The sequence below is a fragment of the Xenopus laevis genome, chromosome 7L (assembly GCF_017654675.1).
Source record: "Xenopus laevis strain J_2021 chromosome 7L, Xenopus_laevis_v10.1, whole genome shotgun sequence".
NCBI classification, from domain to species: domain Eukaryota; kingdom Metazoa; phylum Chordata; class Amphibia; order Anura; family Pipidae; genus Xenopus; species Xenopus laevis.
Window position 1 is genome coordinate 97,706,406 of NC_054383.1, and position 67,512 is coordinate 97,773,917.

At 36.4% G+C, this 67,512-nt stretch overlaps 1 protein-coding gene across 5 annotated transcripts; it reads right to left on the reverse strand.

Annotated features, from left to right (window-relative positions):
- Window positions 1-2,563: 2,563 nt before the first annotated feature.
- kiaa1958l.L (kiaa1958 like L homeolog) lies at window positions 2,564-42,545 on the reverse strand. 5 transcript variants are annotated; one of them, XM_018226052.2, is made up of 12 exons: window positions 42,384-42,545; window positions 33,068-33,181; window positions 32,559-32,685; window positions 31,008-31,115; window positions 28,176-28,280; window positions 26,291-26,356; window positions 25,157-25,270; window positions 24,625-24,690; window positions 21,726-21,809; window positions 21,445-21,494; window positions 6,713-6,790; window positions 2,564-5,841 (listed from the first exon to the last, which is right to left on the reverse strand). In XM_018226052.2, the coding sequence occupies exons 2-12, from the start codon at window positions 33,077-33,079 to the stop codon at window positions 4,525-4,527; spliced, it is 2,127 nt and encodes a 708-aa protein (XP_018081541.1). In that variant the 5' UTR covers window positions 33,080-33,181; window positions 42,384-42,545; the 3' UTR covers window positions 2,564-4,524. The 5 variants fall into 5 exon arrangements, with proteins under 5 accessions (XP_018081541.1, XP_018081540.1, XP_018081539.1 ...); XM_018226051.2 differs by lacking the exon at window positions 42,384-42,545 and adding an exon at window positions 42,264-42,363; XM_018226050.2 differs by lacking the exon at window positions 42,384-42,545 and adding an exon at window positions 42,112-42,257.
- Between the last annotated feature and the right edge of the window lie 24,967 nt (window positions 42,546-67,512).

Sequence of the window (67,512 nt, forward strand, 5' to 3'; positions counted from 1 at the left end):
CTCTTTGATAACACTACCTTATACTTCATCCAAACTAAGATATAATTAATCCATATTGGAAGCAAAACCAGCCTGTTGGGTGTTTTTTAATGTTGACATGATTTTCTAGTAGACTTAAGCTGGCCATAGATGTAAAGATCTTTAAAAGATCTTTTCGTTATCGTGAGACCACAATTATCTTGAAACGATTGATTAAATGTACGATTTGTGCATCAACTAAATAGACCATTGCAGGTGATATTACCAGGAAAACCGAGGGTAGCTGCCTGCTTGGCCCTGGAAACATAGATAAATTGCACTGGAACCAATAAAAAAAATTTAACCTGGCCGATCAATTTTCTGTCATGTCGGATGAAAAATCGTAAGGTGTACGATCGTTCGATTCCCACTAACTACGATAATTTGACGGATTGGCCGGATTTCGCTAAAATCGTTCATTCACCAACAAAAGATGTTTGCGTCTATGGGGACCTTTAAGGTAAGAAGATCCAAATGAAGGAAAGATCCATTATCCAAAAAGACACCGTTCCCGAACATTCCATATCTGTACATGTTATAGGATGGTCAATTGGGAGCCTTTGTTCATTTCTGCAGAGCATCAATAAAAATAGAATATTAAACATGTAGCCTACTCCTTCTTAGAATTCAGATTTTTTTCAAAACAAACATGTATTTATTATATATATATATATATATATATATATATATATATATACTACTACTCAACTATCATCAGGAAACTGGGACTCCCGTAAATGTAGAGGATAATGGGGCACAGCACATATAAAGATAAAGTGTGCCTGGGTGCAAAATGCAAACAATAAGATAACTGTCCCAAATAAGGCAAAGAGAAAAGACTAGAGGGCTAGCCGAAACGTTAGCAGTTTTTTTGCTGAATAAACACCATTTTTTCACCTTGGATAAGACCTGTGAGTGCATGCCTTATTTGGGACAGATATATATATATATATATATATATATATATATATATATACATATACATATATATATATATATATATATATATATATATATATACATACATATATATATATATATATATATATATATATATATATATATATATATATATATATATATATACACACACACACACACACACACACACACACACACACACACACAGTCGGTGCAGCAGTTAGGTCCATTAATCTTTGGACAGAGGCAACTTTTTTCTAATTTTGGTTCTGTACATTACCACAATGAATTTTAAATGAAATAACTGCAGACTTTCAATTTTTTCTTTTTGTTCAACCCACTTTATTTCAGTGGGTTGAACAAAAAGATTGCATAAAAATAAGAGGAACTAAAGCCTTTTTTTTTAACACAATCACTTAATTTAAAAAAAAACAAACAAACATGAAGTAGCTTTAGTTTCCCTGTTTAGGTCAAGAAAGAATAAAAGATGTAGAATTTTACTCATTAAGATAATATGGAAAGGTATGCTCAGCACAAGCCCTATTCATCGAGCTCACCTTGAACAAGGGGTATACTGACCCTTTAGGTAAAAATATATATTGTGGAAAAAAACAAATTGCCATTTTTTTTAAGCAAAATATTGCAAGCCAGCTAATAAGTCCTGCAGGAGACCTGACTCCTGTAACATTGTTTTAAGAATCAGACTGGGACAACAGGAAAGGGATAAACAAAAATGTTGGAAATTTTAAAAGAAAGCATATTGGAAAGTTGCTTGGAATTACATTTCCTTTCACAATGCAAAAATGTGTATTTGCACAACCATCCCCTTTAATTGCACAAAAATGGCATCAAGTCAGCAGAAGGTACGATGCCCCTTGAAAATGGAAAATTAAGACCCACTACAATTCTCAGCGAATAAGACTAACATTGTTACAAAATCTTATTTACGGACAGTCAAACACTAGTTGAAGAGAAAAGCACCGTTTACAGTTAATGATTCCGATATAAACATAGAGCAAAAGAAGGAAAAAAGATGCATTTCAAATGTAAAGAAAAAACTGAAATACGCAATCTGTACTGAATATTAACTCCTGAAAACTTTACATATTAGTATGAATAAATAAACTTTACATATTAGTATGAATAAATGGTACATCATTTTATGAACATTTTATGTATATTTTTAAACACATTATACAAAAACACATTTTATAAGTAGTGTGAAACACGGCATGAATTAGGAGTCATTGCATAGGTTGAGAAGGGATTCTCAGCCCAAGACCTATGCATTGTAATTAGGGATGCACCGAATCCAGGATTCGGTTCGGGATTCGGCCTTTTTCAGCAGGATTTGGCCGAACCGAATACGAATTTGCATAGGCAAATTAGGGGTGGGAGGGAAATTGCATTACTTTTTGTCATAAAACAAGGAAGTAATAATGTTTTTCCCTTCCCACCCCTAATTTGCACAAGGAAATTCGGTATTCAGCCTAATCTTTTGCGAAGGATTCGGCCAAATCATATATAGTGGATTCAGTGTATCCCTAATTGTAATGTTGTGATCCTCATCATTTGTCTTTTAAATTCAAATTCCATCATATTGCCAGTTTTCAGGGTCGGACTGGGGGGGCCGGGGGCCCACCAGGACAGCTGTCCCAGGGCCCCCCTCCAGCCCCCCCTCCCCTACTGTGTGAGCAACTTGCCAAGCATGCGCATTTCAGCGCCATGCGCATCCAGCACCACTTGGCGTGCATGGCCCGGCGTGTCCCGGTGTCCAGCCCGGCCAGTCCGACACTGCCAGTTATTCATTTGAAGAATTATGCACTTTTGACGGCAAAACAACTTTCCCTAAAAAATTTGGGATCAAAAGACTCCAGGCCAGCATATTACAAAACCACTGTTTTGACATCACACATCTCACCAGTATACAACTTTCAAAAAAATAAAGAAATTCCATTAATGATCAATTTTAATGACACGGGGAGCCAAATGATTAGAGGTGATTTAATCTGCACACATGTATTTCAGATCTATACGGATGATAACGGTGGATGAGAGACAGACTTCCATTGGCTCAATGGAACCTGCCTGCTAACTAATTTGAAGAAAGGTGACAAGTAATGTTCATTATTACTTTTCTACACTGATGCTGAAGAAGCTCAACACCCATATGTATCTTAAGGAAACAATAACTTGCCCATGGTTGTTTTAAACAACAATCCCTTTAGGTGGCTATACACGTAGAGATCCGCTCATTTGGCGATTTAGCCAAACAAGCAGATCTATCCCCGATGTGTCCACCTTGAGGTGGGCAATCAGGCTGATCTGATCGTGGGTCATACGTGTGGTCAGATTGCAGGACCGAATCAACGAACAGATTCGGTCTGCAATCCAAGGGGATTTTTAGCCCTGACCGATCAACATCTGGCCAACTCTCTGCCAGATATTGCTCAGGGAAGCCCGTCGGTGGGCCCCACACATGGGCCGATAAGCTGTCGACTCGGTCTCTCTGCAGCTTTTATCAGCCTGTGTATGGCCACCTTTAGTGGGGCTAAGTTCTGCGCAATCATACCTCGAAATGATTCTGCTTTTGGCAAAGAACACAATTAGCTAAGAGATTATGTTAAAGGCCACCAGTCAAAGCAGAAGCATACCATCCTTCATAATGATCTGTGATCCAAGACCTTAGTTCAAAGGTTACACAATGAGAAAAACAACATAGTCTTTCATCCGACAGATGGAAATTGCACACTTTCAAAATCTTTTCAAAAACACATAGAACAGAATTAAGTTCCTCGGGCTACCTAAACTCCTGCTAGTGTCATATGGATGACGTTTAATTCAATTTGGATGTTTAGCACTAGGGGAAACATATTAGTACCTATCACAGGATCCAGGTAGCCATAGTTCCAAATATCACTCTTCTGGGTGCAAATATGAATTTTAAACTGGGATGAAGCAGGTCCTTATTTAAAAGGTAGCCAATCCATCATAATTTAGTATACTGAATTTTACTTAATTCTCAGTGACTAGCATTATCTCCCATGTATATTCATATCCCAAACTTAGCCTCACAAACATAATTTCTCATTAAATTGAGATTGTGAATTGACATATGGCTCACTAAATTTACAAGCAAGTAATGGGAAACTCTTCATGTACTATAAAGCAACGCAAGCAAGAAAATGTATAAAAAGCATAGCAAAAAACATCAAGAAGGCAGGTCATGTTTCGCTATAAAAAGTTTACAACAATATTTAAAACATACAAGACTAGAAAATATAATGTATCTTTATAATGTATCTTTAATCCATACTATTTACTGGCAGCCAGAACAAATGATTATATAAGGAATACTGTATTGACTTGATAGCAAACATTAAGTATATTTCACATCACTAAAGCATTTCATGCTTTATCTACAAACATCTCTACGGTGTCTTGTAATACTAATAATTTACCTAAAAAATTCGGAGAAATAATAAATACAAATGTGCATTATAATTAGCGTTTTTTTTATTAACCAATAAGAGAATAATTAGGCAAAGAAGTCTATACTCTATATTATTAAAATATATTATAATGTTAATCAGAGTCAGAGTCGCACATCATTTTAGCGCGTTTGTTTGGCGGTTCACTTGTAACTGACTCACTATAAATTTTTAATGCCATGTTGTCTGAATCAGAAGTAAAGTTGTGTCCAATTATTGAGTCCAGCATAATTCTACTGTTGATATTTTCTTGCACGTTACAAAACTGTGCTGCGGCACTGCCAGAGGATGTTGCAGTTTCAGGCTGGTTTTCACTGTCTTTTTGGATGTTGTATAATAAAGTCTGTTGTATTTGTTCACTCACTAAAGAGTAGTTGTTTATGTAGTCAATGTCCATGTGTCCACTCTGTTGCTCAGCTTCTGTAAGTGATAAATGATGGAAAGTCAGATTCTGCATGATTGTTTTTCTGATTAAATTGTTCTTAATTCTTCTAGATTCTGGCAGTGAGGCCTTTATTTTCATACTGGTCATCATTAATCTCATTTTGTGGATTCCAATTTTCATGGCACGGTACCAAAGAGAATATCCTGGGTTGTATTTTGTGTTGGGAGCCAGGTAGAAGGGGGAATCTGGTGCCAACATTGAGGGTGGTCTGTTGTTTTTAAATTTAATATATGCGGTGATTGGATCTCTTTCAGGTGTTTCTGGTGTCCCATACATTCTTGGCTTAACCACCTTTACATTTTGGGGGTTTTCTGCAGTCCTGGCTCGCCTTTCATTGTACTCTAAATATTGATTGCCTTTATTGTCAATTTTCAGTGTAATGTCTCCCCACTGCAGATCATATTGTTCTTTGGTACGGAGTGCAAAATGGATGCCATTGTTAAAAAACAGCAAGTTCAACAAGCTTGAAGGGTTGTGTAATGACAGAATTTCTGTTTTATAGAGATTTTCTATATCTTCGTCTGTTAACGCTTCCCCCTTATTAGGGTGATTGCCTTTACCCTGTTTCTTAAGGTATTTGATCTTTGCCGAAAGAGTTTTATTTGTTAGCGGAAATTCACGGTTGTTTCCATGTAATATCGGCTGAGGGTAGTTTTGCTCTTTTAGGTATCGGTCGATACTACCTATTAAGCAGCGCACTGTATGGGGTTCATATTCTTTTCCATCTTTCCTTTTCAATGCAAGAATAAATTTTGACAAAAGCAAATCAAGCTCTTCATGAGGGATATCTTCAATTTTTCTGTTCTCTTTAACCTGTTGTGTAAAGCTCAACAGAGTGGAAATATCAGATTTTGTTTTCCTCATAGTATTCTTGTTTTTTTGCTCTTGTATAAAATGATCTCGCTCTTCACATGTGGGAATTCTAAAGCGCGGTAAAAAGGTTTCCTTTTTATTTAGTGTGGAGACCTATGTAAAAAGATATTACATATTAGTAGTAGTCCGACAGACTGAATGGAATATTTGTGTGTGTGTATTTTCATGGTATAAAAATGGCAACCTAAGGTGTTAGAAAAAAAAAAATTTAAGCTTTTATACAATTGCATTTGGCTTTGTAATATCATTTAGAAGGTCTACACAGTATATTGTGAGTTTGGTTTGGTTTTTGTCAAGCTTTCATTTTGGGGTCAGTTCAGTTCAGAAATTCCAGCATGTGGACACTTTGCAGGAGGCATCATTGTCACAGCATATTTGGTGTCATGAGTTGACAAAGGTTCGTAGGGAAAAGGGGACTTTAGTTTCTGATGAGATTTTTCATGATAAGTGCGACACATTAGACAAGGAACTACTGTGTATTATTATTACATTATATGGGAAGGGATGAATGTTGCAATCTACAGTACTTATTTGTAAATGCAATTTCATATTAAAAGCTTTAACTACACCAGGAAAAGAAGTGACTATACTGTATGCACAAAGCAGTAAGTGCACACTTACTGGGTGCTGCCGAAACGTTGTCACCCAAAAATAAATATTGCATTTAATTAATCTCCGACCTAACAAGTTTACAGTGAAAAAAAAAAATACAAGCTTACCTTGGGCTCATCCTCATTAAAAATGTAAGATGTACAACATTCAAGTGTAAAACAGAAGTTTAAAAAAAGCTGCAATACACTAAAACTTAGATCTGGCTGCATGTTGTGAGTGCATCCATTTGGTTCTCATGGGAATTAAATTCAATCTCATGTAAAATTACTAATTCAGAACACAAATCCAACAAATTGATTTGTTTACATGAAACCTTGGGGAGACACAGCCAGTGTCATAAATGCATACAAACCTTAGTAGCAATTAATTCCACGCTAAGCTGATCTTCATGCAATTCAGAAGTAAGTTTGCTCCGTTTGGGTACAATAGCCTATTGAAAGTAAGGAAAATACTTATTATTTTACATATACAGAAAAGAAAGCTGCAGAATGATCACTTTTAGCCTATACACTGTAAAATATAATCTCATAACTTTCTTTTTCATACATTACTTTTTAAATTAAAGAATGAGCTATGGCAAAGAATTGCATAATGATTTGTTTTTTAAAACACATTCCCTGTCAAGCACTTTGTTGTTCGCAAAGAGGTTAACGTTCTGTGCTAACAAAATTACATTCTGTTCTATCCTATAGAAACAAAAGCATCTAGGCAAAACCATGCTCCCCGAGTGGTGCAAAAGTGCTGACAGGGAAGGGGTTAAATGCAACGTGCCTATACAAAGATTAGAATTATGCCAAAAAGAAAGGAACCACCAAAGAGAGTTAATAACGCCTCACAATCTATAACAAACTAAATGTGAATTGATTGTATATCTCTGTATATCTGTATATAAACTTGACAAATAACTTATTGGTGTAATCAATTCATTGTGATCTCCGTTAGTGAATAAATTCATTTTGTGAAAAGCCAAAAATCATTGTCATTAGTCAATTATTGAGAAAAGAAAATCAGAAAAACTCAATTGATATGATTCATGTTTAAAGTGCCAATAGTGCTTGAATATAGATTGTCTAGTAGATGTTCACAGTCCACTAGTCAATAAATTACCCAATTAAAATGTAACATTTAATAGCTCCTTGAAAAAAAATATATAGAGAGAAATTCATGAGTAAAAAGCAATTAAAAATCATTAGATGTAAATTGATCTGGTGTAGAAGTTTTAAGGGATTGCAGCCTATGTAGTAGCTTAATATACTGGTCCCACCTAGATCCTACATCGACCTAAATGCCTTCAAGTTAATTTTATTTATTTATATATATATATATATATATATATATATATATATATATATATATATATATATATATATATATATATAAACAAACAAAAAGAGTCCACACTCCTAGGTCTTGTGAAGAAAAAAAATTAATTTAATCAACGTTTCGGCTCTTAAACGTGAGCCGTCTTCAGGTTTAAGAACCGAAACGTTGATTAAATTCATTTTTTTTCTTCACAAGACCTAGGAGTGCGGACTCTTTTTTTGTTTATTTGTATTCATGACTTCATGTTCCAGCACTTAGGCTGTAATCAGGTATTCTGAGTGCACCGATTATTTTTGTTTTATATATATATATATATATATATATATATATATATGAGAAGGCTTGAGCACACACTTAGAAAAAACTTCACCTGGGTGCAAAGACAGGGTAGCTTATATAGTGATAGAATGCTGATGCACACCAGGATTTTCTTTTCAAAGTTACTTTATTTAATCGACGTTTCGGTCCACGTCTGGGACCTTCTATCACTATATATATATATATATATATATATATATATATATATATATATATATATATATAAAAAGAGTGTGTCGTGGGGATCACGAAAAACTATGGTGGTTGTTGCTATAAATAGAGATGGCAGAGAGTTCATCGATAATATAACAGATCCTTAAATTTAATTCACTCCAGACATTGTATCCAATAAGGTGTGCAAACAAAAGTTAACGATCACTTTGTCCTCTCAGAGTCCCCTAATGATAAATGGCCTATTCCCTAGCACTTGTATATTGCACCACCTTACATTGGAAAAGAACAATTCACCAAGTGAGAAGTCTGTATGAGTGCATTGAAGATAAGGATTAATCCGTTGTATACCTATTACCATAAAGTGAGAGTTTTTTTCCACCATTCCATCCCCCTATAGTGCTATCCCCCCATAGTTTCAATCGATATTATTTTTTTTGACCAAGCGATGGAGCTAAACGCCTGACGCGCGTTTTGCCAGTGAAGGCTTTCTCAAAGGCCTCCATATACAAAGATATCTTTTTGGGGCTCATTTATCTCAGTTTATATTATAGGTATGGAACCAGCTATCCAGAATGCTCGGAACATGAGGGGTTTTCAGATAACAGGTCTGAAAAATAATTGGATCTCCATACCCTTAAGTCTACTAAAAAATCATTTAAACATTGATTAAACCAATAGGTTGGGTTTGCCTCCAATAAGGATTCATTATATCTTATTTGGGATCAAGTACAATGTACTGTTTTATACAGAGAGAAAGGAAATAGTTTCTAAAAATTTTAATTATTTTCTTAAAAGGAAGTCATGGGAGATGGCCTTCCCGTAATTTAGAGATTTCTGGACAACAACAGGTTTCTGGATAACGATTCCCATACCTGTATTTAAAAATCTGAATTTGTTCAAAACTTAAATTTTTTACTCAATGAATTAATTGAGTAAACAGCACCTGGAGGCTGCTTTTATACACCAAAGTGTATATAGCACATTGCCTATAGTGTTATCTCAAAATATTAGGCACATTCCCTTTAAGACACTGTTATAATTACCAGCCCTTAGAAGACAAATCTCTTTAAGTCCTAAAATCCTCCATGGCGCATGCAAAGATGCAACTCTGTGCTTTTGCCTCTATGCTACAAAAAAACCCAGTTTCCTTTTAAGAATTGCTGTTGTTGAAGGTTTAAAAGAGAAACAGGCAGAATCAAATATAGTTATGAAGACAGAACTGCCTACTCCTTTGTCTAGAAAGAGAGAGAGTGAGAAATAAAGACACCAATGAAGATACATAAGCTGTAATGTAAAGCATAATACTCAAAATACAGATGACAGACTTTAATATTTATAGATTTATAATTTTTACTACAAATATACATTTTTATAAAATACAAAACAGAAACCACTGATAAAAACTATTAATCAGCCATGTCAGTAGCACAGTACTAGTTATCAATTTTAATAAAACCGTCACACGCTGTCTTTGGTCAGACTACACATGATGGAACAGGTCTTCTGCTTCTCTTCCCAAGGAACTCATGCCCCCAAATTGTGAACATGCGATAGGCAGTCGTCCTCAAATGTCTACATGAAAAATGTATACATATATAAATAAATTACATTAGTTTATTTCTCTATATAGTCATTTGTTGTTGGTATAAAACAGCCTTCTCTTAAACTGACTATACACACAACAATCTGCTTGTTTGGCGAGGTTGCCAAATGAGCGTATCTTCCACTGATATGCACACCTTTGTTGACTAGGAAAATGTTGATATAGAACCCCTTGAACTGTTGTTGCAGTGGAACCCTTATGATGACGTTGCTCTGTAATAACTCCTGGACACACGACAGAAGTAATCTGTGTTTGGTTGGATTGCGGGGGATAGAGGAGGGAACGACTGCTCTTCTGGAGGAGAACGAGGCGAAAGGAATCTTGTAAACTTCTTTGACGATTTGGAGCACCCATTTGTCCTGAATCTTGCCACACCCACGTGAAAAACAGAAGCCTTCCCTGACAGCATCTGTTGGTCCCGGTGTGAGCTGATCTTCATGCGTCGTTGGGTTTTGGGGAGCCTGGCTTCCTTCTTGTGATTAGAGTAGGAGGAAGATGCAGGTTGGCTATAGTTTTGGTATCTGTAGGTGCGAAAGGAGCGAAAGGAGGAATCCCATTGCCTGCTAGAAGCATCAGAATCAGCTTTCTGACTGATTTTGCACATCCTTAATTAGGTCCAGGAGTTCCTATGGGGCCAACATTGTTCCCCTAATGAAGTGGTTATTTGCTTAAGTCACTCTGTGTGGAATATCCAGTGCGCCATGCAATGTAAGTGATGCAAGGGAGAGGCTGTGTCCTGATGACCCGGGAAAATCCCGGCGCATAGCAGGGCAGGTACGCGGAGCGCCAGGCGCTGGTTGCTAAGGTAACTGGCGCAAGGAAAGAGTGCAATTTTTAAAAAGTGCTAGATAGCACTTACTCAGCCTGTCCACCTAGAAGCCCCGAATCTTGCGTGCATGGCGGGGGGGGTCCAATGGCTGACTGGGCAATGCAACCTCTGTCCATGCAGGGTGAACTTGCCGTAGTCCTCTTCTTGCCTTTACGGCCTAACTACCTGGGCACCTCTGCAGTTAAGATGAAAGACTCTGTGCAGTACAACGATACTCCCCACTTGGCAGTTCACTGGCAAAGAGGGGAACCCAACCCAGGTCCCTGGGAAATAGTCACCATGCATTTCCCTTAATTAAAATAAAATCTAACTACACTATCTAGAAATGACAGTGGGGAGAAACCCCAGAGCCCTACCTCCTGTAGCACAACAAAAGAAAAACTGTCTGTAGGAGAAGGCGGCCCTGTGGATATTAGGTGAAGGAGGAGCCACGGATTTTATTCTTTTGTCCTACTGCCAAAGGTGACCAGCTTGAACCACAGACATCTGCACGGACAGAACGGGCCATCCTGGGAAAGAAGCTATTCCCCAAAAAGCATAAAAGTGATTGAGCTGCGATGATTTTAAGGATCAGTACCAGCTCTTAAATGCTTTACGGTATTTATTAAAATGTAAAAAAATATTCTTATAGCATAATGAAAAAAACAAGTTTGTTATAACCACCCTTTCTTCCTTGGAAAGAAAAACCCAAACATCTTCCTTCTTAGATTTGGACTGTGATCCATGATTACCAGAGGGCATTATCTAATATTAAAAAAATCACAATTTGTGAAATAATAAAATGTCAAAAAATTACCACTGTTGGAATTTTCATTATTTATATATTTCAGACACATTTACGCAAGGCTTTACATTACACAGAATTACACGACACATCGTAATTTAGTTAGAATGCTGAACCAGACTCTAATTTGATTGTGGAGTGCATCCTTATTAAACGTAGCTTTTAAAGGGTCAGTGGTATTCAATCTTTGTTTCATCCGATGTAAAAAAAAAAAAAAGTCGGTTGGCAGCGTTTTAAATCCCAGTCCATTTCTGCAGTTTGAACAAAATATATTGATGTATTCACAACATTAAAAGAAAAGCAGTGTAAGAGTGATAGGCTTTCCCCACTAATACTTTGCCAAAATCTAAACTGCTCCTCCCCAGTTGTTGACCAGCACACTGCTGTTGTCCTTTTGAAATTATTAATCTAGCTAGATAGTTATAAAGACATGTAGATATTTGGCCCCAACCTTTACCCATAAAAAGATATCCACGTAGGTACTGACTGCACTTTCTCCGCTTCTGCTTTTTGAATTTTTACATATAATTTTGTTTATGCATATAGGATGTTAAAAAAACATTGTCCTTGACCATGAAGTAGAGTCCTGCAGCGGTAACCACGGGTACCCGCGGGTTACCAGCAAAAAAAGTGGGCACCCTGTGGAACGAGGGGAGGATTTTCAGGTGCGAGTATACCCACGGGTCTACGGGTCGGGTTGCAGGTCTCATCTAAATTTCTTATCTTATGTAATATTGTCTATATTTTACTCCTTTTAAAGTTTTACAAAAGTTGTTTCTGTCCCGCCCACTTTTGATGAGGTCACTTCCGGTTCGCAGCACCATCACTTCCTGTTTGATGGAGGTCAGCAGGTTGCGGGTGTGAACTGGTATAGTTTCTCTTGCAACAACAATTGATATTTTATGAACTTGCACTTCAATTGAAAATATTTTTTTTTCTTCGTTTTAACTGTTTAAAAAAGAAGCAGCAGCCATAGATGAAATGAAATGAGATGAAAATACCCCACCATTTCCAAGATTTCCAATATATACAACTGCTCCATAATGAAAATTCTTCCATAATGTACATACACGCTTGCATATAGTAGTAGTACTACATTAAAAATCAAAATTTATGCAGTAATAGTTTTAGAAAGAAAGATAGGCCACAGAACCGATCAAAAATCCAAAACAGGGGAGGGAGATACAGTAAATTAACTCAAAATTTCTTTGCCCTGGCCTGCACCAATATGTATCCTGGCAAAGTCAAGTCAATCCCTATAAATAATGCTAATTTGTCACTTGCCTCACAGAGACTATACACCCTACTAACAACAAAGGACAACTTCAGCTGTGATTGTTGTGTTCTTACAGTGATCATTGCCCTCACCATTTGCAAGAATTCTGCACAACTGCACACTCCATAATAAAAATTCTACCAATATTTCCATATAATACACAAAAGCCATGAATATCCTGTAAATTATATCCTTATAAACGGTTAGTAGTGATGTCATCAGTTATAAACGGTGAGTTCTGATGTCATTTCTGTCACATGACTGACTGAAATTTGTGTATTATAATAAATAAAGTACCCCCAGTTGCAAAATATGAGGATATTAGAAGTTACCTCGGAGTTCCATGACCTGTATAAAAACACTCGGCCTTCGGCCTCGTGTTTTTATATGGTCATGAAACTCCTCTGTAACTTATAATATCCTTATATTTTACAAGAGGGGGTACTTTATTCACTATATAATACACAAAAGCCATGAATATCCTGTAAATTATATCCTTATAAAGGCTTAGTAGTGATGTCATCAGTTATAAACGGTGAGTTCTGATGTCATTTCTGTCACATGACTCACTGAAATTTGTGTATTATAATAAATAAAGTACCCCCAGTTGCAAAATATGAGGATATTAGAAGTTACCTCGGAGTTCCATGACCTGTATAAAAACACTCGGCCTTCGGCTTCGTGTTTTTATATGGTCATGAAACTCCTCTGTAACTTATAATATCCTTATATTTTACAAGAGGGGGTACTTTATTCACTATATAATACACAAAAGCCATGAATATCTTGTAAATTATATCCTTATAAACGGTGAGTACTGATGTCATCAGTTATAAACGGTGAGTAGTGATGTCATTTCTGTCACATGACTCACTGAAACCTGTGTATTATAATAAATAATGTACCCCCTATTACAAAATATGAGGATATTAGAAGTTACCTTGGAGTTTCATGACCTGTATAAAAACAACCCACCCAGCCCCTTGGCAGAGCGGGTGATTTGTGGGCCATGGCTGCCAGCAAGTGAGAGGTGTTTTCAATTACTAGGCAATAAATGTCCCAATTTGGTGAGCTTAGTCAAACCCCACTTTCTTCCCATTTCTATTGCCTTTTTTGAAGTGTGTTGTATGCATGTTTTTGTATTCTCATGTTTTGTTACTTCTCTCATTGTCAAAGCTCTTATTTAGGAAGACTACAACACTAACCAGGTATGTTAGAATATTTTGACGATAAGTTTAAGATTAAGTTTCTTTCAACTGGACTACGTCAATATGTATTCTTGCGACATCGAGTCAAACCTTATGAACAACGCTTAATGATGCCACTTTTGTCACCAACTTCACAGACAATATACACTCTACTTTCAAATAAAGGTATTAAAAGACTTTTGGACTTTTAGGATTTGGAAGCGTTAACTGCCGCCAGATGTTTACTTAAATGGGTTGTTCACCTTTGAGACAACTTTTAGGATGATGTAGAGAGTGATATTCTGAGACAGTTTGCAGTTGGTTTTCATTTTTTATTATTTAAGGTTTTTGAGTTATTTCGCTTTTTATTCAGCGGTTTTTCAATTTGCATTTTAGCAATCTGGTAGCTAGGGTCAAAATTAACCTAGCAACCATGCCTTGATTTGAATAAGATATGACTAGGAGAGGGCCTGAATAGAAAGATGAGCGATAAAAAGTAGCAATAACAATAAATTTGTAGCTTTACAGAGCATTTTTTTTTAAGAAGGGGTCAGCGACGCCCAGTTGAAAGCTGCAAAAATTCCAAAGAAAAATGCAAATAACTAAAAAAACTGTAACATATAAATAATGAAAACCAATTGAAAAGTTGCTTAGAATTGGCCATTTTATAACATACTAAAAGTTACCTCAAAGACAAACCAGTACTTTAAGCACAGGTCTCTCTTTTTGCAGATAAATAGGCTAAACTGAAGCTGATCCCCAGAACATGGAAGTGTTCAATATCATATTATTAAAATGTATCTCTTGCAATAACATTTCATTTCATGCTATATTTAATTTCATTGAATTCTTCTGCAGATTCCTTAAACACCCTAATAACTTGCAATAAGGAGTTTCCCTCAAAAACCAATATAGCAAACCTTCCAACTACGAATTATATAGAAACTCACCCTAAATACTGTATACTGTGAGCTGTATACTAAAGCGCTCTTTGGAGGGGTGGTCATTATGGTGGATGTTACCCAAGACACACAAAAGAGTCAAATTCTGTGTTTCGTATTTTCCTCATGTGATCATGCCCCCCCCCACAGAACCACAGCTTCTCATTACTGTAAGCAGTTATCACTTTTCCTACACTTAACCAACTTTACCTCCTACAGCTCTACCACTAAGGGTAGGACAACACGGACGTTTTCAGCGCAATCCGACATGCTGCGACAAAACACAGGTGACAAACCGGATGCAACGGAAATAAGGTAAGAGATGTCGGATGAAGTTGCAGCATTGATCCGACACGACTGTCGGATGCAGACGCATCGTGCAGCGTCTGCATCCGACAGTCGTGTCACGTCGGATCAATGCTGCAACTGCATCCAACAATGCATTCACTTACCTTATTTCCATCGCATGCGATCTGTCGCCTGCGTTTTGTCGTATCGCGTCAAAAATGTCCGTGTAGTCCTACCCTAAGTCAGTGGCCAGTACAAATAATTTCTAACCATCTGAAAACTCACCAGCAACATTTCCCCACACCCCACAGTCCCAGATGCCCAAAGACATTTCACATCTTCAGTCTTCTGAGTACACTTATGAATGTTTCGGTCACTTTACTAGTATCCTTGCCCTTACATATCACACAACGTGGGTACATTTTAATTTTTAGAAAATGGATAATAGTTTTAAAAATTACATTTTTAAGAGGTTTATTTTTTTCAGCTGGGAACTTAATAATTATAGTTTGGAGTCATTTAATTACATTTTATTGGCAACTAGTCTATAGTCTTTTTGTTCTGGAAGGTGAATTTATTAACCTGGATCAATGACGATTCTTTTTTAAGTGTGGTTCATCTTGGATGTTGCTTTTCTGGACTTCAGTATCTTTGATCAGGTCGGTAGAAGTGGATGTGGATGCCGATGGTTGAATATCTGAAGATTTACTTTTTATTGGTTCCTGGTGATGACTCGAATTTTCTGTTGCTGTTTCTTTTGTGTTACTGCAGATGTTTGATATTTGTTGTGTGTGTTCTGCATCAGAATGTACATCCTCATTGGGATGAAGGTTGCGCATGGAGGAGCGTGTCTGAATTGTAGTTTTTATGGGTGACTGAATTATTTGTTTAGATTCTTTCAGCAATTCATGCATTTTTAAATTTGTCATCATCAATCGAATCTTGCCGATTCCCATTTTTGTACAACGATACCAGCCTGGGTAGTCTGGTTTGTAAGAGGCATTTGGGGTCAAATAGAATGGGCACTCTGGTGTCATCATTTTGTCTGGCCTGTTCTCTTTATATTTTATATATGCGGTTATTGGGTCTCTGTTTGGTACATGTGGTGTTTCATAAATACATGGTTTTGTTTCTCCGATGCTTTCAGGATTTTCATCAGAGCCTGAGTCGGTTAGTGTTTTAGTGTATTCTAAGTATCTCTTTCCAGCAGGGTCTGTATGCAGTGTTATTTCACCCCACTGAAGGTCATGCTGTTCTTTTGTACGTAAAGCAAACTCAATGCCATTATTAAAGAAGACAAGATTAAGCAAACTGGTAGGATTATTAAGTGACAGAATTCCAGATTCATATAAATTCTCTATATCTTCCTCTGTCAGTTCCTCTTTCCTGTTTGCTCCAGCACTTTTTCCTTGTTTTTTCAAAAATTTTAGTTTTTTAGACACTGATTGCCTAGTTTTTGGGAAGTGGTTTATGAATCCATCAGTAATTCTATGAGGATAATTATTTTTCTTTAAATATCGGTCTACGCTTCCAAGGATACACCGAAGCGTGTGAGGCTCATATTCTTTACCATCTTTTCTTTTAGCCACAAGAACAAATTTAGACAACAGCAAATCAAGCTCTTTGTGTGGTATTTCCTTTATCTTTCTTCTTTCATTCATTTCAATGAGGAAGGAATGAAGTACTGCTATGTCAGAGGTGGTTTTTTTAACTGTGTTGGGATTCTTCTGTTCACAGATGACTTGGCTGCCTTGTTTGTTTGTTGGTTTTTGCAAACCAAGGGACGTGTTGCACGCTGTTGTTGCTGCAGCTGGTTTAAGTGCCAAAATGTTGCTCTCTTTTTGTGCTTTGATTTCAGCCTGTATTAATGAATAAAATTGTATTTTACAATAACATAAAAGGTTTGTTAAATATGTATCTAATTTGTTATATATTTTTGTAAAATGTTAATGACTGAATACCAATCTGACAGGTTTTTAATAATATTTTTTAACGAAAAAGAGAAAGTCTGAATATACATATTGTTTGCCACAATGTCTTAATCTTTAATACATAAACTTATATTATATTGAGTGTTGAGTGTTATGAAAGTTTATACATATAAAAAAAAATATGGCTCATTTATTAAAATGGCTACAATGATACACGATAACAAGTGTATTTAGGTTTATGTTTTCATTTTTTCCCCATTACAGCTGCAGTTTAAATTGAGTGGTTATAGAAGCTGTTTGTGGTAATGCTATGGAGCCCCAAGAAAACTTTCAGCCCTGTAGCATTTAAAACTATTTGTGGATGATACTCTTAAGCTTTACATTAATATATTCCAGTGGTTGGTAATAAAGTGCCCCTCTTAATTGAATAAAAAACAAAACAGCATTATCAATTGTGTACAAATGTTGGTGGTAAAATTGCAGATTTCTTGAAGTCTGTATAGTAGTTTAATTTGTATAGATTAACACACTAGTAGCAAGAGAGTTACATAATTTAGTGTGTGGCAATCATATTTTTTTTCTTGCAATTTGCTTACAGGGATTGTCATGATTTTTATGTTGTCGTTTTTATTTTTAAATGACACTGTTTACACTGCAAATAATTCAATCTACCATGTAAAATTTAATTTCTGAACCAGCAAGTGTATTTTTTTAGTTGCAATATTGGTGTGTAGGCAGCCATCTCAGGTAATTTTGCCTGGTCATGCGCTTTCAGAAAAAGTCAGTACTTTAGGATGGAACTGGTTTCTGGCAGGCTGTTGTTTCTCCTACTCAATGTTTCTCCTACTCAATGCAACTGAATGTGTTTCAGTGGGACCTGGATTTTAGTATTGAGTGCTGTTCTTAGATCTACCAGGTAGCTGTTATCTTGTGTTAGTGAGCTGCTATCTGGTTACATTCCCATTGTTCTATTGTTAGGCTGCTGGGGGGGAAAGGGAGGAGGATATCATCACTCCAATTTGCAGGACAGCAGTAAAGAGTGACTGAAGTTTATCAGAGCACAAGTCACATGACTGGGGGCAGCTGGGATACTGACAATATGTCTAGCCCCATGTCAGATTAAAGGGCACATTTACTCAGTTCGAGTGAAGAAATAGAATAAAAAAACTTTGAATTTCGAATGTTTTTTTGGCTACTTCGACCATCGAATTGGCTACTTCGACTCGAACGATTCTAACTAAAAATCGTTCGACTATTCGATAGTCAAAGTACTGTCTCAATGTTAGCCTATGGGGAAGGTCCCCATAGGCTTTTCTTCTTTGGTCGAAGAAAAATCATTCGATCGATGGATTAAAATCCTTCGAATCGAACGATTCGAACGATTTTTCATTCGATAGAATGAATTGCAGTAAATCCTTCGACTTCGATATTCGAAGTCGAAGGATTTACCTTCGGCAGTCGAATATCGAGGGTTAATTAACCCTCGATATTCGACCATATGTAAATCTGCCCCTAAATATAAAAAATATGTTTGCTCTTTTGAGAAACAGATTTCATTGCAGAATTCTGCTGGAGCAGCACTATTAACTGATGCGTTTTGAAGAAAAAAGAAAAATTCCCATGACAGTATCCCTTTATATGTGGAATTTAACGTTTCCCAATTCAAAGGTCTGGCACCAAAAACATCATATAAACTCAAGCAGTCACATAGTCAAACAAACTTTTTTTTAAAAAAAAATTTTGAATAGGGATGGCATCATATCCAGGATACAGCTCAGGATTCATTTATACCACAGCATTTTATGCTCAGCTGAAATAATTAAAAATCTTAAAAAGAAATGTGACTCTGAATAAGTACAGACAAAATCTAAATAAGAATTTGGTAATGCATTTAGCTTAATCTTTTGTAGAGGGTTCCAAAATTATGTATGTGATACATTCCCAATGGTTTTTATGATTGCAGTAGAAGAAGCTGGGAAGGTTTTTTCTGGAGGTTTAAGGTTTAAGATGGAGAGAAGGGTTTGTGATGCATTCCTAAACTGTTTAGTATCCAAAACTGATACTGAATTGTTGTGTTACAATGATGTACCCCCAAATGAATGGTTGTTACATTTTGTACATTCTCAAGTTAGAAGCACCAAATGCATTTAAAGGGGACCCGTCACCCAAAAAAATTATTCATAATCCTATTTATCACATCAGTCAAGCAAAATGAACTTTAATTACACTATATAAATTATTTGAATCATGTTTCCTCTAGTCTGGGAATTCATAATTATAGCAAGCAGATAGGAGCAATTTTGTGGACACTTATTAAGACAAGCCTTGCATCATCTCTGAATCTTGTTCGTGCACCAGAATGAGAGACCTGATGTCCATCCCCATGCCCTGGCTATACAATTATGAATGTGTGGAGAGCAGCGATTTCTAGGAAGTGCTGAATGGAAAGTGAAAGCAATTGTCTGCCAGACAATATTTGATTGGCAGCTGAGATGTTGAAATTAGCTTACAACAGCTTTGAATGTTTTAATAAAAAATAGAAAATGGATTGCATGTTTCATTTGAAACGGACTTTTATTATATAGCTTTTTGTGTCTGGGTGACAGGTCCACTTTAAATGATCTTGATACATGTCTATTTACAGATATTAGAAATACACTAATATGCATAACAATTCCTTAACAATTTTTTTTTAAAAAGTAGTACAGATAACAGACCACTCAAAGATAAAAAAGATAGGATAGTGTAAATAATTTGACCAGAGTGTTCCTTTCGCACTGTTTATAAATGCTAGTCGCAGACGCAACATCTTCAATTGCACTCCTGGCTCTTCTTTTTTTTTTAAAGTTTTTATTTTTTAAAATTTAGCAGAGGAAAGAAGAAAAGAAAGAAGAAGAGAGAAAAGGTCATACAAAACAGCACTGTATGCCAGTGGAGCCAAATAAAGTACATATTTTTCCCTATAATTCTGAACCATGTCTTTGTCTATTCATCAGATTATGTGCCAACTTCCATCTTACATTTAACACAGTGACCTGGAGTCGTTGGGTATATCTTCGCAAGCCTATGTGGGGTAAGATATACTCTATTAAAGAATTTTGCTTGGATGTATCTGTCCCTGATTGACATTGTGATGTCCGGAATTTGTTTAAGTGCATCCTCCCACATTTCATCCTCCAGTTCTGGAATGTCTCTAACCCATTTCGCTTTCGCCTTGGCTAGGGGGTCTGGGGAGGCTTGGCATAGTATGGTATAAAACCAAGATGTTGGTTTCACAAGGTCTTCCCTGCGCATGTATTTCTCCAGAGTGGAGTCCACCATATCAATGGGTCAAATGGGGAATTGCGTTCTAAATGCATGCCTTAATTGAAGGTATCTAAAGAACATAGAATTAGGCAAGTTATAACTCTCTTTTAGGTTTTGAAACCCCTTGATGTCCCCATTCTCCACAATATCCCCTAGAATTTTCACTCCCCTAGTGGCCCAAATGTTAATGTCAGGTAGCGCACCAAGGTGCGGGAAGGAGTCGTTACCCACAAAGGTGCACTCCTGGCTTTTTAATGTAACAAAGGAGGAGAAAGATTTGGTTTGAGTACGCTGAATTTCCATTGAAGATCAATTAAAATGTCATCATCATTTATTTATATAGCTCAAGCAAGTTATGAAAAACATTACATGAATGTTTGTGCAACCTGTAAACAACATAGGAGTGGCGAACACTTTCTAATGTATGTTACAAAGGAACATGAGAAGATACTGTATGTCCAAGCACAAAGGCCAGTACCCTTTTTTGCACAATTCATTAAAGGTATAGCAGTCCTGTGCATAATGTCAAACAGGCAAAACGAGTTTTGGATCTTATTAGTAATGAATGTCAAAATGTTTTGGCACAAAGTGCAGCATTTGGAACCACTGCACTTCAATGGTTCAGCATCTAAATCCACCAAATTTACAATGAGTGAAACAAAACCTCATAATCACTTAAATTACCCACATTTCAAAACCCTGTGCACAATTTTCCCTGTGAGAAATTGTGTTCAGGAAGAACCCCAGGAACCCCACTGAAAGCCTTGTAGCACCCCCATATGCAAGGCAGGTGATAAAGCGCTTACCCAAACAGTTTTTCTACTCATTCAGTCATAGGCTGCAGTGCATCAGTCTGTAAAACTTTAATTTCCAATGTCATTGTCAGGATTAAGAATAGATAGATATTCCAGAAGTTCTAAATATGAGTGGGATTGAGATGCTGTAGAGTCAAAACACTGACTAAATTAAACCAATCCCAATGTATGTTTAACAGAAAAAACAAATACTATATTGTTTAGTAAACAAATTATGTTTATGGGTCATAAATGTACAGTAGTTTCTACAGTATACCTTGTAGATGTATGAAATAGATTCACGATTTAAGCCTCAGATATAAAACTCACCATATTTGATGTTGGCTCTTGCTGAGTTCCTTCACAATTTGCCTGCTCACCTGAAAGAAGCAGTCAAGTCTATGTTAGAAAGAACAAATACAAGTTATAAAAACAGCTTTAACGTGGAAAGCTACTTGCTTGGATTCACTGACCAATAACTTTTCAAAGAATCATATTTTATACATCAAACAACCTTTGTTTTACTCATCATGAATTTCAAAATTCAGTGTAATGCCTCTATTAAACATCGCATGCAATTAAAAGTAATATAAAATAGGGGAAATTCTTACATAAGCTCGAATATCCAATAGGTTCTGTATCGTCAAACTTATGACTGCTGGAATCTTCATCTTCTTGCTTTACAACAACTGGAACTGTGAAAAAATAAAGCATTTTTTTTTACATAGTGCAGCATATATTTAAGAAAAATGGTATCAAAGAGCTTAATGTGCTATAAAAAGCCTACAGAGTTGTTTTATAAGCTATTAAGAACAAATATGGCCTTTTTGTGGGAAAGAGGAAAAACAGAATATGTATAACCCACATTTGAAAGAATATTGAATTGGAAATATCTAATTTGCTTTAGTTGAAAGACACAAGATCAGACTTAAGAAAAAGAACAAACACTGTGCAAAAACATCCATTCTCCTTTTTTTTATGAGACATGTCCTTGAATGGATCCTTCTATCTTCATATTGGCAAACTTCGTAAAGTATAGCAAGCTTAATTAGAAGGGGGTTTAAAATGAATAACCACATACTGAAGCTGGTCTGTTTCTTGTCACATTTTAACTACTGTAGAATGACAGCCTTGAGGATTAGCAGAGTGCTGGGGTATATAGTTTAGTAGCAGGCACACTCACAAAAAATCCTCAGTTAACTGTATGATCAGTTGATTTGCTTAGTAAAAAATGGCCTGTCTGGCTAAGGTGTGTTAATAAGTAACCTTATAATGTGGGGAACCAATAAATAACAATTAATGCCCAAATAGTAGGATATCTCTTGGGTTGACGCCATCTTATCTCTACAACTAAAAGTATGCTCACTGGTGTCTAAAAAAAAAATCTAGCTTTTATTGTTAATTGTTGAAACGGGTAAAGGAATAAAAGTAAGATTTTAACCTAGAAAGTGCCCATTCCTATAAATGTGTTTTAGCTGTTTTCGTATTATCACCCAAATGATACATTGTTCTCTATTACTGGGATGTATTCAAGTATTAGAGATTTTTTGCAAAAAAATTAATTTGAGAGTGGATAACAGAATAAAAACAGTACACTATGGTGGCAGACCCAAAGCAGTGTGTGTTTCTTATAAGTTCACACTTGGAAAGTACTGAAGATACTGACCAAAAAGAGTTAGTAAAAAGGAACTTAACACAACCAGAAAATAAAAAACAAACTGTTCTATTGCTGATTGATGTTAATAATTAACTATCATTAAAGGACACGTCAGCACAATAAAAGAAACATATAAAGCAACTTTGTAATATACATTCATTCCACATTTTCTATGGTTTGAAGTTATTTGTATATGTATTGCTATTGAAAGCAGTATCATTAGGTGTTTCTGTGTTATGTAGGCTTCTTTATCAAATTTTGGCTTGGTTAAATTTACAAACAACTTTTAAAGCACTAACAATTGTAGTAGATTCATATTGGAAAGTTGCTTATAATTTTGTTTTCTTTTATTATTCATATTGGAAAGTTGCTATTATTGACATGTCCTTTAAAGGGATTATGTCATGATTTTTATGGTGTAGTTTTTATTTCTAAACCTCACTGCTTACAGTGAGGTTTAGAAATAAAAATTCCTGAACCAATAAGTTTATTTCTTTTAGTTGTAATATTGGTGTGTAGGCAGCAATCTCAGGTCTTTGCCAGATCATGTGCTTTCAGAATGAGCCAGTGCTGCACTATAGAACTGCTTTCAGACATGCTGTTGTTTCTCCTACTCACTGTAACTGAAGGTGTCGCAGTGGGACCTGGATTTTATTTTGACTGCTGTTCTTAGATCTACCAGGCAGCTGTTTGCTTCTATTAGGGAGCTGTTATCTGGTAACCTTCCTATTGTTCTTTTATTAGACTATTGGGGGGAAAGGGAGGGGTGATATCACTTCAACTTGCAGTACAGCAGTAAAGAGTGACTGAAGTTTATCAGAGCACAAGTCACATGACTGGGGACTCCTGGGAAACTGACAAAATGTATAGCCCCATGTCAGATTTCTAAATTAATTATAAAAAAAGGTTAGTTTTGAAAAACAGATTTTAGTGCAGAGTGGATCTTTCCAGATTCCAACACCCAAATGCAATAATTAAGACCTAAGTCCTCAAGACACAGGGGGCAGAAACACTGCCCCTTGGGACCACAAAATTGAAAAAAGAATTCTGAGGTCTGACCGAACCTGTGGGTTTGGTTTGAAAGATTGTTTCCAGAGCCAAACAAAACTTCCCAGAAAAAATAAGTTACCTGGGATTTGCCTTAGCCTCCTTGGCGTTAAACAATCAAATTGTTCTAAAAACCAAACTGGCAAAACCGCTGTTATTTTCTATGAAGAATATACATAAAGGTATGGGACCTGTTATCCAGAATGCTCGGGACCTAGGGTTTTCCAGATAAGGGATCTTTCCATAATTTGCATCTCCACACCTTAAGTCTCCTAAAAATAATTTAAACATTATTTAAGAACAATACGATTGTTCTGCCTCCAGTAAGGATTCATTATATATTAGTTGGGATCAAGTACAAAGTTTTGTTTTATTATTAAAGAGAAAAAGGAAATAATTTTTGATAAATGTGAATTATTTAATATGGGAGATTACCATCCCAGAATTTGGAGCTTTCTCAATAACTGATACACTCACACACACACTTTGTATAAAAATAACATATTTTACTTTGCTGCTTGTTCTTTATTGTATCTTAATCATAACTTAGATTAGTGCAGTGGCTTCCTGTCTATTTGGTCAGGGGGCCCTTATATCTGTAGCCCTTTTATGAGCTGAGAAAACACTGTTTTAAAAATATCTTGGAAAGCAAATTAGCATTTACCCCAACAGACCGGAGTTCCTGGTGTATCTATACTGTAAGCGTCACAGGCATTGTCTTCAAATCTCAAACTAACTGCTCCCAAAAACTGCTCTGGGACCTACTGCATTAACATTAACATTAAATAGGAAAAAGAGACACTTACTTATATTGTGAAAATTGTTAGCATCATCACTTGTGGGTTCAGGCTCCTGCTTAATTTCCACTGGCCCTGTCACAAAAACAAAATAAACCATATGAATGATCTAACCCAAGGAATTACAAGAGCACAAAATTATTAAGGAAAAAAAAGTGGGCTACCAGCTGACTACATCTTCATCTATAGACAAAACCTAAAACCAACATACAGGGACCAGTTTTAAAAATAAATCACAGTGTCATTAAGTCTTGATAAACATCACTAGTAAAGTCAACCAATATTGTGGATGTTAGAAATAGTAACAGCTTAATTAAATATATTAAATACACTGCTAAGCAATGTAAAAAACTATATTATATATCTATTGGCCACCATCAGATGGAGGTTTATTTTACTTAATGAACTCTGCTTTATCTAGCTAATTTACATCTATCAATAGAAATATATATATATATTTTTTTTTTAAAAAACAGCCTAAATGCAACCATTGTTTAGTGTCTGAAGGCTTTACATTTGTGTTGTGTTTATTATATCTTACCAGCTGTGGCGCTATCAGTTTTAACAAATTCAGAATTATAATTTTCTATTAAATAACTTTCTTCTTCAGTTTTAACGACAATTGGAGTTTGGCCATCAATGTTGTCTTGAGAAGCTGCAATAAAAAATATATATTCTCTTTACTTAAGGACCATTTCTCCCCTTAAAGCAAGGCTTTTAATTTTAGGTACCCATTCATAATTTTTAACCTTCTTTATGGATGCTAAATAAAGTCCACTGAGGAAGGACAACGGGAAAATAATACATTCTCCAGGAAACACAGGTTTATTAATCTAAAACAGCTCAGCAAGGATGGGCACCAGGAATATGAGTGTGTATATTACAGCTCCTCTATTAGAAAAATAGTGAATCCAAATTAATTCCCTCAAAATTATTCTGAATCAATGTAGTTTTTTCATACTAGAAAATGCAAAAATACATGAAGAGAAAAATCCCCTTATGTGACTCTTTAAAACAACCCACTGTTTATATCTCCATTCTTTTGTCTTGAATCAACAGCTTTCTTATGACATTCCCTACCAACTACCTACTGCTTCTTATTCATTCACTTTTACTGCATTGCTTCATTATGATTTTCTCCCAAGGGCCTTGCACAAGTTTTATGATAATACAGATTATCACGAACAATAACACTTTAAAATGTCCAGAACCGCTCAATTCTGTATAAAACGGGGGAATCAAATTAGAGCAATCACAATCTAGAAAAAACAATACAGTCCTCCACCTACACTATATACCTCTGTACTGGTTTACTGACTTTAAAAAATATCAAAAGGACTTTTGCATTCCCTTCACACCTACTAAAATAAGCAAGAACAAATACCAGCCATCGCAGCATTCTGCTTGACCCCCATCACCCAACAATATTCTTAATAAATTCTACTTCCAGACCAACATCTCAAACTTATTTTATCTTGATTAAAATTAAAAAATAAAACTTTTTATAAATTCACTTTCTAATGTGACCGCCACAACAGGCGCAGAATATAATCATATCTTTAATCAAGCAAAGAGACAGTTCTGCACGCCTCATATAAACACAAAAGAAAAACTGCTACAAATGTGATTGGATAAAATAAAAAATTAAGAAGAAAACAACTTTATTGGTATATACCTGTCAGACTTTTACAAGCTGGACCTTCAGTTTGAGGCTGCTCCTCCTTGATGTCCAATGAAGTAGCTGATGTGATGACAGAAAAAGCTGTATTACAGAAAAGCTGAATCCGAAACGGAGACAATTGGTTTTGGCTCCACAAAGAGACCCTTAATTAAACACTTCTGTAGGGGAGCTATGCAAAGGTGCCAACTATATTTGCCTACTGAAACAATTCAGAGTCACACAATTTGGGTAAGGAAGCTGAGCCAGCCAGTTCTTTTGATCAGTTGATCAAAACAAAGAAGCTGTGAGCTGCAGCGGGGGGAAGTTATTGGAAAATATATGGATATCAGGGAAGGATCCATATCTCATCTGTCATAGAATTCACATCCTCATAACTTACATATTGGTTATGAGGAGACCACATGCTTCCTAATGATACCAAACAGGGCCAAGCTATACCCACCAGTTAGGAGGGATGGTTCCTGTGGGACTGGAACATGAGGCACCCCTCGTGTTTGGTATAATTTTGATCGCCCACTTATGGATCAACCCATGCCCCTATTTTCATTCTACTATTGGGTACTGGCAAGTCCCAACATTATGTTGCAGAAAACTGGCCTAACACCCACAACCACCAACAGGGGCTCATTAATCCTGGGCACTCCTACCTCGTATAAGATAATGAGGGTGATGGAGGGTGTCCCAGCAGGCCATATAAAGGTGGGGATATGTAACCATGGCAACTCATACTTCGGGGACTCACCTTTGTGGGAGTATGTGCATGGGTTTCCAACTCTTCCCTCAGAAGGGCACAAATAAATTTGAACTTGGTATGTATAGGGTTTCTCAGTGTTTTATTCCCTTTTATTTTAACTACTGTTTGTATTTCTGCATAGTATGCATGTCTTTTTAGTAACAACTTTTTTTTTATAAATAAATGCATGGTTTACTTCTATAATATTAAATATACATTTGTGCTCTGAAGAACTCATCATCAATTTGAAAGCTTGTGCCTAAGTGTATAAACTCTTTGTATGTGAGAAAGTTACCTATTTATATGCTAAAGAACTAGTGTGGCTAGCAGGAGAGTGTGTTTGAATGCAGTGGCGTAACTACCCTGGGAGCAGGGCGGGTGACTGGGCCAGGGCCCGCACCCCCTCAGGGCCCCCCGGCAGCTTGCGCGCCCAATGACTTCTTCAGTAATTCCAGGCGTACGGAGGGGGGCCTGGCTGCACGTCCCGCACCAGTTCCTGCCCCCCTCTAGTTAGGTTTCTGTTTGAATGTAAATTAACCTTTTGGGTGCTGGAGTGCTTGTTAAACTTGTAGAAGCTAACCTGGACTATCTACCATAGGAGAGAGTGTTTGATGCATAAGTGTATTGTGAGTTATTACTTGCTAGAGAGAGCAGGGGAATAGTCACATTAGGTTTCTATCACCTGTTAATGATAGATGGTGGCAGCGAATTCATTTTCTGGGTGTTGGTATGTTTTGGGGTGTCTGATGTTAGTCTAACCTGCGTGTAAGTTGACTGAGTGTAAACCCTTGTAGACAAACCCAAGAGTCACTTGTGCTGAGAGTGTCATTTTGTGACATAAAAATTTCAACTTAGTAAGAGGCCTCCATAATAAATCTATGATTGCTTGTGTGAAACTGGATTTTGTGTTTGCCATAATGTGCTTTGTATTTGAAGACTATGAAGATTTTCATTCATCCAGGTCATGGTATATCTAGTATAGGTCAATCTAAAAACAACTGGATTTCATTGATTACTCAGCAAGTCCAGTTGTTTTTAGATTGACCTATACTAGATATTTGTATTTGAAGCTTTTGTATTTGATAGGTTTGAAATTTTGACATTAACATTTTTTTTTAACATTATTAATTAAAAAATAATTCTCACATTGGGCTGATGAATCTGCATTCTGGTTCTCTATGAAACTTTGTTTCTCTTCGGTGCAGGGAAGCGAAGTTTCATCTTTTATTCTTACTACTATATCAGGAAGGTCTGCAAAGAATACAAACATATTTTACTTACCAAATTAATGACTATTAATGAGTATCAAGAGCACAGACACTAAAAACAACTGGGTCAGCAATAAGACCATTATAAACATACCTAGTTCACTAGACCCGCTTTTAAAGAGCATGTCAACAATCATTACTAGAAGTATCACCCTTTCAAATCTAACAAAATGCTTTCTTGTGTGTTCACTTGTTGTTTTTTCTTTAGAGGAAATACTAAAGCGGGACTGGATATTTCTTGCACTAGGATGGCCATTTCAGCTTCACTTGAGAGCCCAGCTTGTTAGTATGAGATTTGGGGAGTTACTGGACTGTACAGATTAAAGACTTTCTTGAAACTACAAGTAAATGACTAACCAATATTTTCCTGAAAATACATTTCTTGACTAGAAGAATGCAACTAAACACTGTGAGCCAAATGAAATAATGTTTATTGAATTGGTTCTCTCCCAAAAAAATTATTGTTTTGTATAGTTAAAGAAAATGTCATTCGAAGCTATGCTATGCTATGTACACATTTTCAATGGTTTTAATTATTTGTAAATTAAATTGCTCGTAAAACCCAATATATTTATGGTTGCTTTCTTACTGGCTCTGAGAGAATGTTGCTAGCCAGCTAATTAAAGAAGAAAAGAGAAGAACTGACTTCTCAAAGTCTTTTAAGAGTCAGACTCGGATAACATAAAGGAATAGACAAACACTGATTGCAACTACAAGTACATTTACAATTAACTTTAAAAAAAAAAAACATTGATACTTTTTAATCACTGTCTACTGGAAAGTTAAAGTTACATTTTCTTTCATTGAAAACTTTTTTATAGAGGACCCTTTTAAACAACATTTCAAACATTTATCAACATTATGACTGAATACAAATTAGGGAGCACAAACCATCAATTAAGGGAAACAGTGGATGGTGTGCAGGGTTAGAGATATAAATAATAAATAGAGAAAAAGAAAGAACTAACCCTTAAGATTGCACCTCCCCCGGCAACTCGACCCAATTAACCACATAGGTGGTCAACTTCAGATGCCACCCAACTTACTTATCTCGGGAGGGTTTGACTGAGGGTGAAGGGGTGGTTCAACAACTGTGGTTGGAAAATATACCTACGGTGTGCTGGTTAGGCGGGTCTGAGACCCCTTTTTTCAGTTTGTGGTTAACCGTTTGAGTAATTGCCACGTAACCTAAACGTCTCTCGCCGTGAAACTGGGAGGGTTAAACCGAGGGTGAAGGGGTGGCTGATTAATTGTGGTTTGGAATTGTACTAGCCTGAAGTAGTGCAGGAGGGTCTGGGACCCATCTTTCCAGATTTTGGAAAATTGTCGACTCCGTGATTACGTCAGTGTTTAATGCAGACTTAATAGACTGGTCTAAGACTTACTCTGCAGCCTGCATATATCGCTTAACCCATTTTCAGTCTACTTATCTCCTAACTTTATTTTAATAATTTCCTGGAGTCATGGTTTTTATATAATCTATTAGTAAAAGTTAAGTTTTAATTGTTCCTTGAGTTCGGATCCCATGATGGGGAGGTACAATCTTAAGGGTTAGTTCTTTCTTTTTCTCTATTCTGATTTTAGAAACCACAGAAAAACTAATTTAACCTAAAACCACAAATGCCAAGTAATTTATTAACACAGCCTAATATGAAAGGAACGAATGAATAAAACTGTGTAAGTAATTTGAATAGTAATACAAAAACCTTAAAATCCTCAAAAAAAAAAAACAAGAAACCTCTAAAGAAATATTTTACAACTAGAAAAGGACCACTCCTGTTGACTTCTACCTCAACAGTTTTTAGATGACGTTTTGTATTAGTGTTTAATGAATTACACATTTTTTGAAGTTTAGAGTAATTAGTATAATCCCAGATTCTTAGCGCTAAAAAAATAAAATGTGAAAAAACCCGAAATCCGAATGTTAATAAATTGGCCTCTTATACCTTATTCTCAACATTTAGACATACAGCTGCTGCACCACCACCATAACACAACCTTATAGTGAGGACTGCTGCCTGTGTAGTTGGCATTCTTAAATCTCTTAGGGTGTTATTTATTTAAATGCAAAAAACTCAAAAAAAAAAAAAAATTAGGATTTATTATATCCCGAGGATGAAAAATGTCCGAATCCAAAAATCCGGTATTTCAGACCTGCTGAGGTTGTATATAAGTCAATGGGAGAAGTCCTGATATCCTGATCTGCACTAGGTTTCATGCAATAATCCAAAGATTTTGTGGTTTTCGGGCAAAAATCTGAGTTTTCGTATGGAGAATCTAAAAAAGTCGAATTTTTCACGATTTTTTCCTGCACAGTAAATTTTCAGGAAAATTTATTGGTAAATAAGAGGAAATAACCCGTGCAGATTTGGTCGGAGTATATTTCAGAAAATAACCCCCTTAATGTCTTCGGACTGGTTATTGGGACAGAATTAGTTCTTATTGATCATGACCAAGGGTTGATTGTCCACATGTTCAATGACACGATCAGATGTTTAAGGGAGTGTAATAAAAAAGCAAAAGACTCACAGAGTTCACATTTACACGTGGTTAGGGCTTTTTTCTCGTTAATTTTTGTCTATTCTTATGGAATTAATATATTTTGAAATATTTTGCATAAAATACTTTGCAGTCTACAGTACTTTGTAATGTACAGATGGTTAATTTAATCAACTGCATAAAGCACATTGTTTTAAAACAGAATTCTTACCTTTACTATCAATATTTTCTCTTTCTTTGGAATTAAAATCAATGCACACACAAGTCTCATCTGAGTATTTGATTTTGAACAAAATTTCTGGATTTTCAATTTTGTGACCTGATAAAAAAAAACAAAAAAAACTATTATTCGCACTGAAACAAAATTAAAATTTTAAACCCCACCCATTTGCATCAAGGTTACTTTTTTTGTGAGAGATGCTTTAGTAATGGTACAGGTATGTGACCGGTTATCCAGAATGCTTGGGACCTGGGATTTTCCAGATAATGGATCTTTCTGTAATTTGGATCTTCATACATGTAGGGGCAGATTAACATCGGGTTGAATATCGAGGGTTAATTAACCCTCGATATTCGACTGCCGAATGTAAATCCTTCGACTTCGAATATCGAAGTCGAAGGATTTACCGCATTTCCTACGATCAAACGATGGAAGGAATAATCGTTTGATCGAACGATTAAATCTTTCAAATCGAATGCCTATGGGGGCTAACATTGACCTCGGTAGGTTTTAGGTGGCGAAGTAGGGGGTTTTCTTGAAACAAATACCATTGTTTCTCCCCACTGGAGTGTGGACATGATTAGCCACACCTCCACTGGGGTGCCCTTCAGCATAGATAAATCTATATCTGCTTGTATAATCTTATTTGTGCCTATTTATAAATGTGCATATGACTGAAATACAGAGGAATTTATCACACGTGTTTATTAGGAAATTTTCCTAACTATGCCAGTTTTTACATGTCCCTACCCCATTGATGCACAGCTTTACAACTTCATAAAAAACCGCTGTTAGAGATAGTAAAGTACAAATAGCAACAGTAATAATATGCTGCTTTTTCAACTGCTGTGTAACCATGCCCCTAGAAGCTGCTGATAACTTATACGGTACAGCCTCAAGCACAGAGGACACATAAAACTGTCCAACTCATAAAGCGATTACTTGTACCCGCTGATCAGCACTGGTCAATGTGAGCGCTAACCATAAGATTCATATCTGAACTGAAGTTGCAGAACAATATAATGCAGTGTTGCCCTGCACTGGTAAAACTGCTGTGCTTGCCTCTGAAACACTACTATTGTTTATATAAATGAGCTGTTGTGTAGCAATGGGGGAAGCCAATCGAAGGAGAAAAGGCTCAGGTTACACAGCAGACAGCAGATAAGCTCTGTAGAACATAATGGTGTTCTCTGTTATCCACTATTTAACCTGTGCCATTTAGCATTTTTTCAATTTCTGCCATTGCTACACAGCAGCTTGTTTATATGAACTATAGTAGTGTTTCTGAAGCAAACACATCCTTTTTACCAGCGCAGGGCAACAGTATATGATATTTTCATTACTTTCATTTTTTGGTGTTACTGTTCCTTTAAGTAATCCGGAGCAGGTGAATTTTGTATGAAAGACACACATCAGCCTGGGCCAGGAGCTTAGAGATTCACTTCACTGGTTGTCCACAGCAGATTGGCTTCCCTGCATTTTAACCTTTCCTTATGTAATGCAATATAACACCATGCAAGAACATTCATTTAAAGGCTTTACCTAGTGTGGTTATAGCTCCATGAAGTTCTTTCATCACATTCTGATAAAGCTCTTTTTGCCAAGTCGCCAAACGGGACCACTGCTCCTCTGTAAACGAGGCAGCAACGTCGAAAAATGTTACAGGCATCTGAAGAAAAATTACAATCAGTATTATTTAGAATATTTTACATAAAAATCAAAAAAATTGTCAACACTTAATTATTCTGCAAGAACCATCACTCCTAAAAAAGCTCTGCCTTATGAGGAAACTAAAGACCATGTAGTGCCAATTCCTCCTAAAATAATTGAACAGGTTCTACAACAGGGATGCCCAAAATATTATTAGATCATCTTTCTGTGTACTACCCATTATTCTGTTTTTATCTACTTCAGAGTAATGCGGTGAAGAAAAATTTTTAGCTCAACCCAGCACGTGAGGCGGTAGACCCAGATAACAGATAACACAATGGCAAGATCTGGGTAGCCCTGCTCCAAAAAGTATAACTGTAATGCCCGAAATTTTAGCTTACCTGATAAAACATTTCTCAGACTTAGAAGTTGATTTTAGCAGAGCTCATTTATGTGAAACAAAAGAGCCGATAAATATCCGGAGCGCCGAATAAATAATCCAGGTTCAGTTCATGCTAAAAATAACAAAAACAAAGAGTTCAATAATTCATCTGTAACAAGTGTTTTCCCTTTGGGTCAGGGCACACAGGCAGGTTCGAGGCGAACTGCTTCCCCGCCGGCTAGAATGTAAATCAACGGTGGGATGGCACACGGAGCGATTCGTTTTCTGAAGTCGCTCGAAATTGCCTCACGAGGAAACTTCGGGCGACTTCAGAAAATGAATCTCGCCGACTGTCATCCAGCCAGTGATTTACATTTTAGCCGACGGGAAGGCAGTTTGTGGAGATTGGTCGTCCCAAATAGGAGGAAATTAGTCGCCGGGCGACTAATCTCCCCAAATCTGCTTGTGTGCCGACTCTTAGAGATGTGTGCAGAATTAAGAGAGAAGGCACACATCCTCAGAATCAAAGTGCGGGTGCTAATCCATAGTAGGCTCCCCATCAGGGTCTCCAGTGAAACTGCTAAAAAAGTAACGGTAAGCACACCCAGTTGAAAAAAATTAATTTATTACAAAAAAGGAAAAAAAAAAAAAATACTTAAAAATATTTGGTGAGCCCAACGCGCTTTAACCTTAAGGGTCTTCCTCAGGGGCACAAATAATCAAAAAAAAGGCCTTTTTGAATTTTTTGATTATTTGTGCCCCTTAGAGATGTGTGGGCCAGCCTGATGCACACGGTATTCGCAGGTCGGTGGGTTCAGGCCGACCTCAGCACTCAATTTGCGACCTTACACTGCTGGTTTCCTGCATCTGTTTTTATAGACGAGTGCTCGCTCCGCCCCTTTTGTGACAGCATGGCAGGGCGGGCCTATAAATAGTGGGGTGCAGGCAGGCGTGGGCTGGGTGCAGGTCAAAAAAACCAACCTGCACATCACTATTTTCCCTCTAAAGTAGCAATATACATCCAAAATTAAACCATGTTGTAATATGTACATGTTTCGCATTTTTTATAAAAATTAAAAATACATGCAGTCCTTCCAGTGTTCTCCTCAGAAAAAAAAATTGCTCCAGGCAGGGAAAAAGTAGAGCTAGTTGAGGAAAAAAACAAATACTCATGTGCCTTGCCCTAATAGAACAGTTTTTACAGAAGCTGATAGGTCTGTGTGGTACAGCTAATACAGCACGTAGTCCTAACAAGTACAGGTATGGGATCCGTTATCCGGAAACCCGTTATCCAGAAAGTTCTGAATTAAAGAAAGGCTGTCTTCCATAGACTTCATTATAATCTTTAAGAATTCCTTTTTTTCCACTCTGTAATAATAAAACATTGGCTTCTACCTGATTCCAACTGCGATATAATTAATCCTTATTGGAAGCAAAAATCAGCCTATTGGGTTTATTTAATGTTTACATGATTTTTTAGTAGACTTAACCATAGATGCAAAGATCCGATCGTACGAATCCTCGATTTGTATGATTTTCGAACGTGTGTGGAGAGTCCCGATATTTTTTAGTGCCATGGCGATTGGTCGTACAGTTGATCAGACAGGTTAGAATATTTGTGTCGGCTGCCTAAACTTTTTCTACATGTATTGCCGATCTGACGATTTTCAGTGGGAGACTGTCACTAGCTTTGTCGGACATTAACTTTTGTACGAATGCTGTCAGGGCAGAACATCGGCTAGTGGCAGGTCGGGAGTTGGGGAAGTCCGATTGTTCGAGGATTTGAACGATGGGATCTTTGCGTCTATGGCCAGCTTAATTCACAAACCACTATGAGCGTGCTTTATTACCGATGAGATTAGTAAAACTATTATAACAAGACAAAACAATCAGGAGTGCATCAATCGGCAATCTAACAGCGATTGCCTCAATCAGCAATTAATCAGGGAACGATCAACAATATAACAGCGATTGTATGAATCAGCATCTAATCCAGTATGCATCAATCAGCAATGTAACAGCAAATGCATCAATCAGCAATACATCACCGTTTGAATCGGCATTGACATCTGCACCAAGCAACTGGGAGATCCTGGATAAGTCAGCAGAGAGGTCTCAAGTGGGAATCAAGGGCCCTGGGTAGCATGCGAACTACTCCACACGAGAGATCTCAACAAACAAAATGGAGACCCCCAGTTTTATATGCTGAAAAACAATGAGCTCATACATTAAACTACTTGGTTAATAACAGATCTCGCTTCCGATGCGCTCATCGGGATCTGGCCAGGCTCCCAACAAGCACATGCAAAGCAGAGATCTTATCTAGTTAGCCCCTGGCTATAACAAAGGAGGGCCCATGAGAACTTCCAACCACAAACATATTAGGTCATCAACTAATTGTGTTCAATGGTTTCTCTCATACAAAGCTTCATTATTCAGGATTATAGGTTATAAAGCTGTCTTGTATACCATATTGGGTTCAGCAGTTGAACAGTTATTGGTCTTATATTTCTATCAAAGTAGTAGTGTTCTGACTATTATGTTAGACATCCAGTCACTTCAGCCTTTATAAATTACATTTTTGCCTAACTATATTAGAAACATTTTTTATTTTGAACAGCCTATCTATTTACACAGTTTTTATTTTCACTCTGAACTGTTCCTTTAAGAACAGTAACAAACTTTGCACCTTATATCGCATAATGACAGAAAGATCCCTTATCCAGAAAACCTCAGGACAGGGGTAAGGGTTGGCTGCTGGTCTTACAAAGGCAACATTTTGTGGGTTAGGCTTGGATGAGGGTTAAGGTTTTGCAGGGTTAGGGTTGGGTGAAGTCTGAGCTTTTCCTGATCCATGTATCACCAATGAGATCCCTCTTTTTATCCACTTTATTTTGTATTTTCTAATTTAGTTGTAGCAGTGTTTTTCTGTTTGATTCTAAGTTTTCAGCACTAGCCTGAGCCAAGATTTAATTCTACAACATAGCAATTTGCAAGTACTTTGTCTATTTTACATCACTAACAAGAACACTGTACCGGTATAGTGATAATAAATAATAATAATAATAATAATGGTTCTGCAGCAGTCAAAATACTGTAAGAGGTTCCAGGACTCTTTTATCATCCAAAGCCCAGTACAGTAAACTAACAGAGGCAGAAGAGAGGTCTGCTTTTGTAAAGCATAATAACCCCTGGATCATCAATACTGCAGTGACAAACCCAAGCTGGAGCCATTAAAGGGATGGGTCACATTAAAGTTAAATTTTAGTAGTTATAGAATGGCTAATTCTACGCAAATTTTCAATTCTTCTACTGTTTCTTTTTGTATAGTTTTCTTAATTATTTGCCTTCTTCTCACTTTCCAGCCGTCAAATAGGGGTCAGTGACCCCCATCTAAAAAACAAATGATCTGCAAAGCTGCAAATTTATTGTTACGGATACTTTTTATTACTCATGTTTCTTTTCAGGTCCTCTCCCATTCATATTCCTATCTCTTATCCAAATCAATGCATGGTTGCTAGGGTAATTTGGACCCTAGCAACCGGCTTGCTGACATTGCACACTGAAGAGCTGCTGAATAAAAAATTAAAAAACTCAAAAGCACATTTAATAAAAAGTGAAAACAACCTCAAATTGTCGCAGAATATCACTCTACATCAGTGATCCCCAACCAGTAGCTTGTGAGCAACATGTTTCTCTCCAACCCCTTGAATGTTGAATGTTGCTCTCAGTGTCTTCAAAGCAGGTTCTTATTTTTGAATACCGGGCCAAGTATAGTGCCAAGTAGAGCCTCCTGTAGGCTGCCAGTCCACACAGGAGCTACAAAATAAATTAAAGCCCTTATTTGGCACCAAGGGATTTTTCATGCTTGTGTTGCTCCCAATTCTTTTTACATTTGAATGTGGCTCACGGGCAAAAAAGGTGGGGGACCCCTGCTCTACATCATAATAAAAGTTAACGTAAAGGTTACTACGCCCTCACAAAACGTTTTTTTCCTCAGCAAATGACAATCATAAGGATTTCAAAATTTCTCAAAGCAGCACTCCTACATATTTATTTTTTGATGAAAGTGCTGCAAATATGCTGGCGCTATATAAATAAACGTTAATAATAATTAATGAATGCAGATGCCACTATACCAATTCAAGCCCTCCAATTTTGTCCAGTAAATTTCTTCCTAACACTCCCATCCTTTATATACAGGTATGGCATCTGTTATCCGGAAACCCATTATACAGAAAGTTCCCCAATTACGGAAAGGCTGTTTACCATAGACTCCATTATAATAATTTTTAAAAATGATTCCTTTTTCTCTGTAATAATAAAACAGGAACTTGTACTTGATCCCAACTAAGATATAATTAATCCTTATTGGAAGCAAAATCAGCTTATTGGGTTTACCTAATGTTTACATGATTTTCTAGTACATTTAAGATCCGTTATTCGGGAAATCCCAGGTAGCGAACATCCTGGATAACTGGTCCTATACCTGTTCATAATCCTTTACACTCAATATTTCTGTACACCGATCAGTTATGTTCATTTCCAATATTTTATTCCAATAACCGACTTTAAAGCCTATGCCTGTTATTACTTTATACACTATTTGAAACATGATACAGGAAATAACATTTATTAAAATGAAAATCCTTAATCACCATCATGTATCCATTTAGACTACTTTTAATGGTTTAGCTGCAAAAGAAAGCCTTATTATGCTCTAACAGGAGCTAATTGCAAAAATATTCCAGCAATCCATGGCAATTTTAGGATTTCTGTAGGCACAACACAATGAACATGTGTGTATTTAGGCTGAGAAAGACAGGAAGTGCACAGCTGACAGCACAGGCTTTATTTTTGCCCCAGAATTATGGAGCTGTTTTCAGCTGACTCCATATATGGAGCTATGCAGCGTGATGAATGGGCCCACACACATGCCCCAGACAAACAGACACAGCTTTGCAGGAACATGAAGGGCTACAGAGCTCTATTTTATTAATGTTATCCCATATATATATATATATATGTATATACTAAGTCAAAGTCATCCCATATCTGGCCAGTCCTATACTCAATTTTCATCTATATATATATATATATATATATATATATATATATATATATATATATATATATATATATATATATATATATATATATATATATATATATATATATATAGATGAAAATTGAGTATAGGACTGGCCAGATATGGGATGACTTTGACGTAGTGTATATATATATATATATATATATATATATATATACTCATCTTTCTACTCAAGCCCTCGCCTATTCATATTCCAGCCTCTTATGCATATCAATACATGGTTGCTAAGGTAATTTCAACCCTAACAACCAGACTGTTGAAATTGCAAACCGGAGAGCTGCGGAATAAAAAGCTAAATAAATGAAAAACTACAATTATTAAAAAATGAAAACAAATTGAAAATTGTCTCAGAATATCACTCTATGTTAGTGCAGTACAATATGTTGGCACTCTAAAAACACGTTAGTAATAAATAAAAATACATCATCATAAAAGTTAACTCAAAGAACAACCCCTTTAAACAAATACTTTGCATTTATTTCTCATAAGAATATCTAGCAACTTCTCTGCAGCAGTTTACCATGAAAACTTTATAGTGCTGTGGAATATGCGGAATAACAAGAATAATACCGGTAACCGTATTTCATAAACCAATTTAGGGGCATATTTATAAAGGTGTGTAAAAAGTGTCACTCGCTATGTGTCATTTAAAAACATGCATTGTGATTGTGCAAAAAAATAAATAAATGATAAATTACAAAAATACGACAGTATTTATGAACGCAATTCATTTTACATCAAGCCAACGCTATAGACTATGATTTGAGACTGATTTAACTCATTCAAATCAATGGGAGAAATTCAGAAGGCAAAAATAATTCTTTCTTAAAAGGTGGTACAGGTATGGGACCTGTTATCCAGAATGCTCGGTCTGTCTTAAATATATTGATAATGGTTTGAGTGCAGATGACTCTTGTATTTGTTTATATGTATTTTGTGGTCACAGCCTCATTGCACCCCCGCCTAATGTTAGTAAAAATTAGTGGTGAGCACAACTTTCCCTTGTTTGTTATAGTTATACAGGAGCAGTGACCAGCTCCATGTTGTAGCTCCCACCCTTCCCAGCTATAGTCAGGTGATCCCACTGGTGTCTAATAAAAGGGCAGCCAAATTTGGGAGTTTTACTTGAAAAGCAGCTAGTAAGATGCAGGTAAAACTTAGTCCCTTTGTAAAATGTATAATGAAGCAATAGAATTCTTAATGAATCAGATGAAAATTGAGCATAGGACTGGCCAGATATGGGATGACTTTGACGTAGTTGGCCAGCTTAAATATATTGCAATATATGGACAAACAATCCCTGTTTTTTTTTTAAAGGGTAAGGCATTTTTCAGTAGCAGTATGCACAAAATGTCTCTGTCTTAAATATATTGATAATGGGTTGACTGCAGAGGACCTCTTGTATTTATCCAGAATATTTATCCAGAATGCTCGGGACCTGGTGCTTTACGGATAATGGATCCTTCAGTAATTTGGATCTTCATACATTCAGTCTACTAGAAAATCACGTAAACTTTAAATAAACCCACTAAGATGGCTCTACTTCCAATAAGGATTAATTATCTCTTAGTTGGGATCAAGTAATAAGGTACTGTTTTATTATTACCGTTAAATGGAAATCATTTTTAAAAATGTGGATTATTTGATTATAATGGAGATTTTCCGTCATCTGGAAAACCCCAGGGCCTGAGCATTCTGTATAACAGGTCCCATACTTGTAGTACAGGTATGGGATCCATTATTCGGAAACCCGTTATCCAGAAAGTTGCGAATTACGGAAAGCCTATCTCCCATAGACTCCATTATAATCAAATAATCCAAATTTTTAAAAATGATTTCCTTTTTGTTTGTAATATTAAAACAGTAGCTTGTACTTGATCCCAGCTAAGATATAATTAATTCTAATTGGAAGCAAAACCAGCCTATTGTGTTTATTTAATGTTTACATGATTTCTAGTAGTTTTAAGGTATGAAGATCCAAATTACGGAAAGATCCATTATTATAGCCCCAGGTCCCAAGCAATTCTGGGTAATAGGTCCCATAGCTGTACAATAGAAATATCCATCAATACAAAAAAATAAAATAAAACATAAACGTATATATAACTAATAAACTATAAAGCAATTGAATAAACAAAAACAAATAAAAAATAAGACAGTTGGTCTGCATTTAGGGTTGCCACCTTTTCTGGGAAAAATATACCGGCATTCCTATATATTTATCTTTTTTCCCTATTAATAACATTGGGATCAACCATCATTTTTACCGGCCAGGCCGGTCCCTAGTTACAATGCACATTGGAGAGTGAAAAAAAACCACATGTCCCAGTTCCTTTATGGCTTCACTGTACCAATCAAAGAAAGTTGTTGTTTATTGGTTGCTCTACATTACTGCACTTCTGTTAAGAACTGGATCCAGAAGGTGTTTAAACAGTAGGAATCCAACCACCACCAATATCTGCATTTCATCATCGTCATCATTATATTATATAATGTCAGCAAGTTACACAGTGTTGCACAATAACTGCCAACCAACAGGGGTCTTACAATAATTGAGAAAAAACAAAATTCAACAGTTACAGAATAAAAATAGAATATAGGCTTTGCGCCTTTCTGTTGTTATACTTTTATAACTTTTATATTGGCTTTTCAAGGGGCTATAGAGACTAAAGGTCCCCATAGACGTAAAGATTTCTCTTGCCGAACGACCGATTTTAAGGAAGCCCGACCAATCCTTCGAAATTATCGTGTGGTTAGTGGGACGTGAACGATCGAACATCTTACGATTTTTCGGCCGACATCTGTCAGGAAATTGATCGGCCAGGTTAAAAAATCTTTGTCGGCACCAGTGCAATCTATCTAAGTTTGCAGGGCCAAGCAGGCAGCTCCCCTTTGTTTTCCTGGCAAATTGGTCTTTTTAGTTGATGGACACTTCGTACGATCGTTCAGAGATAATCGTGGTCTCACGATGATGATCAGATCTTTTAAAAATCTCAACATCTATGGCCAGCTTTAGGGGGTTATTTACTAAACTTCGAATTTCTCTCATTTTATTTTTAAAAAAAAACACAAATAAACGACCATGCCTGATTGGACCTTATTTATTAATTTAAAAAGCTTCAATTAATCGGATCGATAAAATAAAGCAAAAATCCCTCCAAATCTCTCAATTTTTTTTTCAGGGGTTTTATCGGAAAACACCAAATCTTTCGCATGATCGGGCTAAACCCAGCACAAACCACAATATCTTCAAATTGGGATAGGTGCTTCTCCCACTGGCTTATACAGGACCTCAACAGGTCTGAGACGGAGGATTTTCAGATTCGGGGTTTTTGCAGCATCGGGGTATAACAAATCACGAAAAATGTGGAGGGTTTTTTTGCCCCAAAAATTTGAGGTTTAGTAAATGACCCCAAGGTGTTTTTTAAGGGACATATGTTACAATACTATATCTACACATAACAATAGGAGTAAATGTCAGTAATAATACAAAATACACTGCACTCATTGAGACACATTCTAGACACCCTGTGATGGACCAAAAACACAGAACACCTACAGTCACACAAGCAAGTTGCAATTGGTACAAGTCTTTAGATTTGGCCATTCCTCATCCTCAGTACAGGCTAAACTTGTCAGCCCTCCAGCTGTTGCTGAATTGCATCTCTCACCTGCTCTACAGTAGTTGCAGTTTGACAATCGCGGGAGAAGAATAAAATGGTCACAGACAGCAAGTACACAAAGTCAGACCCTGATCAGTAGGATTGTGGATCTCCTGAAGTCATCGCAGTGTCATACGCATATATGTAAATACAGGCAGGACAAGTGACGTTATTGATTTAGGCAGTGCACTGATATTCCAGAAGGTGACAGGAAATATACATTGGAAATGCTCGTTAGGACACATTTTTTCTTTGTCCCACCACAGATGTATAATTGAAGGTTAGTCCTACCTCACAGACATACAAGGAGCTGCTGCTGACTCGCGGTATCGTGTCTAGTTTGCTGCTAGCCGCTTCTCTCCAACTGAGCCCCAAGTTCACGGGCTCCCATTCTAAACCAGTCCCCCCCCGACACACCTACTTGGATTATTTACGTTACCTACCGGACGGTGTCTCCTCATCAATAAGGCCTACAACGCATGCGCATTAGCGCAACAAACAATCGCAGCGATATGCGCCTGCGCACTATGAGGCACGGTCATATAGTTGAGTTCAAGTCTTACGGCATGGCCGAATATAGCTGTTCGTCCTTTAGATAACAAACAAGCGAACACTGCCGTACGTCCCAACTCCGCTTTTCATACTGCATTCCGCTGTTCTAGATACTTCTGTCAATGTCAGCGTTTCGTCTCTTCCCGGCGACGCTCTTCGGCTATTCTCGGCTTTCTCCTGCAGCCTTTCGAAACGTTTCGCCACAGTCTCACGAGATGAGGCTGGCGTCATGACGAAAAAGTACTGTATCTGTTAGCCAAGTGGAAACCATTTCGCAGATACAGGATTGTAAATAGATAAAAAAGGGAATCGGCTTTATTGCTTGTATAGAGATCTGGATTGAGAATCCAAATAGTCCTTTGTAGTTCAGGTGTACCCAGTGGCCTCAACAGGCCACACAGAGGCCCAAACAGCCCCCCTAAATAGTGATTGTCTATGGCAATTTAAAGCAACCCCTCTGCTATTTGCCAGAACCCACAGATTGTCAGTGTGGGCCTGCTTGTTTATAATGGTGGTAAAGGGCAAGTTTGTCTAACACTGAAATACAATACTATATTCACACTATATATATATATATATATATATATATATACAGTATATTATACTTATATAATTCCCCACGCTACGGTTGCCACCTTTTCTGGAAAGAAAGGTGGCAAATAACATTGGGCTGAAGTATCATTTTTACTGGTCAGGCTGGTAAAATACAGGCCAGATGGCAACTCTTATTACCCAGAGTCCAGTGTTATATTTACCGCACCCTCACCTTGTCCACTTTCCTGCACTGGTGGTGCTGGTTCACCGCAGGCCCGGCAAGGCCCCTCAACAAATTGCAGTATAATCACGGCTCCGCACACACTTCATAATCAGCAGGTTATTTATTGTTATTTTCACCACACATCAACGTTTCGGGGGGTTTTCACCACCCTTCATCAGGACACTTCATAATCAGCAGGTTATTTATTGTTATTTTCACCACACATCAACGTTTCGGGGGGTTTTCACCACCCTTCATCAGGATCCTGATGAAGGGTGGTGAAAACCCCCCGAAACGTTGATGTGTGGTGAAAATAACAATAAATAACCTGCTGACTATGAAGTGTGTGCGGAGCCGTGATTATACTGCAACTCTTATTACCCACCAAGCTTACAAGTAACACTTGTAGTGTGTTGGAATTCATTGTAAATGAAGTTAATCCTAACTCAAAAAACCTTCAATAATAAAAAATGAAAACAAATTGCAAATTGTCTCAGAATATCACTCTCTACATTATACTAAAAGTGATCGCAAAGGTGAACAACCCCTTTAAGGTTTCAGTTGTGTTTTCCTCAAAAATTCAAGTTTTCAAGTTGAATTTTTGGGTCAAAACTCACATTTTCGAGTTTAAAAAAACTCGTATTTTTTAAGATTTTTTATACCCCAACGCTGTAAATAGCTTGAATACGAAAATTCTTACACCATCTAAAACCTGTAGAGGTCATGTAGATGTCAATGGCAGAGGTCCCTGGAACCATGTGAAGATGAATAGACTGCTTGATGTTTGAGTTTTTTTCTGAGGGTTTTTTGTCCAAAAACTATAATGATTTGAGCAATTCAAGTTTTTTTTCCACCGAAAACTCGATCAATTCAAGTGTTCGGGTTGCGGGACTCAAAGTCGCAGAATCGGGTTTTTCACATTCAAAGTTTTTCTTAAATAAGATACAATTTGAGTTTCAAGTTCATAGCGGTAAAAAAAATCGACCTTTGATAAATAACCCCCTGAAACATACACGAATGCCAAAAGTGGTTGACCCTGATAACACAGGTGAAGCACTACAGAATATGTAGCCAAGGGAAGAGTAATAGGAAATGTTTGGATGATAACATTTGGTTATGCAGAGGCAAAATAACACTATATGAATCACTAGAAGATTGGCTTTATTTGTGGTGATGGTAATAGTATTATAATAGGCTTTATTTTTCAGGAGGTTTAATCTTACGCCAGCTGAATCATAGCTTTAATAGCATAGATGCAGATTAATGTGCAGAGTCATAATACTCATGAGATATTTAATTATAGGGCAAGTACAATGAATTTAAACCAGTGTTTATAAGGAATAAAGGATGGAAGCATAACTTCTGTTGTGCACAGTGCATTTCTTTCCATCTATGCAAATATGTGACATGAATGCCAGTTTCTATGTTTGACTTCTATTTGCCACTGTTTTAGATTGTGCCACAAATTCATAAATAAACAAAGATATAATTAGATTTTTCAGTGACACTTGGTAATCCCCTTCCTCCAATTCATGGGGTGAATTTTTTACAAATTTTACGAATTCAAATTTAATAAACTTGGTACGTTTTTTTTGTTAATGTATTTACCTTGAAAAATCATATTGTTCAGTTCATTTTTAATTTGTCTATAAAATTCCTAATTTTTTTAAAACTCAAAAAATAAAAAAAAAACTTGATTTTTTTAATACACCTTCCATTCATTTCTTTAGAATCTCTACACGGTTCAGCTGCCTCTTTTTATATTTGAATTATGCTTGTTTAAATAATGGATATTGTTATGCTACACCCAACTTCACCTTATATACCGTATATACTCGTGTATAAGCCGACCCGTGTATAAGCCGAGGTACCTAATTTACCTAAGAAAACTGGAAAAATTTATTGACTCGTGTATAAGCCTAGGGGCTGATTGAAAATCAATCTGTACTTTGTACAGGAACGCTCCTCTAGTCATATAGACAGCCCTGCTGAGAATAAGGATTGCACTTCCCCAAGCAAACAGCGTATAAGAAATTCAAATCCCGTAATATCGGATCCCTCACCTCCCTCTCCCATAGCGCATCAGGACTCTGTGACTGACGATCGCCGCCCGGAGCAGGTCCAGGAGCTCCGGGCGGCGCGTCCTTCCCTGCCGGCGTCGCTCCCAAAATGGCGGCGCCCATGGCCGCCACGTGGGTAGCGGCGCCGGCGCCTCTACCCACGTGGCGGCCATGGGCGCCGCCATTTTGGAAGGACGCCGGCAGGGAAGGACACGCCGCCCGGAGCTCCTGGACCTGCTCCGGGCGGCGATCGTCAGTCACAGAGTCCTGATGCGCTATGGGAGAGGGAGGTGAGGGATCCGGTGAGGGATTGGCGTATGACCCGCGTATAAGCCGAGGTCGAGTTTTTCAGCACATTTTGGGTGCTGAAAAACTCGGCTTATACGCGAGTATATACGGTACTTGTTTTTGTTGTGTGCTACATTTTGCCATATTTGTCCTTCACCTCTCCTGGTAGTCCAGGAAGCTGCTGTGACCCTTAAAGGGGTGGTTCACCTTTAAGGTAACTTTTCAATTGGTTTTCATATTTATAGTTTTAGAGTTGTTTGCCCTTTTCTTCTGACGCTTTGCAGCTTTCAAATGAGCGTGACTGACTCCCTTCTAAAAAACAAATGTAAGGCTACAAATGTATTGTTACTTTTTATTACTGATACTTCTCCTATTCAGATAATTTCCAACTTACCTACATTGCTGCAAAATGAACTTGCCCATATTGATACATACACAGCAGACTGTACACATCAATTTCTTGATGGCTTCAAAGGGTGAGAACCAAAATTTTTATTTTAGCAGCTATAACATGGAACATTGCCCCTTGTTAATTCTGAATATTGGTATAAAAACGATGCATTATATTTTCCTAAAGCTTTCAATAATTCATAATGTTCAGGGTCAATGAAAATAAAAAAAATCTTAACTACTACTAAATCAAAAACAAATATTATTTTAATTATATCACTTAGGGGAAGAGTTAACACAATGTGAGAGCGTTTACCTAAAAAAAAAAACTCACACACTTTCTATTCGTTCCTGTGGGATTGAGTGGGGTGAACTTCCATTTCCATTGATAAATACACTTCTAAAAATCCCATAGAAATGAATAGAAAGAACGTGAGTCTTTCTCTAGCAAGCTCAAATATCATATTTTCATAAATCTGCCCCATGTATGTTACATTTTAGAATATATATTTATATGTACCAATAATTTTTTTTACTGTCAAGATCACAGATTTTAGAAGCACAGTAATTGCTTCTCTTTTCCAAATTGCAACCAACACACTTATGCTGTGAGTCACTGACATATTTCATTTGGTGCAACAGGCTAATTTCACCATGAGTAAGTAGCTTGCAATGTGCTATTCACTCATACGTCATGGTTGACTTGTGTGCAACTGCAAAAAAGTGTTCCTTCAGAAATTATTTTGATGGCAGTTGCATTGACTAGGGATGCAACAAATCCACTATTTTGGATTCGGCCGAATCCTTCGCAAAAGATTTGTCCGAATACCGAACCGAATCCTAATTTGCATATGCAAATTAGGGGAGTGAAGGGGAAATCATTTTTACTTCCTTGTTTGGAGACAAAAAAGTCACGTGGTTTCCCTCCCGCCCCTAATTTGCATATGCAAATTAGGATTCAGATCGACTGGGCAGAAGGCCCGAAAAAGCCTGAATCCTGAACCTAATGCTGAATTTGGTGCATCCCTAGCATTGACCTCTGGGGGGTTGTTGCTTGTGTAAACCAGGAATTTGGGTATAAGCATAGGTAGCTTCTGCTTGTATCAAAATAAAAATCCACATGGTTTTTACATGCCTACTTTGGAAGACTGCTTTGTGAGTGTCTGCCCTACATCTACATACAGTTGAATCCATTGAGTTCCTTTGATTTACTTGTGAACCTTCTTCAAAGTGTTTCACTTTATAACCCTGCTTATAATTGTGTAGGAGACAAGTACATCAGGGGAAATCCAATATACTGTTTTAATTTAAGGGCATTTGTCAGATCCTAAGAAAAGGTTGTTCAGTTTTAACCTTTTCATTGCCAGCCTGTTTTTGTTTTGTTTTTTAAATGCACCTATCAACTGGTAACTAACCTCTGATAATGTGACTTGGATCTCTGTCTCCTAGCTATCAACTCCTGTAGAAAATAAATGCAATCTTCAAATGAACCTCATCCTTCCCCATAAACCTGGAGATTAATCTTCTGATGGTCGGACTGGGGGGCCCACCGGAGGTTCCTGCCCCAGGCCCCCCCCACCTGCTGCGCCGGCATGCCGTGCTTAATTCACGGCATTAAGAAGGCTCCAAATCACTAATCTGGGCTGGCGGCCCAGTCCGACCCTGGATGTGCCACTGCCCTCAAGGCAAGTCAGATGATGTAAAAAATGATTTTATGATTTAGGTCATAACGTTTCGATTGTGGGCACTAACAAAATACAAATTCACATGTGTCTTGTCTAGCAACTTTTTCAGACAGGAAAAACCCCAGTATGCCAAACCCTTATTTATAGGTTGGTGTTAAAGGACAAGGATAATGAAATTCAAGTTTTTTTTACAATAAGATCTAAATTTTTAGTGGGCTTGTTCCCGAAAAGCCCAAATTATTCGGATTTATGCCCAAAAAAGGTCGGATTTTCAGGCTAATTCCAGCACAGTCCACAGAAACTATCTGGGTTATTTATTAAAATCCAAATTTATATATATTTTTTTTTTTTTTTCAAATCTCTTTTATTTTAACATTTACAAATGCAATGACAAATGATAACGTATACATTACATTTAGTATAATTTTCTTGTAGGAGGGGGAAGGTTAGTGTAGGATATCAATAACCTTGAGTTGTTCTTACCAGTATTCATTCATTAATCATTTTTTTTATTTAACAAAGCTTGACCAAACTCCCATCCACAACTTTACCTTATTAATCATAAAATAACTCGAAAAAAGTTGGGTCAGAAAAAACTCTGCTAATTTTTCATTCTTTACTCCCGAATTGCTAAATTTTTTCAGATTATCGCCTGAAAACTACACATTTTTTTGGATTATCGGGCTAAACCCAGTGCAGACAATATATTTAAATTGTGATAGGGACATCTGCTATTGACTTATACATGACCTCAACAAGTTTGAGATGCCGGGTTTTCAAATTCTGCATCAGCAGCATCAAGGTAAATAAATCTAGAAAAATTCTAGTTTTTTTTCAACAGAGATTTGAGTTTTAGTAAGTAACCCCCTTAAAGTATGGTGATTCAAATTACAGTCCTATATACGGTCCTGTATACTGTATCACAGTCTATTTCAGAGCTTTATATTTAACCATACCTAAGACAATACACTATGACAACACACAGAACAAATTTAAAACGTTACATTTAAAAAAATGTTTTTTAAACATTATTTATTAGTTTTGATTGATAGTTTGAAAGATTTGTAGGCTAGGGAACGGTAACAGTGTCTCAATTCAATTCTCTTTTACAGTGACTTGTAGTTTATCATATCTTTTAGTGGATGGCATAAGAAGTCAGGATTTCTTCATAAATGTTCTTGCTGGTTGAATCCAGGAGTACCAAAAAGCGAAATAATCTTCTTGCTTCATATGTAGCCTTATAGTGTCATATACATTTAGTGTATATGAAGTGTCAAACTTTGTACTGCTCCTTAATCTCTAATGTTCATTTTTGTAGGGGTATCAGTCTGCATGGTCCAATTTCCAGATGCCCTGCAAAAGCAGTTATTAAGGTTTTATTTACAGCACAATCTACTAATTAAACGTGGATTAAATGTGCTTTGGTACATTGAAATTTATATTGTTTATCAATTACATTAACCATGTTAATTATTGGGAGCAGTAAACTAAAACAACAAAATAAATAAGAGCTTGTTTACTAAACCCAGGGGCACAAGAGAACTAAGTGACACAAGAGCTCAGCCCTTAGTATTCATCTAAGCATTTGAAAAAATTGACTCACCTTACACGTCTTCAACTGTATATGTTTCTCTTTCTTTCTTTGTGTACAGTGAATAAACTACAGCACTAGAAAAGACAAAAAGAAAAAATGAATCCTTCTTTATTTACAGCCTAGGCAAGTTTATATTTTACACCACCAGACTGTACTTTCAAGAGCAATCTAATATATGGAGCAGAGTGTGGCTCTCCCCGGGGAACAAGTGATAGTTGTTGCTACAAGGGAATCTCTAAATTACCCCTACTTTATCAATATTTCAAGTTGTATTTGGTACAGACTAACATAGTGTAGTTTATGAGAGAGACTTACATTGTTATAAGTAGTACAAGGAATATTATTCCTATAACTGTTGCAGTGACCAGTGCTATTAATTTAAGTTTCTTTCCAGTTTCTTCAATGTCAGTAGTCTCCATCAGCACTCGTTTTTCTCGATCTTAAAAAAAAGGAGCAGGAATAAAATATTATTTAGCAAACAGTGTAATTATTCAGCTTTCTGATGGTTTTGTCACTCTCTCCTCAGAGGTCAAGTACACTTTGTCTACAAAGTCACCTGTGTTAAAATATATCCCTCCCATTCTAAATAATCTAGACACATACATACTCTCAGGTAGAGTACAACTGGATAGATAACACATTTATCTGGATTTACTTTTTTTTTTTTTTAAATAGTCAGATATAAAAATCATAATGTCAATTAAATGTAATTGCTATAATATGAGAACATTTCTGTAACCGCGAACAAAATCCACTTACTAACTGCACATGCATCTCCTACTAGGCATAAAGACTTGAACACAATTTTGCATTGACCGCAGTCGACCATTTCTTTCAAGTTCTCTGTAACACAAAAAGAGAAATATCCAATATAGACAAATATGACATAATACTATTCTTTAGGGGAAGATTTATCAACGGTCGAGGTTAGTTTTCAAATTGAAAAATTTTTTAGCTATTTTTGTGTATTTCGACTAGGGAATAGTCCCAATTTGATTTGGCTTTGCAAAAAAAGTCTCTTTAAAAATTCGACTTCAACCGTTCACCAGCCGAGTTGCTGTTTAAACTGTGTTCTTCACGTTCCCAAATAAATATTTTGCAGTCTAAGACTACTGCTGTGGATTTGTCCTGCACTTTGACTTCTTTTTTTACTGATTCTACTGGGGATCAACACAGGATACCCGGCAGGACGATCTATATATAAATATTTCAAATGGTGAGCTGCAGCCCATTCCCAAATATATTGGAGCTGTTATAACCTATGTGGGACCTCCTAGAACCTATTTGGAGTCAAAACTTTGAATCGAATTTGATCGAATGCGCTATTCCTTCGATTCAAACTATTCAAATTCAGCCGAATACGAATCTATTCAGTTGAAAATGGACCTATTTCACCCAAAAAAACTTTGACTTAATTTCGTTTGATCTTTTTGAATTCAAATTTCGTTAGTTTTTTCAAGTTTCGTTTTTTCAATTCGAAATTAGACCCTAGATCAGGGGTAGGCAACCTGAGGCTCCGGAGCCTCATGCGGCTCTTCATCCTGCTTGCTGCAGCTCGGTCTTGCAGCTCAGGTTGGCTATACAGCCCTCGCAGGGCTGTATAGATGTCCCAGGAGTGAAAGGCAAGACAGAGTCGCAGCAAGATGATTCATCATGGTCCTTACCGCGGTCACAAACTCAAGACAATAGAGGGAAGATCAGCATTGAACTTCAGAAACAGAATTTACATTTAGCAGATGAGAACACTAGCATTTAATAGGGCTATTCAGTGTTTAATTTATTTCAAAGTAGGCCTACAAATACACACTGCGCTTCTGTTTGTTGTATTCTGTTGTTGTAACAGTTAAAATTAAAAAAAGGTTAAAACTTTTAAATGTTTATAATCTGTTTTATATTTTGCGGCTCCAGACTATTTTTCTTTAGTGGAAGAGGGGGCAAAATGGCTCTTTTTATAGTAAAGGTTGCTGACCCCTGCCCTAGATAAATATGCCCCTAAATGTCAATAATTAAAACATAATTGTTTAAAGTGAATGAAAAATATAAGGTTTATAGGTCTGAAAGGACCAGTTCAATAGTATACCATTGAGAATAAACTGTATTTTGATTTTATATATCCCTTTAACATTAATACCTGTACTTGATTATTCAGTTAAAAGTATTTGAAAAACTTTCAATTTACCAAGCTTTACAGGTATAAAATAAGCCAGAGTAAGTGCAATATTTATCTAAAATGGGTGGAGAAATTGAGAAAATGGAATAGTAAAAATGTATATAAAATCTTACCACATTCGCTTGGTGAGCAAACTGTAAGAGAAAAAAACAAACAATTATCAGTTATTATGTTATGTTAAACAAATATTTCAATCCATTTTAACTCAAACATATTGTACCTTTTAACATAACATTACCACCTCTGCATCATCAAAATGAGGGGGCAGGGGTAAAGTGGCCTAGTTGCCTTGTTTTAGTAGTACTGATATTAGGGATGCACCGAATCCAGGATTTGGTTCGGGATTCGGCCTTTTTCACCAGGGTTCGGCCGAATCCTTCTACCTGGTCGAACCAAATCCAAATGCTAATTTTCTTATGCAAATTAGGAGCGGGGAGGGTAATCTCGTGACTTTTTGTCATAAAACAAAGAAGTAAAAAATATTTCCCCTTCCCACCCCTAATTTGCATATGCAAATAAGGATTTGGTTCAGTATTCAGCCGAATCTTTCGTGAATTCAAGGGTTCGGGTGAATCCAAAATCGTGGATTTGGTGCATCCATAACTGATATACAGTCAATTAAAATAACTCCCTTTTGAATTTTAATTAAGTTTATCTGATTTTTAACTTTATGAAGGCAAAAAAATTTAAATTTGTTTTGTAATGTATACATGTATCTAGTATTCGATTTCTAACATTTAATCAAAGGTTCCAAAATGATAAGGATTTTGTATTGCTTAGTTGCAATTATTTCTTTTTATTCTGCATTAATATAGGGGCCCTTTACTCGTGAAGGAATAGAGGAAAAAAATTCTGAATTTCGAATGTTTTTTTTGGCTACTTCGACCTTCGAAACAAACGATTCGAACTAAAAATCATTTGAGTATTCGACCATTCGATAGTCGAAGTACTGTCTTGTTAAGAAAAATCTTCGACCCCCTAGTTCGCTACCTAAACGCTACCGAAGTCAATGTTAGCCTATGTGCTTTGCTAGCGTTTTTTGGTCGAACAAAAATCGTTCGATCGAAGGAATAGTGCTAAATTCTTCGACAGTCGAATATCGAGGGTTAATTAACCCTCGATATTCGACCTTAAGTAAATTTGCCCCATAATGTATAGCAATAAAATAAAAATGTATCAACATTTTTTATTACGTTATAAAGTTAAAATATTATCAAGAAAATAAATGTCTTTACCCAAGTCCTGAGCTTTTTTTAAGGCTGGCTTCATCTCCAAAATGATTTCCTTACCAAAATTGGCAAGATTATCAAGGAATTCAGAATCTAAAGAAGAATAAGAGACAGCATACATTAATATATTTGTTCTGTATCATCCTAAATATTCCACTTGGGTTCATATAAAGAAGCCTTAAGAACAAAAGGCTCATGATTTACAAGGGGTCAAGTCACCAAAAAATAAGTTACATATTGTTGAGTTGCTAATGATTTTTAAACGGTTGAACTGCAACACAACAATTTACAATTCACACATAGGGAACTTTCACCCTAATCCTTTCCATTTGTGAGACTATATAATTTGGTACTTTCATAATAATCTACATACATACCTGAACCGTTAAAGTTGAAAACATCTGGTAATTTGTCCATCGCTTTCTGGACAATCACAGCCAGGTCCTGAGGGTCTGCAGAATAGAGTGATAATAATGATTATATTAAAAAAAAAGATTGATTTACGAATGGACAGAGCTGGGTGCAAATCCTATGTGCACAAGTGCTTGTTGAATAAGTCATAGGTGGCACAATTTTGGCAAAATTAGGGTTCAAATATTTGCAAATGTGGGAGTAGTAAATGAGCCTGAATATTTGATTCCAAAGAAATGGAGGTGACCGCACATCTTATGTACCCAAGTATCTCCTCTTGGTGCTCAGTGATGGGGTAATCAGCAACCTCCAATACAGCGTATGAAGAATTCACTGGAATACAATACATGCGTTTCGGGGACACGCTCCTATGTCAAGCATAGTATGCTTGACAAAGGGGCGTGTCCCCGAAATGTTGCACCATGCATTAAATAAAATTGCAAGGGCTTGCCCTGCTAAACACATGTCTTGTGTGCCAGTGAATTCTTCATACCTGAGTATTTTATTTCCACAAAAACATTTGGTATATTCAGTCTCTCCTTAAAAGGGTTGTTCACCTTTAAATAAGCTCTAAGTATCATGAGAGTGATATGCTGAGATGATTTGCAGCTGGTTTTCATTTTTTATTATTTGTGGTTTTTGAGTTATTTAGCTTTTTATTCACCAGCTCTACAGATTACAATTTTACCAATCTAGTTGCTAGGGGTCCAAATTACCTTAGCAACCATGCAGTGATTCGAATAAGAAGCTGGAATATGAATAGGAGAGGGCCCAGAAGCGTAACTAGAGGGGGGCGGGCCCTGGCGCAGGACGCGCAGCTGGGCCCCCGCCCCCTCCGTACACCCAGAAAGTGGCCAGGAATATGCGCCGCACAGCGGCGCGGACTGCTGGGGGGCCCTGAGGGGGTGCGGGCCCTGGCCCGCTCGCACCCCCTACTCCCCCGGTAGTTCCGCCACTGAGAGGGCCTGAATAGAAAGATAAATAATAAAAAGTAGCAATAACAATACATTTGTAGCCTTACAGAGCATTTGTTTTTAGATGGGGTCAGTGACCCACATTTCAAAGCTGGGTCAGAAGAAGGCAAGTAAGGAAAAAAAACAATAAAATAAGAAGAAATAGAATATAATGTTGAAAATCTGCTTAGAGTTAACCATTCTATAACATATTAAAAGTTAACTTAAAGGTGAACCACCACTTTAAATAAATAATATATACTGTATGGGATATGCCATGTATATCAACTTAAGATATCCCTGAATTGAAGTTATATGTTTTGTATAAGATAAAGAAAATACAAAGTAGTTTCGCACACATTTCTTTTCTTACTTACCTATGAATCCACTATATTGATTTACTGCATATTGCTGGAAGTAGGTGCTTTCCATCCGCATCATTAAAAGAGAACAGCGTAATCCAATTTCAGCATCGTTTACTCTCCAAGGAAGGTCATATTTGCGGAAACGTTCTATTGCTTTCCTAAATTTACTGGTGCAGTCTACACATGTCTGGACTAAAATTATACAATTCAAAAATATAATAAGAAAAATAATGGGAATTTTAAAAAATTTCATTGCTATATGAAATGTGAAATATGAAATATGTCTTCACTCTTCACTCTTCACAAGCAATCTGATGACTGAGAGTTTCCTGGTGATGACAAGGTCAAACTACACTGACATTATGACATCACAATCATAAAGATGACATCATAATGAACACATAGATGACATCATAATGAACACATAGATGACATCATAATGAACACATATATTGATGCTTAGGCTGACAGGTTTCTAGATAAAGTTTAGGTTTATACTACACTGCCATTATGACATCACCATTAACCCCAACAAGGCTATCTCGTTTTCTCGAATCCAAACCAGTTTCCAATACTGTTTGGAAACAGCAATTTGATTTTAACAGTTAGAAAACAAAAGCAAAGATCTGATTGGTTGCTATGAGCAACATCACCAGTAATGCCAGCAGAGAACTAAATAGGCTCATAGCAAGTATGGGAGGGTGGCAGGAAAAGGGTTAATTATACAGGTGTTACATCATCTAGTCGGGTTGGAGGTCACAGGTGTTTTAATTACTATTATCATTTACCCATATGGTAGGCGTGATAAAATAACGTGATAACATTTTTCATAAAGATGACATCATAATGAACACATATTGATGCTTAGGCTAACCCTGCTTATAATTGTACAGGAGACAAGTAGATATGGGGAAATCCAATATACTGTTTTAATTTAAGGGCATTTGTCAGATTCTAAGAAAAGGTTGTTCAGTTTTAACCCTTTCATTGCTTACCTGTTTTTTTTTTTAAATGCACCTATCAACTGGTAACTAACCTCTGCTAATGTGACTTGGATCTCTGTCTCCTAGCTATCAACTCCTGTAGAAAATGAATGCAATCTTCAAATGAACCTAACAAAACTGATTTTATCATCCTTCCCCATAAACCTGGAGATTAATCCTGCCCCAGGCTAAATCCTGCCGGCACGCCGTGCTTTTGTCGTGGCCGCCCGAGGGAAGTCACGGCATTAAGAAGGCTCCAAATCACGGATCTGGGCTGGCTGCCCAGTCCGACCCTGGATGTGCCATTGCCCTCAAGGCAAATCAGATGATGTAAAAAATTGCTACATTTTTTCGGATTATCGCCTGAAAACTACACATTTTTTTGGATTATCGGGCTAAACCCAGTGCAGACAACAATATATTTAAATTGTGATAGGGACATCTGCTATTGACTTATACATGACCTCAACAAGTTTGAGATGCCGGGTTTTCAGATTCTGCATCATCAGCATCAAGGTACAATAAATCTAGAAAAATTCTATTTTTTTTTTTCAACAGAAATTTGAGTTTTTGCCCCAAAAAGCCAAACCAGAAAAAATCGAGTTTTAGTAAATAACCCCCTTAAAGTATTGTGATTCAAATTACGGTCCTGCATACTGTATCACAGTCTATTTCAGAGCTTTATATTTAACCATACATAAGACAATACACCATGACAACACACAGTACAAATTAAAAAAAGTTACATTTAAAAAATGTTTTTTAAACATTATTTATTAGTTTTGATTGAGGGGTGGACAGTTCAATGCATAGTTTGAAAGATTTGTAGGCTAGGATAAATAGTTCCTGCCCTCAAAAAGGAGGGGAGGGAAGGGTAACTGTCTCAATTCAATTGTCTTTTACAGTGACTTGTAGTTTATCATATCTTTTAGTGGATGGCATAAGAAGTCAGGATTTCTTCATAAATGTTCTTGCTGGTTGAATCCAGGAGTACCAAAAATAATCTTCTTGCTTCATATGTAGCCTTATAGTGTCATATACATTTAGTGTATATGAAGTGTCAAACTTTGTACTGCTCTTTAATCTCTAATGTTCATTTTTGTAGGGGTATCAGTCTGCATGGTCCAATTTCCAGATGCCCTGCAAAAGCAGTTATAAAGGTTTTATTTACAGCACAATCTACTAATTAAATGTGGATTAAATGTGCTTTGGTACATTGAAATTTATATTGTTTATCAATTACATTAACCATGTTAATTATTGGGAGTAGTAAACTAAAACAACAAAAGAAATAAGAGCTTGTTTACTAAACCCAGGGGCACAAGAGAACTAAGTGGCACAAGAGCTCAGCCCTTAGTATTCATCTAAGCATTTGAAAAAATTGACTTACCTTACACGTCTTCAACTGTATATGTTTCTCTTTCTTTGTGTACAGTGAATAAACTACAGCACTAGAAAAGAAAAAAAGAAAAAATTAATCCTTCTTTTTTTACAGCCTAGGCAAGTTTATATTTTACACCACCAGACTGTACTTTCAAGAGCAATCTAATATATGGAGCAGAGTGTGGCTTTCCCCAGGGAACAAGTGATAGTTGTTGCTACAAGGGAATCTCTAAATTACCCCTACTTTATCAATATTTCAAGTTGTATTTGGTACAGACTAACATAGTGTAGTTTATGAGAGAGACTTACATTGTTATAAGTAGTACAAGGAATATTATTCCTATAACTGTTGCAGTGACCAGTGCTATTAATTTAAGTTTCTTTCCAGTTTCTTCAATGTCAGTAGTCTCCATCAGCACTCGTTTTTCTCGATCTTAAAAAAGGAGCAAGAATAAAATATTATTTAGCAAACAGTGTAATTATTCAGCTTTCTGATGGTTTTGTCACTCTCTCCTCAGAGGTCAAGTACACTTTGTCTACAAAGTCACCTGTGTTAAAATATATCCCTCCCATTCTAAATAATCTAGACACATACATACTCTCAGGTAGAGTACAACTGGACAGATAACACATTTATCTGGATTTACTTTTTTTTTTTAAATAGTCAGATATAAAAATCATAATGTCAATTAAATGCAATTGCTATAATATGAGAACAGTTCTGTTACTGCGAACAAAATCCACTTACTAACTGCACATGCATCTCCTACTAGGCATAAAGACTTGAACACAATTTTGCATTGACCGCAGTCGACCATTTCTTTCAAGTTCTCTGTAACACAAAAAGAGAAATATCCAATATAGACAAATATGACATAATACTATTCTTTAGGGGAAGATTTATCAACGGTCAAGGCTAATTTTCGAATTGAAAAAAGTTTGAGCTATTTTTGTGTATTTCGACTAGGGAATAGTCCCAATTTGATTTGGCTTTACAAAAAAAGTCTCTTTAAAAATTCAACTTAAACCGTTCACCATCTAAAACCTGCCGAGTTGCTGTTTAAACTGTGTTCTTCACGTTCCCAAATAAATATTTTGCAGTCTAAGACTACTGCTGTGGATTTGTCCTGCACTTTGACTTCTTTCTGACTGATTCTACTGGGGATCAACACAGGATACCCGGCAGGACGATCTATATATAAATATTTCAAATGGTGAGCTGCAGCCCATTCCTAAATATATTGGAGCTGTTTTAACATATGTGGGACCTCCTAGAACCTATTTGGAGTCAAAACTTTGAATCGAATTTGAACGAATGCGCTATTCCTTCGATTCAAACTATTCAAATTCAGCCGAATACGGATCTATTCAGTTGAAAATGGACCTATTTGACCCAAAAAAACTTTGACTTAATTTCGGTTGATCTTTTTGAATTCAAATTTCGAAGTTTTTTCAATTCGAAATTAGACCCTAGATAAATATGCCACTAAATGTCAACAATTAAAACATAATTGATTAAAGTGAATGAAAAATATAAGGTTTATAGGTCTGAAAGGACCAGTTCAATAGTACACTATTGAGAATAAACTGTATTTTGATTTTATATATCCCTTTAACATTAATACCTGTACTTGATTATTCAGTTAAAAGTATTTGAAAAACTTTCAATTTACCAAGCTTTACAGGTATAAAATAAGCCAGAGTAAGTGCAATATTTATCTAAAATGGGTGGAGAAATTGAGACAATGGAATAGTAAAAATGTATATAAAATCTTACCACATTCGCTTGGTGAGCAAACTGAAAGAGAAAAAAACAAACAATTATCAGTTATTATGTTATGTTAAACAAATATTTCAATCCATTTTAACTCAAACATATTGTACCTTTTAACATAACATTACCACCTCTGCATCATCAAAATGAGGGGGCAGGGGTAAAGTGGCCTAGTTGCCTTGTTTTAGTAGTACTGATATTAGGGATGCACCGAATCCAGGATTCGGTTCGGGATTCGGCCTTTTTCACCAGGGTTCGGCCGAATCCTTCTACCCGGTCGAACCAAATCCAAATGCTAATTTTCTTATGCAAATTAGTAGCGGGGAGGGAAATCTCGTGAATTTTTGTCATAAAACAAGGAAGTAAAAAATATTTCCCCTTCCCACCCCTAATTTGCATATGCAAATTAGGATTTGGTTCAGTATTCAGCCGAATCTTTTGTGAATTCAAGGGTTCGGGTGAATCCAAAATCGTGGATTTGGTGCATCCATAACTGATATACAGTCAATTAAAATAACTCCCTTTTGAACTTTAATTAAGTTTATCTGATTTTTAACTTTATGAAGGCAAAACATTTTAAATTTGTTTTGTAATGTATACATGTATCTAATATTCGATTTCTAACATTTCATCAAAGGTTCCAAAAGGATAAGGATTTTGTATTGCTTAGTTGCAATTATTTCTTTTTATTCTGCATTAATATAGGGGCCCATTTACATTCGATAGTCGAAGTACTGTCTTGTTAAGAAAAAACGTTGACCCCCTTGTTCGCCACCTAAACGCTACCGAAGTCAATGTTAGCCTATGTGCTTTGCTAGCGTTTTCTGGTCGAACAAAAATCGTTCGATCGATGGATTAAAATCCTTCTAATCGAACGATTCGAAGGAATTAATCGTTCGATCGAACGATTTTTTGTTCGATCGAACGAATAGTGCTAAATTCTTCGACAGTCGAATATCGAGGGTTAATTAACCCTCGATATCCGACCTTAAGTAAATTTGCCCCATAATGTATAGCAATAAAATAAAAATGTATTAACATTTTTTATTACATTACAAAGTTAAAATATTATCAAGAAAATAAATGTCTTTACCCAAATCCTGAGCTTTTTTTAAGGCTGGCTTCATCTCCAAAATGATTTCCTTACCAAAATTGGCAAGATTACCAAGGAATTCAGAATCTAAAGAAGAATAAGAGACAGCATACATTAATATATTTGTTCTGTATCATCCTAAATATTCCACTTGGGTTCATATAAAGAAGCCTTAAGAACAAAAGGCTCATGATTTACAAGGGGTCAAGTCACCAAAAAATAAGTTACATATTGTTGAGTTGCTAATGATTTTTAAACGGTTGAACTGCAACACAACAATTTACAATTCACACATAGGGAATTTTCACCCTAATCCTTTCCATTTGTGAGACTATATAATTTGGTACTTACATAATAATCTATATACATACCTGAACCGTTAAAGTTGAAAACATCTGGTAATTTGTCCATCGCTTTCTGGACAATCACAGCCAGGTCCTGAGGGTCTGCAGAATAGAGAGATAATAATGATTATATTAAAAAAAAAGATTGATTTACGAATGGACAGAGCTGGGTGCAAATCCTATGTGCACAAGTGCTTGTTGAATAAGTCAAAGGTGGCACAATTTTGGCAAAATTAGGGTTCAAATATTTGCAAATGTGGGAGTAGTAAATGAGCCTGAATATTTGATTCCAAAGAAATTGAGGTGACCGCACATCTTATGTACCCAAGTATCTCCTCTTGGTGCTCAGTGATGGGGTAATCAGCAACCTCCAATACAGCGTATGAAGAATTCACTGGCATACAATACATGCGTTTCGGGGACACGCTCCTATGTCAAGCATAGTATGCTTGACAAAGGGGAGTGTCCCCGAAATGTTGCACCATGCATTAAATAAAATTGCAAGGGCTTGCCCTGCTAAACACATGTCTTGTGTGCCAGTGAATTCTTCATACCTTAGTATTTTATTTCCACAAAAACATTTGGTATATTCAGTCTCTCCTTAAAAGGGTTGTTCACCTTTAAATAAGCTTTTAGTATCATGAGAGTGATATGCTGAGATGATTTGCAGCTGGTTTTCATTTTTTATTATTTGTGGTTTTTGAGTTATTTAGCTTTTTATTCACCAGCTCTACAGATTACAATTTTACCAATCTAGTTGCTAGGGGTCCAAATTACCTTAGCAACCATGCAGTGATTCGAATAAGAAGCTGGAATATGAATAGGAGAGGGCCCAGAAGCGTAACTAGAGGGGGGCGGGCCCTGGCGCAGGACGCGCAGCTGGGCCCCCGCCCCCTCCGTACACCCAGAAAGTGGCCGGGAATATGCGCCGCACAGCGGCGCGGACTGCTGGGGGGCCCTGAGGGGGTGCGGGCCCTGGCCCGCTCGCACCCCCCTGCTCCCCCGGTAGTTCCGCCACTGAGAGGGCCTGAATAGAAAGATAAATAATAAAAAGTAGCAATAACAATACATTTGTAGCCTTACAGAGCATTTGTTTTTAGATGGGGTCAGTGACCCACATTTCAAAGCTGGGTCAGAAGAAGGCAAGTAAGGAAAAAAAACAATAAAATAAGAAGAAATAGAATATAATGTTGAAAATCTGCTTAGAGTTAACCATTCTATAACATATTAAAAGTTAACTTAAAGGTGAACCACCACTTTAAATAAATAATATATACTGTATGGGATATGCCATGTATATCAACTTAAGATATCCCTGAATTGAAGTTATATGTTTTGTATAAGATAAAGAAAATACAAAGTAGTTTCGCACACATTTCTTTTCTTACTTACCTATGAATCCACTATATTGATTTACTGCATATTGCTGGAAGTAGGTGCTTTCCATCCGCATCATTAAAAGAGAACAGCGTAATCCAATTTCAGCATCGTTTATTCTCCAAGGAAGGTCGTATTTGCGGAAACGTTCTATTGCTTTCCTAAATTTACTGGTGCAGTCTACACATGTCTGGACTAAAATTATACAATTCAAAAATATAATAAGAAAAATAATGGGAATTTTAAAAAATTTCATTGCTATATGAAATGTGAAATATGAAATATGTCTTCACTCTTCACTCTTCACAAGCAATCTGATGACTGAGAGTTTCCTGGTGATGACAAGGTCAAACTACACTGACATTATGACATCACAATCATAAAGATGACATCATAATGAACACATAGATGACATCATAATGAACACATAGATGACATCATAATGAACACATATATTGATGCTTAGGCTGACAGGTTTCTAGATAAAGTTTATACTACACTGCCATTATGACATCACCATTAACCCCAACAAGGCTATCTCGTTTTCTCGAATCCAAACCAGTTTCCAATACTGTTTGGAAACAGCAATTTGATTTTAACAGTTAGAAAACAAAAGCAAAGATCTGATTGGTTGCTATGAGCAACATCACCAGTAATGCCAGCAGAGAACTAAATAGGCTCATAGCAAGTATGGGAGGGTGGCAGGAAAAGGGTTAATTATACAGGTGTTACATCAACTAGTCGGGTTGGAGGTCACAGGTGTTTTAATTACTATTATCATTTACCCATATGGTAGGCGTGATAAAATAACGTGATAACATTTTTCATAAAGATGACATCATATTGAACACATATTGATGATTAGGCTAACCCTGCTTATAATTGTACAGGAGACAAGTAGATATGGGGAAATCCAATATACTGTTTTAATTTAAGGGCATTTGTCAGATTCTAAGAAAAGGTTGTTCAGTTTTAACCCTTTCATTGCTTACCTGTTTTTTTTTTAAATGCACCTATCAACTGATAACTAACCTCTGATAATGTGACTTGGATCTCTGTCTCCTAGCTATCAACTCCTGTAGAAAATGAATGCAATCTTCAAATGAACCTAACAAAACTGATTTTATCATCCTTCCCCATAAACCTGGAGATTAATCCTGCCCCAGGCTAAATCCTGCCGGCACGCCGTGCTTTTGTCGTGGCCGCCCGAGGGAAGTCACGGCATTAAGAAGGCTCCAAATCACGGATCTGGGCTGGCTGCCCAGTCCGACCCTGGATGTGCCATTGCCCTCAAGGCAAATCAGATGATGTAAAAAATTGCTACATTTTTTCGGATTATCGCCTGAAAACTACACATTTTTTTGGATTATCGGGCTAAACCCAGTGCAGACAACAATATATTTAAATTGTGATAGGGACATCTGCTATTGACTTATACATGACCTCAACAAGTTTGAGATGCCGGGTTTTCAGATTCTGCATCAGCAGCATCAAGGTACAATAAATCTAGAAAAATTCTATTTTTTTTTTCAACAGAAATTTGAGTTTTTGCCCCAAAAAGCCAAACCAGAAAAAATTGAGTTTTAGTAAATAACCCCCTTAAAGTATTGTGATTCAAATTACGGTCCTGCATACTGTATCACAGTCTATTTCAGAGCTTTATATTTAACCATACATAAGACAATACACCATGACAACACACAGTACAAATTAAAAAAAGTTACATTTAAAAAATGTTTTTTAAACATTATTTATTAGTTTTGATTGAATATAAATAGGGTTCAGAAAAAAGGGAGGGGTGGACAGTTCAATGCATAGTTTGAAAGATTTGTAGGCTAGGATAAATAGTTCCTGCCCTCAAAAAGGAGGGGAGGGAAGGGTAACTGTCTCAATTCAATTGTCTTTTACAGTGACTTGTAGTTTATCATATCTTTTAGTGGATGGCATAAGAAGTCAGGATTTCTTCATAAATGTTCTTGCTGGTTGAATCCAGGAGTACCAAAAATAATCTTCTTGCTTCATATGTAGCCTTATAGTGTCATATACATTTAGTGTATATGAAGTGTCAAACTTTGTACTGCTCTTTAATCTCTAATGTTCATTTTTGTAGGGGTATCAGTCTGCATGGTCCAATTTCCAGATGCCCTGCAAAAGCAGTTATAAAGGTTTTATTTACAGCACAATCTACTAATTAAATGTGGATTAAATGTGCTTTGGTACATTGAAATTTATATTGTTTATCAATTACATTAACCATGTTAATTATTGGGAGTAGTAAACTAAAACAACAAAAGAAATAAGAGCTTGTTTACTAAACCCAGGGGCACAAGAGAACTAAGTGGCACAAGAGCTCAGCCCTTAGTATTCATCTAAGCATTTGAAAAAATTGACTTACCTTACACGTCTTCAACTGTATATGTTTCTCTTTCTTTCTTTGTGTACAGTGAATAAACTACAGCACTAGAAAAGAAAAAAAGAAAAAATTAATCCTTCTTTATTTACAGCCTAGGCAAGTTTATATTTTACACCACCAGACTGTACTTTCAAGAGCAATCTAATATATGGAGCAGAGTGTGGCTTTCCCCAGGGAACAAGTGATAGTTGTTGCTACAAGGGAATCTCTAAATTACCCGTACTTTATCAATATTTCAAGTTGTATTTGGTACAGACTAACATAGTGTAGTTTATGAGAGAGACTTACATTGTTATAAGTAGTACAAGGAATATTATTCCTATAACTGTTGCAGTGACCAGTGCTATTAATTTAAGTTTCTTTCCAGTTTCTTCAATGTCAGTAGTCTCCATCAGCACTCGTTTTTCTCGATCTTAAAAAAAAGGAGCAAGAATAAAATATTATTTAGCAAACAGTGTAATTATTCAGCTTTCTGATGGTTTTGTCACTCTCTCCTCAGAGGTAAAGTACACTTTGTCTACAAAGTCACCTGTGTTAAAATATATCCCTCCCATTCTAAATAATCTAGACACATACATACTCTCAGGTAGAGTACAACTGGACAGATAACACATTTATCTGGATTTACTTTTTTTTTTAAATAGTCAGATATAAAAATCATAATGTCAATTAAATGCAATTGCTATAATATGAGAACAGTTCTGTTACTGCAAACAAAATCCACTTACTAACTGCACATGCATCTCCTACTAGGCATAAAGACTTGAACACAATTTTGCATTGACCGCAGTCGACCATTTCTTTCAAGTTCTCTGTAACACAAAAAGAGAAATATCCAATATAGACAAATATGACATAATACTATTCTTTAGGGGAAGATTTATCAACGGTCGAGGCTAATTTTCGAATTGAAAAAAGTTTGAGCTATTTTTGTGTATTTCGACTAGGGAATAGTCCCAATTTGATTTGGCTTTGCAAAAAAAGTCTCTTTAAAAATTCGACTTAAACCGTTCACCATCTAAAGCCTGCCGAGTTGCTGTTTAAACTGTGTTCTTCACGTTCCCAAATAAATATTTTGCAGTCTAAGACTACTGCTGTGGATTTGTCCTGCACTTTGACTTCTTTTCTGACTGATTCTACTGGGGATCAACACAGGATACCCGGCAGGACGATCTATATATAAATATTTCAAATGGTGAGCTGCAGCCCATTCCTAAATATATTGGAGCTGTTTTAACATATGTGGGACCTCCTAGAACCTATTTGGAGTCAAAACTTTGAATCGAATTTGAACGAATGCGCTATTCCTTCGATTCAAACTATTCAAATTCAGCCTAATACGGATCTATTCAGTTGAAAATGGACCTATTTGACCCAAAAAAACTTTGACTTAATTTCGGTTGATCTTTTTGAATTCAAATTTCGAAGTTTTTTCAAATTCGAAATTAGACCCTAGATAAATATGCCACTAAATGTCAACAATTAAAACATAATTGATTAAAGTGAATGAAAAATATAAGGTTTATAGGTCTGAAAGGACCAGTTCAATAGTACACTATTGAGAATAAACTGTATTTTGATTTTATATATCCCTTTAACATTAATACCTGTACTTGATTATTCAGTTAAAAGTATTTAAAAAACTTTCAATTTACCAAGCTTTACAGGTATAAAATAAGCCAGAGTAAGTGCAATATTTATCTAAAATGGGTGGAGAAATTGAGACAATGGAATAGTAAAAATGTATATAAAATCTTACCACATTCGCTTGGTGAGCAAACTGAAAGAGAAAAAAACAAACAATTATCAGTTATTATGTTATGTTAAACAAATATTTCAATCCATTTTAACTCAAACATATTGTACCTTTTAACATAACATTACCACCTCTGCATCATCAAAATGAGGGGGCAGGGGTAAAGTGGCCTAGTTGCCTTGTTTTAGTAGTACTGATATTCGGGATGCACCAAATCCAGGATTCGGTTCGGGATTCGGCCTTTTTCACCAGGGTTCGGCCGAATCCTTCTACCCGGTCGAACCAAATCCAAATGCTAATTTTCTTATGCAAATTAGTAGCGGGGAGGGAAATCTCGTGAATTTTTGTCATAAAACAAGGAAGTAAAAAATATTTCCCCTTCCCAGCCGAATCTTTTGTGAATTCAAGGGTTCGGGTTAATCCAAAATCGTGGATTTGGTGCATCCATAACTGATATACAGTCAATTAAAATAACTCCCTTTTGAATTTTAATTAAGTTTATCTGATTTTTAACTTTATGAAGGCAAAACATTTTAAATTTGTTTTGTAATGTATACATGTATCTAATATTCGATTTCTAACATTTCATCAAAGGTTCCAAAAGGATAAGGATTTTGTATTGCTTAGTTGCAATTATTTCTTTTTATTCTGCATTAATATAGGGGCCCATTTACATTCGATAGTCGAAGTACTGTCTTGTTAAGAAAAAACTTTGACACCCTAGTTCGCCACCTAAACGCTACCGAAGTCAATGTTAGCCTATGTGCTTTGCTAGTGTTTTCTGGTCGAACAAATATCGTTCGATCGATGGATTAAAATCCTTCGAATCGAACGATTCGAAGGAATTAATCGTTCGATCGAATGATTTTTTGTTCGATCGAACGAATAGTGCTAAATTCTTCGACAGTCGAATATCGAGGGTTAATTAACCCTCGATATCCGACCTTAAGTAAATTTGCCCCATAATGTATAGCAATAAAATAAAAATGTATTAACATTTTTTATTACGTTACAAAGTTAAAATATTATCAAGAAAATAAATGTCTTTACCCAAGTCCTGAGCTTTTTTTAAGGCTGGCTTCATCTCCAAAATGATTTCCTTACCAAAATTGGCAAGATTATCAAGGAATTCAGAATCTAAAGAAGAATAAGAGACAGCATACATTAATATATTTGTTCTGTATCATCCTAAATATTCCACTTGGGTTCATATAAAGAAGCCTTAAGAACAAAAGGCTCATGATTTACAAGGGGTCAAGTCACCAAAAAATAAGTTACATATTGTTGAGTTGCTAATGATTTTTAAACGGTTGAACTGCAACACAACAATTTACAATTCACACATAGGGAACTTTCACCCTAATCCTTTCCATTTGTGAGACTATATAATTTGGTACTTACATAATAATCTATATACATACCTGAACCATTAAAGTTCAAAACATCTGGTAATTTGTCCATCGCTTTCTGGACAATCACAGCCAGGTCCTGAGGGTCTGCAGAATAGAGAGATAATAATGATTATATTAAAAAAAAAGATTGATTTACGAATGGACAGAGCTGGGTGCAAATCCTATGTGCACAAGTGCTTGTTGAATAAGTCATAAGTGGCACAATTTTGGCAAAATTAGGGTTCAAATATTTGCAAATGTGGGAGTAGTAAATGAGCCTGAATATTTGATTCCAAAGAAATGGAGGTGACCGCACGTCTTATGTACCCAAGTATCTCCTCTTGGTGCTCAGTGATGGGGTAATCAGCAACCTCCAATACAGCATATGAAGAATTCACTGGCATACAATACATGCGTTTCGGGGACACGCTCCTATGTCAAGCATAGTATGCTTGACAAAGAGGCGTGTCCCCGAAATGTTGCACCATGCATTAAATAAAATTGCAAGGGCTTGCCCTGCTAAACACATGTCTTGTGTGCCAGTGAATTCTTCATACCTGAGTATTTTATTTCCACAAAAACATTTGGTATATTCAGTCTCTCCTTAAAAGGGTTGTTCACCTTTAAATAAGCTTTTAGTATCATGAGAGTGATATGCTGAGATGATTTGCAGCTGGTTTTCATTTTTTATTATTTGTGGTTTTTGAGTTATTTAGCTTTTTAT

Coding starts and splice junctions, on each gene's coding strand:
- kiaa1958l.L (XM_018226052.2), bottom strand. Junction 21,810..24,624: donor TAACAATTTTCACAATATAA/GTAAGTGTCTCT, acceptor ATTTTTTCACAG/TTCCAGTTGTTGTAAAGCAA. Junction 5,842..6,712: donor TGGAATTAATTGCTACTAAG/GTTTGTATGCAT, acceptor CTTTTTACATAG/GTCTCCACACTAAATAAAAA.